This window comes from Triticum aestivum, chromosome 3D, assembly GCF_018294505.1.
Source record: "Triticum aestivum cultivar Chinese Spring chromosome 3D, IWGSC CS RefSeq v2.1, whole genome shotgun sequence".
Taxonomy (NCBI): Eukaryota; Viridiplantae; Streptophyta; class Magnoliopsida; order Poales; family Poaceae; genus Triticum; species Triticum aestivum.
Window position 1 is genome coordinate 456,691,939 of NC_057802.1, and position 71,031 is coordinate 456,762,969.

At 47.1% G+C, this 71,031-nt stretch overlaps 5 protein-coding genes across 5 annotated transcripts; 2 read left to right on the forward strand and 3 right to left on the reverse strand.

Annotated features, from left to right (window-relative positions):
• Nucleotides 1–5,432: 5,432 nt before the first annotated feature.
• LOC123079629 (probable metal-nicotianamine transporter YSL18) lies at nt 5,433–8,280 on the reverse strand. The gene is made up of 6 exons (XM_044502424.1): nt 7,846–8,280; nt 7,589–7,755; nt 7,369–7,466; nt 7,116–7,250; nt 6,826–7,015; nt 5,433–6,743 (listed from the first exon to the last, which is right to left on the reverse strand). The coding sequence occupies exons 1-6, from the start codon at nt 8,177–8,179 to the stop codon at nt 5,622–5,624; spliced, it is 2,046 nt and encodes a 681-aa protein (XP_044358359.1). The 5' UTR covers nt 8,180–8,280; the 3' UTR covers nt 5,433–5,621.
• A 2,796-nt stretch (nt 8,281–11,076) lies between these two features.
• Nucleotides 11,077–12,499, forward strand: LOC123079633 (acidic endochitinase-like). Its single transcript, XM_044502428.1, has one exon. The coding sequence runs from the start codon at nt 11,122–11,124 to the stop codon at nt 12,049–12,051; it is 930 nt and encodes a 309-aa protein (XP_044358363.1). The 5' UTR covers nt 11,077–11,121; the 3' UTR covers nt 12,052–12,499.
• A 38-nt stretch (nt 12,500–12,537) lies between these two features.
• On the reverse strand, nt 12,538–17,038 carry LOC123079630 (UPF0051 protein slr0074). The gene is made up of 2 exons (XM_044502425.1): nt 15,529–17,038; nt 12,538–13,103 (listed from the first exon to the last, which is right to left on the reverse strand). Exons 1-2 carry the CDS (start codon nt 16,942–16,944, stop codon nt 12,885–12,887), a joined length of 1,635 nt encoding a protein of 544 aa, XP_044358360.1. The 5' UTR covers nt 16,945–17,038; the 3' UTR covers nt 12,538–12,884.
• A 388-nt stretch (nt 17,039–17,426) lies between these two features.
• Nucleotides 17,427–21,236, forward strand: LOC123079632 (internal alternative NAD(P)H-ubiquinone oxidoreductase A1, mitochondrial). Its single transcript, XM_044502427.1, has 8 exons — nt 17,427–17,916; nt 18,712–18,928; nt 19,252–19,412; nt 19,495–19,560; nt 19,777–19,940; nt 20,069–20,183; nt 20,576–20,755; nt 20,847–21,236. Exons 1-8 carry the CDS (start codon nt 17,467–17,469, stop codon nt 20,997–20,999), a joined length of 1,506 nt encoding a protein of 501 aa, XP_044358362.1. The 5' UTR covers nt 17,427–17,466; the 3' UTR covers nt 21,000–21,236.
• A 575-nt stretch (nt 21,237–21,811) lies between these two features.
• LOC123079631 (uncharacterized) lies at nt 21,812–24,033 on the reverse strand. Its single transcript, XM_044502426.1, has one exon. The coding sequence runs from the start codon at nt 23,739–23,741 to the stop codon at nt 22,038–22,040; it is 1,704 nt and encodes a 567-aa protein (XP_044358361.1). The 5' UTR covers nt 23,742–24,033; the 3' UTR covers nt 21,812–22,037.
• Nucleotides 24,034–71,031: the final 46,998 nt, after the last annotated feature.

Sequence of the window (71,031 nt, forward strand, 5' to 3'; positions counted from 1 at the left end):
TCCTACATGGCCTCTCACCGCTACCTTTACCAAATCGTGTTCACACACTTAGCTCACACACAGTAGGACATGTTCATCACCATTCCAATTCATCCCCGACGAACCAGACCCGACTCAACTCTAAGCAGTAGCAGGCATGACAAACAAGCATGAATGGGTAGGCACATCAGGGCTCAAACAACTCCTACTCATGCTAGTGGGTTTCATCTATTTACTGTGGCAATGACAGGTCATGCAGAGGAAAAGGGGTTCAACTACCGCAACATGTAACAATTGAATCGATTGTCCTAATGCAGTAGAAGAGAGCAGGAGCGAGAGAATGGGATTGTATCGGATTGAACAAGGGGGTTTTGCTTGCCTGGCACTTCTGAAGATATTATAGTTCTTCATCGGTGTCATCGATCACGTCATCGGAGCATCGGCTACTGAGAGGGGACGGTTACCGGCAAACAGAGAAGGACACAATCAATGCAATGCGACAATATGATGCATGGTCATGACATGTCAAGAATGTTATGATTTACACTAATGCATCTAGCAACAGTTTAAATGAGGTCCATATGAACTAAGGGTTCATATGCAAACTCCATATTTAGCATTTATAATGTCATTATCATGTTTTCACCTATACAGCAAGTATAACTTAGTTTGACATGCATGAAAATGATACAGATGGATAGATTGCATTTTTCTGATCATTTTTCATATATAAATTATTTCATTCTGAGCTACGGTTGATTTTATATGATTTTTAGAAGTTTATACTATTTTCTGGAATTTTCTGAATAATAATAAATCCAGGAAATGAGTTATTGCGTCAGCACTGCGTCACTGTGACGTCAGCAGGTCAACAGGGGCTGGTCCGGGTCAAACCTGACCCGTGGGACCCGCACGTCAGTGTGACAGGGCAAGAACGAGGCTGACCAGTGGGGCCAGGTCAACGGCCACGTCAGCGTAGTCAAACTGACACGTGGGGCCACTGGACTTGGATTAATTCTAACTTATTTCGTTAGCTGGTTAATTAAACAGGTGGGGCCCGACTGTCAGTGGGTCAGGGGGTGGTTACCTAGATGGTTAGGCAGCTAATGACGGGTTAACCGGCGACTACTCGCCGGCGCTAAGCAGTGCACGGCGGCGATCGCCGGCCGGCCGTTTCCGGCAACGGCTGGTCGTGCGGGTGGGTTCGCTGGGACGCCCACAGTGTGGCGTGTCCAGTGGTGGTCGTTGCAGCCGCCGGCGTGGGGTCTAGCGACGGCAGCGACGAGCGGAGCGGCGGCCGTGTTGCGGTGGTGCTCGGCCATGGGGCTGCGAGTTGCTAGCGACCCAACGGAGCGGCGGGGCATCATCAGTGTTACACCCGAAGCACGATGGGCAGCGGTGCAAGGCGGAACGAGCTCGGCATCAAGCAGAGCATCGGCCATGGCGGACGGCGGCGCTCGGTCGAAGGGGGCCACGGCTAGAGGATGAAAACGAGAGGGAAAACAGCGGGAGATGATGCGGGGGCTCACGTTGATCTCGCAGAGACGCTCAGAGTGCTCGGGGAGGTCCTGTACGCGACGAAATCGACGGCGGCGATCCACGGCATCGAGGAAGAAGACGGCGTTGAAGGCCGCTCTACAGGGCGTCCGGGCTTGCGTGAGTCATCGAGGAGGAAGAGGCTGTCGTGGCGGTCTTTCAGAGCACGGAGAGAGATCGAGGGGGAGGCTGTGGCTACGGTGGTGCTCGTCGGCGGCGACGGCTGCGCTCGGCGCGGGTGAGAGGAAGGGGGGCAGAGGGGAGAGAGCCACGGGGAGGAGTGAGAGGGGTCCGAGGCGTCCAGGCATCGCGCTGGCGTCGTCTAGGCGCGTCGAGGGGGAGCCAGGCAGGCTGGGAGGGAGGAGGTGGCCGGGGCGCATGCGTTCGCGCGTCGGGCACGCGCCGTCCTCCTGGCAGGGGGAGGAAGACGACAGGGGAGGAGGAGGTGGGCTGGGCCGGCACAGGGCCAGGCCAGGTGGGCTGCACAGTAGGTAGGTCCAGGTAACTTTCTCTCCCTTCTCTTATTTGTTTTGGTTCAGTTTTTCTATTCTGCTTTTCTGTTTTTGATTTAGTAATAATACTAAACCATTTTTAAAACTCCTGAGAAAATTTGTGGGCACTTTTAAAATGTTTACTAACAGCCCTCAAATGTTTTCAGAATTATTGAAGCATTTAACATATTTGTAGCCATTAAATGCTCCAATTCAAATACTTATGATTTAATCCAAAAACCTGAAATGACCTTGGGAAAATATCCACCACATTTTGTCAGAGGTTTTCACCAATTTCAAAAATGATGGACTTTTCCTGAAGTCACTTGGGTTTATTGGAAGTGATTTTATTTGAGCCTATTTGAATTTATTTGGTGCTAGGGTTTGGTCAGTCCCCATTTCAAGTTTCTGAGAATTTAAACATGATGCAAGATGATGATGCAATGACAAGCAAGGCCAAGCTAGGGCTGTGACATCTGGTATCTACTCACGGTTGGATAAATCAGTGTTCAGTTCATCTTTTTGATCTATCATGGATAACTTATGTTGAGTAATGCATTAGAAACCAATGCATATATAGGTTACGAAAATTATGTATTAGAGTTTTAGGTACCTAAATTATTGCCATTTTTTCGTCATCAATACTTGTGTTTGGAGATATTTGGTCCGACTTTACGTGACCCAGTTCACATGGCAAGTTTTGTTTCGATTTGGGAAGATAATTAATTACTGTCCTTGTTAGGATATAGAAGAATTATTGCTCGTTTTTTGGTAGTGCTCACTATTTATTGATGAGTTCTGTTTACCATGCACAATGTGATTTGAGATTTTCTTGGTAGGAACTCCTTTTGTTCTTTTCACATGAGTGGTGAACATCCAAAACTTCCATCACTCTGTTCTGCTTACCATACGGATTGCTCACTTACCCTGTTGTCCATCAGATTATTTATTATAATAATTGGTGAGTATTGTCATGAAAGCTGTATATAGTAAAGAGCTACACCCAGGTGTAGCTTCTTCGATTCTTTATATCTCTGTTAAGAGTTCAGTCTTGGTGTCTCTGCTGTGGATGTTAGTACAGTTCATCAAAGAAGCACCAGTTTCACTATGACTGGCTCGCCGGAAAGAAGGCCAGGTGCTTGTATTCTCAAGGACTTGGACTGGAAAGGAGGAGAGTTAATAGGATTAGGAAAGAGTTCAGTTTAATAAGGAAAGATCTAATAAGTCTAATTGTATTGTCCTATTAGGACTTACGAGAGGTCAAGGGCCTGATCATCCACTATATAAAGGTGGCATGTATTTTATCTACGTTTGGGACAGGCAATAACAGACAATCTATTCACTCAAAGTTATTCTAGGTTCAAACTATGTCTACCCAGTCACCTGTAGCCATGCTGGCTATTATCTTCAGCATGGTAGTTATCCATTGCGAATCAAGGTCCACAACAGTCTTGGTCATTTCTCTCATTCTCTTTTGTTGGTTTTGGGTCGTGGCCCTTGGTTGGTGCGTCATAACTATCTTTCATCATGAAGGCGAATATCACCTTATTCGAAGTTCCAGAGAAAGTTGGCAACCTTATGGCCAACCTTAATCAAAGCCATATGAATTGTACGGTTGTGATAGGTGTGGAAGTAGTGGAACCAATCCTTGTAATGCAATGCTACAGCACATTTGAATATAGGTAGCAAAGAGCGCTTGCGCTCCAACTCAGACCAATCAACTTGACACCTGCATATCACTATGAGGGCCATGCCTGTTAGCACAATACCCTTGCCTCAAGGCTTTGTTATAGACAGTGTTTTCTAAATAGAATGAGGCAGAAGGAAGCATCCGAAAAGGATGGAAACCTAAAAGTTTGTAATTTTGTCAAATGAGTTTCCAGATAGAAGTATGCCTTGTGAATATTTTCTCACCAAACATCACTCTTTTCTTTGCTGCAGGAGTTTGATGGTCGCGGCGCTGTTCCACTCGGTTTTTGCAATGCTGCCCTTAATGTTGGCATATCAGCAGGGGTGATTCTACCTTTGAGCAGAGGATTTATGGAATTGTCTTCACCTGTCCCTGATAGATTTTACCTTGGAGGTCTTTCTTCCCCTGTATGCAGCCTTGGTGTGATATCATCTCTGTTGGGTTTCAAAACAAGAGGAGTTGGCCCATCCGAACCACGGAGATCTGTCCCAGGCGAGTCAGACGCTGCTGCCTCTACAGGGAGGGATTACTTGGGAGGCGATCTTGCTGTTTCTGCATTTGCTGATCTATCCTTTGATTTGCCCCTAAAGCTGTTCAGAGATAATGGAATTCATGGTCATGCATTTCTTTGTGCTGGAAATCTTGCCAAGTTATCTGAGGGTGAGTTTAAGAATTTCTCATTCCCTGAGTTTCGGCGCACATTCAGAAGCTCTGCTGGTGTTGGCATTGTCTTTCCAACCTCACTTTTCCGGATCGAGGTATATTTTGAGACCTCAATCTTTCATTATGTGATCCTTAGTGTTTGTTAGGTGACTAATCCATGCTATTGGGCTTCATTGTTCCAGTTAAATTACTGCCATATCTTGAAGAAACATGAACATGATCATGGAAAGAGTGGAATTCAGTTCAGCTTCTCCTTGGAGTAGATGTTAGATAGTGGAGCAACATTTTTGACCTGTTGAAGAATATTGCGTCCTATTGCACTGAACCATTTATCTTCGTTGCTGAGTCAGCTGTTTAACAAGTACTCCCTCCGTCTGAAAAAGCTTGTCCCTCAAATGGATGTATCACCAAGTTAGTGTTAGACTCATCCATTTGAAAGACAAGCTTGGGACAAGCTTTCTCGGACGGAGGGAGTAGGAGACTAGTCGATCCGTCATCCGATATATTTGACATCTCGTGGTATGATCGAGAACTGGAAGGGTGTTGGGTGCTGTATTAAATTTATTCGATTTCACGGTGTTGCCATGTTTTGAAGTTGTCTTATTGGCTCGGTAGAGATTACGCTGTTGCTTTAAATTGTGATGGTTGGTACTGGATAGAATATTACATGCTGTTATGTTGGCAGGAGTTTTACACAATGGAGTTGGGAGGCCCTGCTACTTGTATGCATGCTTTTTATTCTGACCATTTTGACTGATATGTGTGTGCTCTATAGAATAGTGCGTGTTGGCTAGTGTTGAGTGGTGCAAGTCTGAAGAAAAGCTCCAGTGTCAGGCTGCGCAAACAGCTGGTGAACTGAGCAGAAATCAGTTGCACATCTCATCAGGGTTCTTTGGTTTCTCAGGGTTTTTGTTTTGTTTTGAAAAAGCTATCTGTTTCTTGTTTCCCGCACCTCAAATGCACATGAAGCCTCGTTGATATGTTGATTCATCTGATCCACTATGGTCATGGTCACTCTGTTTGCTACTCCCTCTGTCCCATAATATAAGAGCGTTTTTTAACTAGTAGTTAGGTTTGTATTGTACATTTGCACTACATAGTTGATCATGTGGTAAACTGCTGACATGGTCGAAAAGTCTGTTCATTCTACATCAAACGACCAATAATTGCAGAAGTTCCAATTTACATGCTATCACTAGATCATGTCGTCGTATCATCATGGCAGGATCTACAGGTCAGGAAGGGTTGGGTGTCGACAGCCTTCATCGGGACTTCTCAAGTACAGTGGCCAGGTAGGCGTCCAGCTTGTCGTTCTGCTCCCTGGCGACGAACCTGATGCAGATGGGCGGCGTGACGCCGTACCTGGCGAGCAGCGCGTAGGGGATGGAGAAGAGCCCGTCGCCGCAGATGAGCCCGGACGCGAGCACCGGCCCGAACGCCTGCGCGCCGTCCCTGTCCGACCTGGTCCACAGGTAGAGCACCAGGCTGCCGACGCACATGTCGATGGCCACCGCCGGCACCAGCAGGAACGACATGGCCATGCCGGTGACGCTCGGGATGAAGTTCCTTGCGCGCCACTTGTAGTGCACCGCCGCTTCCCGCAGCGCGCACACCGCCAGCGCCAGCACGAAGAAGCCCACGCTCATGCTCAGGCAGTGCCGGGGCAGGTCCAGGTCGCCGACGCCGACCACGGCGATGGCCCGGTAGATCTTGGCCAGCGGCACCTGGTAGATCTTGTTCCCGGCCTCCTCGTAGAAGTGGTGGAACACGGTGAACACGGCCGGGTTGACGACGCAGCCGATGCCGGTCCCGATGACCTGGCTCACGAAGAGCGCGCGCGGCGAGGTGAGCGTCAGGTACCCGGTCTTGAAGTCCGACATGAAGTCGGAGGCGGTGGAGACGACGGACGAGACGACGCCGCAGATGACGAGGCTCCCCACCACCCCGCCGTTGCCGTACCCGATCCACGACGCGAACAGCAGGATCACCAGCTTGCTGTACTGCGCCGCGAAGTTGGTCTCGGCCACGCCCGTGCCGTAGGCGTTGCAGAAGGCCAGCAGCGGCGCGAACACGTACGCCGTCGCCACGTGGTAGTGCCGCACCTGGCCGTAGAGGTGCGGGATGGCGACGGTGGACAGCAGCGCCAGGGCCGCGTAGCCGCCCATGGCGAGGGTGCCCGGGACGTGCTCCCGGAGGAACACCTGCGTCCGGCGCCGGTCGTCGAAGCTGAGCACGTTGCGCGGCACCGCGTTGGCGTCGGAGAAGGACCGCAGCGCCTCCGCCGCCTCCAGCTGGTGGTGCCGCATCGTCTGCAGGGTCCTCACCATGATCACCACCAGCTGGAAGATGCCGTCGCCCAGGATCATGCCTATGGCGCCAAACACCTGAAATTACATCACCAGTCGAATAGAGCGTGCGTGCATGTGCTCCACGTCCAAATCTGTTGGTCGATCAGAAACTACGCACCTTGTAGCCGTTGATGCCACGCAAGCTGCCTTCCTGGAGATCGGCGGCGTACCAGCTCCCCTCTTTGGTTTCGATGTAGGGCCACATGAATCCCCAGGAGACGATGGCCCCGACCAGCATCGAGATGTTTATCAGGTAAGGGCTGATCATCCCGACGCCGACGTATGTTCCGTTCAAATTGAGGTAGAAGCTGAACGCATCACACAGCACAAGTAGCTTTCACTGATCATCTCTAACAAGTAGTTCTCGGTTGGATTGCGACATGTAGAATGGATGGATGGATAAGTTACCCGCGATTGAAGGCGGCAAGCCCAAATGAAGGGAAGAAGGTCATGCCACAATGCGGTCCGCCGGAGTAAAACCATTGGAAGATGGACACGAAAAAGCTTCCCAGGCACGACTGGATCATCAGAGACACTTGCTTCCTGTGTTATGAAACCAATGGATTACTCAACCCAGCATTATCTTATCTTGTTGCTTGCTACCGGAGTTGAGCAGTAGCTAGGTTGATGTGATTGATTTAGTAGCTCCGTGCGTGCTTACTTTGCTTGCATGGCTCCGTAAGGGGTGTGGAAGCTGTTGATGAGGTGAGCCGTAGCTGAGCCGCTCGGGAACGTCAGCCGGTGGCGGATGATCATCGTCTACACGTTAACCGGCCAGCACAGTAGGAATGCATCAGAAAGAACTTTGCCAGAGCTATAATTAGGTGCAGTGCGCGTACGGTTCAAGTTTTATCTCATTGGCGGCGCACGTAGGTTGGTACCTTCCTCATGGGGATAATGGCGAGAATTCCGACGAAGCTGATGAGAAAGTAGAAGGCCATAATCCGGGGTAGCGTCGGCTCGCTGACGTTTCTGCCGTGGACCTCGCCGGTGTTGATCTTCTCCGCCGTCCTATGGTCCATGGCGAGCAGGTACGACCCGAACCCTCCTAATCAGTTAACAACGCCGCAAACACACGCGAAATCAAGGGACCGGCCGACCGAGCAGAGGAGATTCATGGTCGACGATCGAGGCGTACCGCTGTAGGTCATGCTGGCGCAGGCGACGACGCAGGTCTGGACGACGACGTTCTCGTGGCGGGTGAAGGGCTCGTAGAACACGCCGAGCTTGTCGAGCAGGCGCGTCCACGCCTTGAGGAGGAAGAACCCCAGCAGGCCGGCGGTGATGTTCAGCGTGGGGACGATCCCCGACGTGAACACCAGGTTCATCATGACGCCGCTGAAGGCCGCGCCCAGGACCAGGCTCGCCACCACGGCGCGCGGCGTCACCTGCTCCGTCCATGGCGGGATGGTCTGCTCCTCGAACGCGCGCTCCGTCGACGGCCCCTCCCGCGGGTCGCCGATCGGCTCCATCGATTATCGCCCCACACGCCTGCGAGCCAGTGCCGGCCTCTATCGCCCAGGTTGTGCATGCATATGCATGCATGCACTTGACTATTTGGGAATGGAGGAGGGACGAACGAACACGAGGGATACATCGTTTGGGTTACTATTATTGACGTGATATAGAGAGTGGCCTGTCCAAGCAGGGACAGAACCTTCTTCATACTCCCGGAACAAAATTACAGAGGGGGAGCAATATAGAGAGTGGTTTCCATCGTTCGTGATTGCTCTGAGACCCGGGCTACTTTTTAGGTTGTCAAAATTTACCTGGTTTGAAAATGTTTCGTTCGGTTTTTGTCTTGTTTCAACGTGTATCATCATGTTTCGTTGTGCACCAATAAAAAGGAATGCACTTGTTCTAAATCGGGTTTGCTGATACACGGTTATACACAATGAAACATTAAGGTATACTTTGAAACTGGAAGAAAAACCCAATGTAACTATTTGAAACAAGACAAATTCTGAAAACAACAAAAAAGTAGCATGAATCTCAAAGCAATCACGGATGCTTGATCCATGCACAGAGTATCTCCTGCACAGTAGAATAGCTTTTCTCTATATATGTGAAAAATATTTATGCATTGTTGTTGTAATGAAAAACAATCATAACATGGCATTGTCCAAATCAACGAGACTGCGGAGTATCCTGCTCTTTGTTGAGCGTGTGCATTTTGTCAGACACTCAACAAAGGCCCTCCTAAAACTGAGTGCAGCGGAAAAGCACTTGGCACAAAGCCAACACTCACCAAAGCCTTGCCTTTGCGAAGTGCAGACTAGAAAACATTACAATGAGCCGGGCACTCGGCAAAATCGGGGGCACGTGTCCCTGACGGTCGACAGAGAGTTGCCAACGTTGTCGTGTCTCTCGGTACAAGCTGGTTTACATACGAAACTCAGATATATACAATAAATAAAAAACGGGGACGAACTTTTGATCCACATTTAAACCGCATGTGAGGACTGAGTGTTGGACTATAAATTTTCGGCAAAAAAGGACTATAAATACTAGTAGGAGGCACGTGCAGTGCACGTGGTGTCCTGATCAAACTGCATTTGTTCCTGTATAAAATAAATCTCTGTTTACACGATTGATACTACAAAAGCTAGCCACAGAAGATCTTGAATGAGAAATTTTCTAGTAGTCGCCATCACGTGAGGATGTGTAAGGTGTGCAAGTAGCCGTGCAATGTCTCGATAGTTCCAGAAAAATCACATCCACCTCGTTTTGGCGCGTGACTGGATGGAGCGAATCCAGGTAAGTACAGCCGTTGGATCACTCAAGTTTGCTATGATAAACGATAGGGATTCACTCTATGGAAGAAATCAACGGCTAGGAAATGCCTCTGCGTCAGGATTGTGGCTAATCCAAGTTTAATTTTTTTTTGTACTATAGGAATAGAGATGTTGTGCACTTTACTTTATCAGCGTCATCTTCTTTTAAAAGAAAGTAAAAGACTTGCCATTTTCCCAAAGAGTGTGGCGGGCAAAACCAGCGCCACACTTTCGGCGAAAAATTCTACTACAAAAGACTCTCTGCGTTGTGGCGAGACTAACCTTCGTCGGCAACCAAACAGCCGCACCTTCGGCGTGGCGAGGTAAGTCCGGCAACCAAACAACCCCTAACTTGTCCGATTAATTGGCAGAAAACCAGGCTAAAACCGATACAATCCAACCCATAGCATGGACACCATGGGCCAAGCTGGCCACCGACATGAAACACAAAGCTGGAAAAAAGAAAGACACCTGCCGAGGAGTCGAAAGCGTCATCATCATCACCGGTTGTCTCTGAACGGGCGACTCCGACTTTGCCATAGAGCTCCAACATCGAAGCCAGCCTTCAAACAATTGCATAGAAGCCACAACGACACATGCCAACAGAAGGCCACATGGGCGAGCAACCGACAACTCTGACTTTGACGACGAGCTTTGCGAGGGAAATATGCAGGACTTGTGACGACCGTGCCCTCCAGAAACGGCCACTGAGCGCCAGTCCTCATCGCTACCTGGGCATGCTTCACCACAGCTCCGAGTTCAAAGCAACCAAGTAACCCATAGAAGAGCATCTCGGACACACCAGGAAGAACCGACTACCGAAGTCCGCGCCATGATCCAAGCTCCTCTCGATGCCACCATCGTCGCCAAACAGAAAGCAACGCCCCGCCCCAGCAAACAACACGGCGAATATGTCGCCATCCACCCGTCTCCCAGTCATAGCCGGCTTCGAGTAGATGCCCCCAAGGAGGAGAAAGACGCGAAGACGCCTCCATCACCCGATCCAACGGATTTGAGATTTTCCTCCGGAGCCAAAGCCATGGGGAGATAGAGGAGCACACCTCCACGACAACGCTTTCTAGAAAGATCGTGGCACCTGTGGGCGCCGCCATTGCCTGCGCCGATGAAGACTGGAGCAAGGATTTCTCCTGGAGTTGCGCGGACCCCCTATCGCCACCGACCACCGACCACTGACCAGATCTTTTGAATGAAGTGGATTCAAAATTTAAACCTTTTTTATTAAAAGAGAAAAGTTCAACAAAAAAAAAATGAACGGATTGTGCCGCAAGCCCGTAACATAACAGATCGAGAGGACTGTGATATGAACAAGTCAGTACAGTGTTTGAACGAGTATCCCAAACATGCAGTTAAAATTAGCAACGTGCCGTAGCAGATGGAGATGCATGCAACTCCAAAAAAAACAAGATCGGGGCCGAACGACGTGTTGAGAATGTTCAGAATCTTAAACAAACAAAGATATATCTCCAGCGTTACCTCGAGGGCACGCCCAAATTCCTAACGAGACCCGATCACCGGAGTACAGTATAAATCAAGCAGGTAGCACAGCAGCGTCCCATATCTAAAGCAAGAAGCAAGCCCCACTCCCTTGTGAGCGAAAGAGCTAGCCGCAGCTACCAACAATGGCCATCCCGGCTAAAGCCAGCAGCTCCTTCTCCGTCGCCTGCCTCTTGGCCGCCATCTTCCTCCTCTCCTCAGCCCCACGGAGCCACGGCGGCAGCATCGCCATCTACTGGGGCCAGAACGGCAACGAGGGCACCCTGGCCGAGACCTGCAGCACGGGCAACTACGCCTTCGTCAACATCGCTTTCCTCTGCAGCTTCGGGTCGGCCCAGGAGACCCCGCAGCTCAACCTGGCGGGCCACTGCGACCCCTACTCCAACGCCTGCACCAACCTCACCGCCGACATCAACCTCTGCCAGTCCAAGGGCGTCAAGGTGATGCTCTCCATCGGCGGCGGCGCCGGCGGGTACACGCTCAACTCCGAGCAGGACGCCGCCGACCTCGCGAAGTACATCTGGGACAGCTTCCTCGGCGGGAGCTCGCCCAAGCGGCCGCTCGGCGCCGCCGTGCTCGACGGCGTCGACTTCGACATCGAGGGAGGGAACCCGGACTACTACGGCGCGCTGGCGGCGCACCTCAAGGCCTACGGCGGCAAGGGCAAGGGGGGCAGCAAGGAGGTGTACCTGTCGGCGGCGCCGCAGTGCCCGTTCCCGGACCAGTGGGTCGGCAAGGCGCTCCAGACCGGCCTCTTCGACTACGTGTGGGTGCAGTTCTACAACAACCCGCCGTGCCAGTACGTGCAGGGGGACACGGCCAACCTCATGGACTCGTGGAAGCAGTGGACGTCGGGGGTCCACGCCAAGTACATCTTCCTCGGGCTGCCGGCGGCGCCGGCGGCGGCCGGGAGCGGGTTCATACCGGCGGGGAGCCTGGAGTCGCAGGTGCTCCCGGCGCTCAAGGGCTCCAGCAAGTACGGAGGGGTGATGCTGTGGTCCAAGTTCTACGACGACCAGGACGGCTACAGCTCCGCCATCAAGAACGCCGTCTGATGATGATCGATCTCATTCCTGCACGGCCCGGGTTATGGGAGCCGACAGTGGTGTGTGTATAGTTGTGGCGCATATGGTCTGGCGACTGGCGTAGTTAATTTATCTGTGCGCACAGCGGGATTTATATCGAATAAAAGGATCTGTCACCTGTACAGTGTTCTGCTGCTGGACTTACAGTCAACATATATTAAATCATACTCCGTAATTCTGACGAACGCGCCAGTCATTTTCAAATGATACAAGACTAGATATGTGGCCGAGGCACTCTCAAATAACACATGGATCAACGACATCAGATGTACACTTCCTGTCCAGGCCATTGGAATTCATGGACCTGTGGCGTCTTTGTCTCGTACAGGATGCTGCCCTGCGGCAGTTTATTCAATTGGCCAAGCCAGTGCTATGAGCGGCCTCGTTTGCCTGGCGATGAACAAAATGAAGCTGGAATACATCATGTGTTCAGCACCCCAGAAGAGGTTGCTCCCATCAAAATATGGCAGAATCAAGTTTGCCCATACATACATTGATACAAGATCCACAGTGAAATACATGAAGACGACAGTTTCTATTTCTTGTATTGGCATCCGAACATGAGCTCGTTTACACAGCAGAGGAACCAGAAACAAAAATGGACAACAAAAGAGAAGCGCCGCGGTTCTCTTCGCTGTCGTGGACGATTATACAAGCCATGAAACGTCCTTTTATCATGTAACTTATTCTTCTCAGTCTCATACTGCTGCTGTACATGGTCACATGGACTTCCTTAGATAACCATCGTATGGTATTTCAGATAATTATCGGGTGATATTTCGCAGACTTGTTGAACCAATAACTTAGCCAACTGATCCCTCCAGCTTCAGGTTCATTAGTGCATCCACCTCCTGGGCAAACTCGTAAGGAAGGTGTTCAAAGACGGCTCTACAGAACCCACCTATCATGGCTGCAACGGCCTTTTCATGATCAATCCCTCTTTGCTGAAAGTAGAATAGCTGATCCTCGCCAATTTTGGATGTGCTTGCCTCATGCTCAACACGGCCACTAGTGCAACCCACCTGTTGCCACGAAAGTTGGGTCAAAATCATACTATAAATGAGGTTTTCTGAGGAACTATTATTGAAATGAAGGTAAGCAAACCCCTGGTATAACTACTTGTCAGAAAGAACCGTTGTTAACACATAGAGCTCATGCCAATACAGTACAGGACGCACACTTATGCAAGTGCAGTATGAGATACACATGCAGCTTAGGCATGCAGAACATAGGAGTTGTTGACCCCGATATTCATGCAGCTTATGCAAGTGGTTGCATAAGTTAGAATAAGAATAAGCATGACAATGCACACGTGTCCCTTGAGATTATAGGGACATCAGATGAAGTATCAAGATTAACCGCTAGACCTAATTGAGTAATTCAGCCAGCTATAGAAGTCTATTTAGCATGGATGTATATGTAAGATTCTCGAAGTGCACTAGTAAAAATAATAAAAGATACTCCCTCCGTTCACTTTATAAGTCGTTTCAGACAACTGAAATAGAACTGTTTTGCACTGTGTCTGAAATGCTACAACGCCTTATAAAAGTGAACGGAGGTAGTAATTCATATAGTATTTGCTTAGTAGTATATCTGTATATACCTAAAACAAAGTAAGGTGTGAAGGAGAACATTATGAAATGCAGCACTGCACTTCCCATAATGCCTATTAAACTTGTCTTGACTAATGATTATATGGCTCATATGCCTTATCAGTCTTAACCATAAAACTTGCATCAATGAGTTGCAAAGTTTCTCTCTCTCCAAGTCAATGCAAGAATTTCTACCTTATTATTTCTTCCATCATTATCATGACAACTTCTGAGTGTGCTTTTAGTATGCAAATGACAGGAGTGTTTATAAGGTTGCACAGATCAATGCTATATCAAGATACTGATACCTTCTGAGTTCCAGTACACATGGGAGTTTAATTCAGAATTAGGCAGAATACCATTAACATTTATCTTGCATGTCTAAAACTTAAATGGAGAGAAATTTAATTTTACGCTAGGAATTGTTATGGTTCAGCCTGGGAAGAGTTTGAAGACCAGCGGCAACACATGCCCTCAACTAGCCCCTGCAGGGCATGATCCCTCTCGTGGTAAGAGTAAAGGCCCTTTATATAGCAGATATTGAACTATTTTTTCGAGAAAACGCATGAGAGCGTGCGTTTCATTTCAAGAGAGAGTTGTAGTTACACTCCTCCTAGGAGGCGTGCGTTTCATAGCAGATATTGAACTATTGTATGAAGAATTTAATAAATTAAGAGTTCTACTTGAATGATCGATGATTCATTGCTTGACTAAAGAGTTGCACAACTGCCCTTTATATAGGAGACTGACTTATGCACAAGTCAGAGCACAACTCAAACTCTTCAGACCCATAACTCTATCAAAGTTTTGGACTCTTCCTAGTCTAAAGACCCATCTATATCCAACAAGAATACTTCTCTTACTGTCTATCCCTTAGCCTGCCCTATCCTGTGCCTTAACGGATATGCACACATGAGGCTGCTATCGCACACGCACACATAGGCTGAGTCCATGTTGCTGCTGCCGGCTTGTCACATGACCACTGCGGAAACCACCCCACATAACAAATGGTACCCTCAACAACCAGATTACCAAAGCTACTTAATTCCGATATCATGTCAGCACATAGTTTTGCCTCAAATCGTATATACCATATGTACCACAGAGATCCCAACTCTATATGTACTTCGACACTTGATAGTAACTAACCACAAATTAGTCACAGAGACAGAGCCTGCCCTATGACAGCAATCGAACTTTGCGTGCCAAACTAACCTAGGACAGAAAAAAGGCCCTTTATATATCAGATATTGAACTATATCTATATGAGCAATTCAATAAATTATGAGTTCTAACTAAATGTTCAATTATTTGTTGCTTGCTTAAAGAGTTACACAACTGCCTTTTATATAGGTGACTGACACAACCACAAGCTGGAGCACAACTCAAAACTCTTCACAGAACCATAACTCTATTTTCCTAATTTAATTGGGCTCTTCATAGTCTGAAGACCCATATGTATACAGCATGAATACTTCTCTCAAGACTATCTCTAAGCATGCCATATCCTATGCATTAAAGGATGTGCAAACATGAGGCTTCTATCGCACACATAGGCTGAGTCCATGTTCTTGCTGTTGCTGGTTGTCACATGGCCACTGTGCAAACAGCCCCATAACAAATGGTATCCTCGAAAAACCAAATTACCAAAGCTCCTTCATTGCAACATCATGTCAGCAAAATTTTGCCTCAAATCTTATCTACTACGCGTGCAACTGAGGTCCCAATTCTGTGCGTGTTTCACCACTTAACAGTAACTAACCGCAAATTAGGCACAGACACAGAGCATGGCAGCAACTGAACCTTGCATGCCAAACTAAGATAAACAAACATGTAATTAAGAAGCGGAAAGTACCTGAATGGTCGGATAGGTGTTGGCGGCAGCGTTGTCCCCAATCAGCAATGAATCACACTGCGAAGAATTATAAGCATTCTCTGCACCTGAATTCATCTGGACCAGCCCACGGTAGCAATTCCTTGACTTTCCTGCCGAGATACCTTTGGATATAATCCGGCTGCGTGAATTCTTCCCCTTATGGATCATCTTTGTCCCTGTATCGGCCTGCTGGTAATCCTTGGTCAGTGCTACGGAGTAGAACTCTCCAACAGTGTCGTCCCCAACAAGCTCCACACTTGGGTACTTCCAGGTGATTGCTGACCCTGTCTCAACCTGTGTCCATGAGATTTTCGAGCCACGCCCCTTGCACCGCCCCCTCTTGGTCACAAAATTGTAAATGCCCCCTTTGCCCTCCTCATCGCCAGCATACCAATTCTGCACGGTGGAGTACTTAATCTCGGCCCCTTCTTCGCACACAAGCTCCACCACCGCGGCGTGGAGCTGGTTGGAGTCATATGCTGGAGCTGTACAACCTTCTAAATAGCTAACCGTGCTCCTCTCATCAGCCACAATCAGAGTCCTCTCAAACTGCCCGGTCTCCTTGTCGTTGATTCTGAAGTAGGTTGATATCTCCATGGGGCAGACCGTATCCTTGGGCACGTAGCAGAAGGATCCGTCACTGAACACGGCTGAATTGAGCGCGGCATAGTAATTGTCACCGGGCGGCACGATGCTCCCGATGTAGCGCTTGATGAGGTCCGGGTACTCACGGATGGCCTCGGAGATGGAGCAAAATATGACGCCCTTGGCCATGAGCGCCTCCCGGTGGGTGGTGGCGATGGAGGTGGAGTCGATGACGGCGTCGACGGCGACGTTGGAGAGGCGCTTCTGCTCGCCGAGAGGGATCCCGAGGCGGTCGAAGGTCTTGAGCAGCTCGGGGTCGACCTCGTCGAGGCTGTTGAGCTTGGGCTTGGTCTTGGGCGCGGAGTAGAAGCAGAGGGACTGGAGGTCGACGGGCGAGTAGACGTTGTCGCTCCAGGTGGGCTCCGCCATGGTGAGGAAGCGGCGGTAGGCGGCGAGGCGGAAGTCGAGCATCCAGGCCGGCTCCGCCTTGAGCTCCGAGATGCGGCGGACGGTGGCCTCGGAGAGGCCCTTGGGGATGGAGAAGGACTCGAAGTCGGAGACGAAGCCGTACTTGTACTCCCGCTTGAGCAGGTTCTGCAGCGCCTCGGCCTCGTCCGCCGCCGGGGACGAGGGCGAGGGCGACGGCGACGGCTTCTGCGGGCCCGTCTGCACGGCCACCACCGAGAGGCGGCCGCGGCCGCGCGCGTCGACGCGCCGGCGTGGCCCCCCGGACGGCCGCCCCGCCCCGAGCCTGGCGGTGAGGGCGCAGGGCCCGAAGAGGGACGTGGAGGCGGAGGCGGAGGCCGCCATGGTCGGTCGCGGCCGGCGAGGCGGAGGCGGAGGCGAATTTGGGAGGGGTGGGATGAGCGGCGGGGAGAGGAGAGGAGGAGGAGACCGTGAGATGAGAGAGAAACGAGGGGGGAGCCCCCGTCCGTTGTTGACAGGGAGAGGCACGGGCGTATGGTCCGCGCGCGCCGCTGGGCCCGGTGGCTCGGGCGTGTGTCCACGGCGTTGGCGAACCAGGTCCAGGGAGAACCGCGCTGGAGGAAGAGGGGTCGTGTGGCGGCCGAGCGGCGGAGCACGGCACCGGATGGGGTTCGCGACACGTGGCTTTTCCTGGAGAAGCGCTGGAGAACACAGATTTTTCATCCGTTTTTTCCTGCCGCAGACGGGACGGACACACCGAGGATGGGCCCGGGCCGTCCAGATGCGATCCGACGTCGCAGAAGCCCGGCGGCTAGCCCGCGCGGGCGGGCCCAACGGCCCCCCGTTAACTCGCCTCACTCATCGCACTCGCTCCCGTGGCGTTCGCATCTCGTGAGTCGTCTCGCCATGGCCGCGTCCTCCCTGCTCCGCTCGCTCTCCCGCGTCTCGCGCCGCGCCTGCGCGCCCGCGTTCTACGGCCGCGGCCCGTTCTCGCCGCTCTCCACCGCCGCGGCGGCTGCGGCGGCGGACGCGGGGGATGCTGCTGTGCTGCGGAGGGGGCTGGCGGGGCTGGGGCCGACGGCCAAGGGGGAGAAGCCGCGGGTGGTGGTGCTCGGGACGGGGTGGGCGGGGTCGCGCCTCATGAAGGACCTCGACACCACCGGCTACGACGTCGTCTGCGTCTCCCCGCGCAACCACATGGTCTTCACGCCGCTGCTCGCCTCCACCTGCGTCGGCACGCTCGAGTTCCGCTCCGTCGCCGAGCCGCTCGCGCGCATCCAGCCCGCCGTCTCCCGCTCCCCCGGCTCCTACTTCCTCCTCGCCCGCTGCACCGCCGTCGACCCCGACGCGCACACGGTGAGCTTATTCCTGGGTTGGTTGGTGAGAGGCGCCGCGCGCGTTGATCCTGTCAAACGGGGGTCGCTTTTACAGATGTGGAATTTGTGTCCCCGAGATTCGTGGAAGGGGATGATACTGTGTGCGCAGTCGTGCTTGACCTTTTCTGATGTCCATAACCACGTCCGATCTTTTTGGGTTTTGGATGGAGAAAAGGAAGAGGAATCTGCGCTTTACTCCCATTCAGCAGCTGCTGCATGTCAAATAGCCTAGCTCTATGTAGTAGCGGGCTAGCTATATGTTAATGGAACGAGAGAGACGGAAAAGTTGTCACCAGCTCCCACTCATTTATGACTTTGTGGATATTTTCTAACTGTACTAGTACTAGCTTAGAATTCATCTCCCCTAGGCCAAAACTCTTTAACACGGGGAAGTCAGCTGCAGAGAAAAGGCAAACTTGTTTATATTCATTCATCACACGCCAGGTCTTCTGTTCCTTACATATTCACACAGTATGCACATGAGACTTCTATATCATTTTGGCTTGTTCATGCAGTAGCATCGAGTAACTTTGCTTGTTCAGGAGTCTGTCTAATAGAAGATTCACTCTGCAACTTATTGGACAGTTCCTGTTGGCTTTGTGCCTAACACTCCTGAGCATCTCTATCACTACAGGAGGGAATTGTTCTTCATAATTTTGAAGGCTAGACATTTACTTAAGAGGGATTTGGCATATTACATTATTTTTTGGGGGACAACATGAGCATTTCTCCCCACAGCTTTTACATCCATTTATTCGGACTCGTTTGATTTCAGATTGATTGTGAGACAGTTACTGAGGGTGAGAAAGATACCTTGAAGCCGTGGAAATTCAAGGTTTCGTATGACAAGTTGGTCTTTGGATGTGGAGCTGAGGCATCGACTTTCGGTATACGTGGTGTTACTGAACATGCAACCTTTCTTCGGGAAGTTCACGATGCTCAAGAGATCCGCAGGAAGCTCCTTCTGAATCTGATGCTGTCTGATGTACCCGGTATGGTAGCAGCTCAATATGTATCTAATTACCCTTCTGGCACAGTCATCAATTATTACTTTCGCACTTTGTTGTCTCCGTATAATGGTATTTTTTTTACTTAAGTCAAGTGGACACAGTTGCGTGTACTTTTTGTTCGATGAATTTTGGACAAATCTATGTCATCTCTCATATGCTTCATTACCGTACTTTTTGTTCAATGCATTTTGGGCAAATCATTTTCTATGTCTCATATGCTTCGTTCTCAGAATATACCTTGTGTGCACAAACATTTAATACCCATTTGGTTATCGCTTATGGGTCAATGCTATTTTGTTAAACAGGCATATCAGAGGGTGAGAAGCGCAGGCTATTGCACTGTGTTGTTGTTGGAGGTGGTCCAACAGGGGTTGAATTTAGCGGGGAACTTAGTGATTTCATCATCAGAGATGTGAAAGAACGTTACTCACATGTGAAAGATTATGTCCATGTGACCCTGATTGAGGTTTTTGTTGTCGATTTTCTGATTTGATCCCTACTCTTGTTGAATTTGGGGCTTAGCAACTGGTATTCTGCTTTCATTTCAGGCAAATGAGATATTGTCATCCTTTGATGTTCGCCTCAGGCAGTATGCTATAAACCAACTAGTTAAGGTCAGTAATCTTTGTTCGGTATCTTTAGCCATCATCAACCAATACTTGGGGACCAGTAGATTTTCAAATAAGGCATTCAGATCGCCCCATGATATACATAGTTTTTGTTTTCGGGAACATGATGTACATAGTTGGTAGTTGTAATAGCTGTGTATCATTCTCTCCCATGTCATTTGGAATATGAATATAACCTGCCCTTGCATGGTCATCGACCAGTCAGGTGTTAGACTTGTACGAGGAATCGTGAAGGATGTACAACCTGACAAACTAATCCTGGACAATGGAGAGGAGGTTCCTTATGGTTTGCTGGTATGGTCTACTGGAGTTGGTGCTTCATCATTCGTCAAGTCATTGCCATTTCCTAAGTCCCACGGAGGAAGGTATAATTGATTGGTAGGACCTTATAATTAATTTACATAGTTTATTTATTGGAGGGGGCGGGGGGTATGTCGCCTGTTGCCTCATGTGTAAATCCTAGGATTGTTAATAGGTTATGTGCTGTTTGCAGGATCGGTGTAGATGAGTGGTTACGTGTTCCTTCTGTCCCAGATGTATTCGCTGTTGGTGATTGCTGTGGATTCCTTGAAAGCACTGGCAAGGAAGTTCTCCCAGCCTTAGCTCAGGTAATTTCATGAACTATCTTGACGCAGTTCAAGAGTATGGAAGCATTTTGTCAAGTTACTATCTCAGAAAAAAATGGGGCTTATTAATTGTTTCCTCTTTCCTTAAGTGCAATAGAACTGGGTGGAATAGAAACATAGCATAAAATAAAATTGAACAGATGGTTATACATCCCATCAAATTACAGACACTTGGGTTGTTGGGCATGACATAAGATTTTGCCATGTGGGTAGATTCCTTCAAGCCTTTGCGATGCTGCATATCAGTCATGCATTCTACTCCCCCCCGTCCCATAATATAAGAGCGTTTTTAACACTACACTAGTACCAAAAGCGCTCTTATATTATGGGACGGAGGGAGTATGATTTTGTTCCCCACTTGTACTCCTGAACAGGTTGCCGAGCGGCAAGGCTTGTACCTCGCTCGCCTGCTCAACCGTGTGATGAAATCTGGAGGAGGGCACGCAAACTCCCAGGTCGAAGTCGATCTAGGTCCAAAGTTTGTGTATAAGCATCTAGGGAGTATGGCAACCGTTGGAAGGTACAAAGCTCTGGTAGACCTGAGGCAAAGCAAGGTTGGTTGCTCCTCCGTTCTTTGTGAATCTTTGCAGTTCACTAGACGCTCAGGAGTCGAACTGAGCGTGTGTTTTTTTTTCCTATTCGCAGGACTCGAAGGGCATATCCATCGCAGGATTTGCAAGCTGGTTCATCTGGCGCTCAGCGTACCTGACTCGTGTTGTCAGCTGGAGAAATAGGCTCTATGTGGCTATCAACTGGCTGACCACGATGATATTCGGCCGTGACATAAGCCGTATCTAGGGTATCTACCTGTAGATCTCTGGGCTCTGAACTGTATGAGTCCGATACAATATATAGGCCACGAACACTAAAAGAAATATAGGTCTTGATCACATTCCATCTTTTTTTCCCTCCTGCTCCTCTCTTTATCCCTTTCAGACTTGTCAGCCACGTGAGTTCCAAATGCACAATCTTTTTTTTTGTAAATTATGAATAAATGAGATGCAATTTGATGATCTTCAAGTTACTTGGTGTGTACACGATTGAATACTTATGTAACTGTAGTTTCTTTGCTCAGGAATGAGTGATTGGTCTCCAAGAACCTTACTATACACATTGTAAACGTCCGGCGAATAAATGCAAAACCAAGATAATGGAAGATAATATCAGAAAGACTACACGAACCATCAAATGAAACAATGCCATAGTCAGGTGTTTCTCTAGAGGTTACATTTCCAGTTTGTTGTTTTCTCCTTGCAATAGTATACCACGTTTTAACTTGCTCTCATGAGAAAAAGAACTTCTATTTCATCGTCTGCTAGCGAAAAACATTGCAAAAATGATGAGTTGGCTTGCCGCCAGAACTATCAGTGAATGAAATATATGCTTTTGAGAGTAACTTATGTTGGAGGATAAATGAGCATAAAAGATCAGGCCTGGCTTCTCAAGCAACAAAGGCAATATTTCCATCCATTTTCTGGGTATTTCATATACCATCATATATAACCTCTCAGTTTGATACTTTGATGACCAGAGTTTCTATGAATTATAAGCAGTCGACAGAAATCTCATTGCTCTGAATGCACATTTTGGCATCCAATCAACAGGGGAAATTTCATCCCACAACAACCCTCCACATTTGGCTTGACCAACAGTTTGACAGACTAAAGAGGTACAACAGGCCCCAGGAGGACTAAACAGAACCATTCTAGTAAACAAATGGAAAGAGAAAGAACATTGTTACACTACAACACAGCGGATACCATCCAAAGAAACGAAATGGAATAACTGGAATCAGCAACATTATCAAGTTCAAAGAAACTCCGCGACCGAGAAGGTCTACATCCTCCGCCTCTTGTTGCGCTGTGGGGGGGCACCATCCACATCTAAAGAAGCCAACGCACTGCTCCTCCCCCTCCTCCTCAGGGTTCTCGAAGAACCTGCGTTGCTAGGCTCTCCCACCGTCTCAGAAACACCTGCATCCCCCTGTATCACTGCAATGGTGCTCGAGTTTGATGCTTGGTCTGTAGAAGGCGCTGCACCAACATGGGTTCCGTCAACTGTTGCCTCGGGATTCAAAGGGTTCGACGATGAAGCAGATCCTCCGTATTGGCCAGGTGTAGCTAACCTTCTAAGGTATGAAGCAGATGCTCCGTGTTGGCCAGGTGTAGCTATCCTTCTAAGGTCACTCATGGCAGTTGCCAATCTTTCTGTATTTGCAATGCCAATAAGAGTAAGCCGTTGCAACAAATCAAATCCTTCTGGTAAAACCGGGCCTGAAGCATCTCTAGGTGCATCTGGCGCACTATTTCCAGGTAGACCACTATCAGGGGCAACAAAACCAGCATCAGGAGAGTTATCTACCTCGCTCAGCAACCGTCTTGCTCTCATCCTTGTGGTCAATCTACTTAGGCGGCCAGTGTGTGGAGCAATGTCACCTGTTTCATGCACAGCTGGTTCAGACGGGCCTTCGAATCTACTCACACTGCTCATGATCTGTTGATCAAGAAGGCGCCTCCACGATGACAGTATCCCATGTGCGTCGCCAAGCCTTCTTGACATTGGACGTAAGTGCTGGAACTGCTGCCGGAAACTTTCAAGACGATTCCCATGTGGCCTTGGTGGGATTGTAAGACCTGGCTGCTTGCCTTCATCCGCAGCCTTCTCTGCATCTGAACAAGAATTCCCTCTACCATAGATAGGAGTGATATTCGCCTCCGTCACCTCGCCCTTGCAGACTGGGCATTCCTTGTGGTTGGAGTAAACATTAAGCCATTGGTATAAGCAAGGCCAGCAGAAGAGATGGCCACAAGAAGTGACCACCGGCTCTCCGGCCATCTCAAAGCATATGTTGCACTCAAATGTGGCGACGCTCTTGCCCCGCTCCTCCGACTCCTCTGAGGCACCTACTTCCACTCCATTGCCGGTTACCTTATCATCTCCAACGACATCAATTGTCGTCTCATGATGTGGCACCGGCACTGCTGCATCATGATGCCCCAGGGGTTGAGCCTCGGAGCTGAGCGGTGGAAGGTCCGATCTAAACCGCCCGGTGGGCCTAGAGCGGAGCCACCGGCTTCCTGTCTGCTCAAGCAGCTGCCTGTACCTTGTTGCGGCGTCAGGGAGAAAGGAGGAGGAGGCCGTCGATGAAGACGGGCGGTCCTCCCAGAGAAACTCGCTGGCTCGCACCAGCGATGGCGGGGGGTGGAAGCCGAACCCGATGTCGTCGGGGAGCTCATGGATGACCGGCGGCAGAGGCGGCGCGTACGGTAGGTGCGCGTCCTCGGGATGGTACGAGGAGTACACCTCCGGCGGCGGGGGAGAAAGGCCGGCGCGAGACGGGGAGTAGGGGGCGTGCGGGGGCTCCGGAGGCGGAGGGGCGTCGACGGAGGCGGCGGAGGAGGAGGGCGAGGAGGGCATCGGGGTGCTGAGCGCGAGGTCGGAGCCGAGGTCGGAGCGGCGGGACCGCGGGGCGCGGGGGAGGCCGAGGTACAGGTTCAGATCCATCCTCCTGCTACTTCCCGCAGCCTCATCGGCGTCCATCCGCCGGCGAGGCCCCGCCCCAGCTTCCTCCGGGTAACACCAGGTCGCCTCCTCCCCACCTTAGCATGGCAGGGCGGCGCGAGAGGCAAACCCTATGTCGGGGAGGTGGCGCGGCGCGGTGGGGCGGCTCGTCATGGATGGGTTTGCCGTGGCGCCCCCACTCCGGTGCTGTTCCAGAGGATTGGAAGGCGGCAGCGGCCGCGGCGGCGGCGGTGGAAGGACGCGGCCTCGCCCGGGGTGGAGGGGCTGGGCGGAGGCGCGGGTGGGGGTGGGGGTGGGGATGGGGAGGCGCAGAGGAGGAGGAGAGGGAAAAGGTAGCAGCAAAGCGGTGCGGGGGAGAATTGCCTTTCTATTGCCGACTATTCTCTATTGCCTAACCGCGGAAGAACAGCATGCTGCGTCAGGTTAACAGCTGGTTGCAAACCGCTTAACCGTAGGCCTGTCATCGACAGCTGTTTCTTTACCAATTTACCTCGAGTGAAAAATATAGCCATCTAGCTAGGCTTGCAAACACACTCCATGGCGCGGGCACAAAGAGGAAGAAGAAGGGAAAAAATAATAAAAAAGAAAAGGGGAGTAGAAAAGGAAGGCCGCGACGGAGCATGTGGATGTCGGTGCAACAAACCTTCACGTGCGTTGCCCGGACCATACACAGGCACGGCAGCAAGGAAGCAAGCCAGATCAAGAAGACCAAGACAAGCCAAGACAACAAGATAACACTAAGAAGAAACCTCACTTGCCGGGCAGGTGAGCCTAGTAAGATGCAATCGAGCTAGTCACCAGATGCGAAGCCTACCAGTTCCACTCCAAGAACATCCATCAACCTGCTCAAGCTCTCTAGACAATTCCTTTGTCCTGGCCATTTTGGTCTGGGGGCTTGACATCTTGGGCCCCTCCCCCCATGCTACCGGGGGCTTTGAATTCTTGTATGTTGCAATCGATAAGTTTACAAAGTGGCCGGAAGTGGAGCCTGTGACCGCACAATCAGCTATCAAGTTCTTGAAGGGATTGGTATGCCGATTCGGAGTACCCGCCAGAGTCATCACTGATGACGGCACCCAATTCACAAGTCGCGCTTTCATGCAATAGTTCAAACCCTCGGAAGCAAGGTTTCATTTGCCTCTGTTGCCCATCCCAGGAGCAATGGACAAGCTGAGATGATGAACGCTGAAGTGCTGCGGGGCCTCAAACCAAGAACTTTCGACAAGCTGCGGAAGTGCGGCAGGCGCTGGATTGATGAGCTGCCGGTGGTTCTTTGGTCCCTCTGTACGACACCAAATCGAGTTACCGGTCAGACTCCCTTCTCCCTAGTCTATGGGGCAGAAGCAGTGATCCCCACGAAACTCATATACAGGTCACCTCGAGTATTTGCCTACGATGAAGTAGAGCAAGAGCAGCACCGGCATGACGATGACGTGCTCCTTGAGGAGAACCGTCTCCGGATTGCCACGCATGCTGCACACTACCAGCAAGCCCTGCGTCGCTATCACAGCCGCAGGGTTCATGCCCGGAGCCTTGAGGAAGACGACCTTTTCCTAGGCGTGTTCAGTCCGCCAAGGGTGCAAACAGACGCCGAAGTGGGAAGGCCCTTACAGGGTAGTACGAGTCACCAGACCTGGCGTAGTCCGTCTGGAGACCAAAGATGGCATTCAGTTGCAAAACTCATGGAACATTGAGCATCTTCGCAAGTTTTACCCGTAAGGCACGGCTGTCGGGCCCTGCCCGGCAGCCACCCTTTTGTACAAGCCTTGCTGATGCGCATGTAACCCTTTGTACAAAGCCAGACGCAGACCCTGAGCACAGACAATAAAACGAAGCGCTGCCCCCCCCCCCCCAAAAAAACTTGCATGCATGCATAGCATAACATGAACATGCCATGATCATGTAGATGAGGTCATATGTTGCTTTGTTTCCCCTATGCACTAACTGCAGGGCTCTTACCGTGAATTTGATCCCGAAAAGAAGGAACGGAAACGAGCTTACATATCAGTCCTCGGCAAGCCAAACAGATAAGTTCCCTCTCATCCATACATGTCTATGTAAGAAGGAAACTTGTGCATAGAGAAACGTCGTCACCTCCGAAACATTTGTGCTCACATTCTTCGACCTGAATGTTGCTTCGGTCGAGATGGTCGTAGTGGCTCTTGCCGGAGAAGGTTCGACAAGGGACCGGTCCCCTTTCGTAGTTTGAGCCCGGCGGGCCCAACCCCGCGTCAACAAGCGGAAGGTGCCCGGCGGGATAGCTTGCCGGAGGAAACTTGTTTACCTAAAAGTATAGAGGCGTTCCTCCTCTGCATGGATATGATACATGCACAAGTGCCCGGCAAGACCGTCTTTTTTCATTAATATGCGGATAAACGAGTACATAGCTTACAGAGTACAAACATGGATAGAAGAGGTTACATATTTGAAACTAAAATTTGGCAAATGCCTACATATTTTAGATTGAAAAAAAGATTAGTGCCCCGTAATCCCTTTCTTGTCCATCTCCTCTTAGGAACTAAAGTGGGAGGAGAAGAGGGCAAAAGGAGTGTCTGGGCAGAAGCCCAGCCTGACCCCGTCGGAGCCCATCGGAAGCAGCCTGACAAGATCAGGAGTGGCGAGGCTGCGAAGAAGGGAGACGGGGAGAGTAGCCGGGCAGTGTCCTGGCCACCGCCACTGATACGTCTCCAACGTGTCTATAATTTTTTATTGTTCCATGCTATTATATTGTCTGTTTTGGATATTTTATATGCATTATTATGCCATTTTATATTATTTTTGGGACTAACCTATTAACCGAGAGCCCAGTGCCAGTTTCTTTTTTTCCTTGTTTTTGAGTTTCGCAGAAAAGGAATACCAAATGGAGTCCAAACGGAATAAAACCTTCGCGATGATTTTTCTTGGACCAGGAGACTTGGAGTGCAAGTCAGAAGAGCCACGAGGCGGCCACAAGGGTGGAGGGCGTGCCCCCTACCTTGTGGGCCCCTCGGTGACCCCCTGTAACACCCCTAGTGTCATGCTACAGTAACCCTCTGTGATTAAGATAATCACTTTGCTAAGCAGTGCTTGATCACCTTTGACTCAAATATCATTTGAAATCCCACTTTGGAATCTAATTCAAATTGCAAGTGAAATTTGAAGTTGCACAAAAATTGCTGCAAAATAGTTCATCTTTTAGCCAAAATTCCATAACAAATGATTGTTAAGGAAAACAACATCACCTCCAAGCCAAGATGGACTATAGCAATTACGACAGTGCCATTCCAGCACTTTAAAATGCTATTCCAATTATGAAAATTCCAAATGGATTCAAATAATTCCCAAGCTTATGGTGGCAGTGCACCACTGACCCTAGTATTTGTTTTCACCAGTGGCACATTTTTGCAAAAGATAATTAGTGCAAAAGAAAATGCAAAGGGCTACTGTTAAATGGAAACAGAAAAGAATTAAAGGAAAAGTAAAGGGCCACTGTTAGCTGGGCCTTAGTGCACAGTGTGCACGCCCAGCCCAACAGAGCCGTCGACGCCTCCCTCCTCCCGGCGTCACCTCGCACGCCCGCGCCCGAAGCTGTTCACCGTCGCCACCGCACCCGCTAGCCGCCCCGCGTAGCTACAGGCCGTCGGGGTGGATAAGATCTCCACCGTGGCCTCCCCTCTCGTCATCCTCATCCATTCGCCCCCGCGCGCCTCTCCCTCTCTCGTTTCCCACCTCACCCGAAATGCTCGCCGCCGTCGCCGCTCGATTCCGTGGCCACCGTGCCTCCCGCGCCTCGATCTGGAGCTCACCGTCTTCCTCGTCATCGTCTATGTCGCCTACGCCATCGGGATCGAGCCGAGCAGCTCTACTCTGACCGGAACGAGCTCGTCTTCAACCTTCGGATCGCCGACGTTCGTCGCCGATTCCGGCTACCTCGCGCCCTCCCCGAGCTCACTGCCACTCCCTACGGCTCCGCTGTGAGCTCCCGCTTCTCCTCCCCCTCTCCGTTAGCTCGCCCATGTTTCGTAGCCGCCGATGCCATCGACGACCGAACACTCCGCCGCTCGCGCTTGTCGCCGGCGTAGCCACGGTGACCTTTGGGTTCCGTGCGTGCCACCTTCATACTCGTCGCGTCACGTAGAGGCCGCCTGGCCTTTTATTTGCTCGCTATCGCGCCCGCATCGCCAATGGTCATCGCTCCCGAGCGCCGCCGTCTGCCGATGAGCTCGCCGTCGTCGCTACAGTGCTCCTCCGGCCACACCTCCGCCGCAGATCGCCTATCCGTCGCACGCGCTTTCCAAAGTGCCCACGCGCGACCCTCCCCGTGCCCTGTAGCGCGATCCCGACGAGGTCCCAAACACCGCCGCCGCCTTCACTCGTCGCCGGTGCTGTTTCCGGCAGCTCCAGCTCCAGCCGGCCTCACCACGCGACATGGCGGGCTCTCCCCGTTCGAACGCTCCCGCCCGCGCCCATTTTGGCCGCCGGACGGCGAATCCCGACGCACGGCCGCGCCCTCCGCCGCGGATTTGGTCGCCGGAGCTAGCTCCGGCACCACCGTTGACCTGGCCGGCCGGGGCCACACCCTCGGTCGCTGAACCGTGGGCCCTTGGGGCCCGGCTGTCCTGTTGACTTCGGTCAACTGCTGACTGGGCAGGCCCCAGCCACTGACGTGCGGGCCCCACCACTTATTCCTCTAACTAAAATGTTTTAATACTTAAAACTGATTAGTTTAGCTAATTAGTCTATGACAGGTGGGGTCCAGTAGCTAATTAACCTAGATTAGTTAGTTTAATACACGGTTAGACTAACAGAGGCTGACATGTGGGTCCCACTGGACCCACAGGCCAGGTTTGACCTGGTCAGCCGCCCTGCTGACTACTGATGTCACTGTGACATCATGCTGACGCAATAAACCCTTCTGTTAATTTATTTAATTCAGAAAATGTTTAAAACTTAGAAAATTCATAGAAATTAAACCGTAGCTCCGATGAAAATGTTTTCTACATGAAAGTTGCTCAGAAAATCCAACGTTTCCGAATACGTGGTCTGTTTACCTGTCAGATGCCTCTAACTATCTGAACATGGAACATTCCCCCTCCGGTCATCTGTCTGACACAGGTCCGGAACCGGGAATACCTTCCCAGTTGAATTCCCCCTTCACATTTATCGTGTAGCCATACGTTAGGTCACACCCGGCACATCATATTGCCATGTTATGCTTTGTGATGCTATGCTTGCTTTATATTTATTGTTTCTTCCCCCTCTTCTCTCCGGTAGACCCCGAGACCGATGCCGCCCCTGTGATCGAATACGTCGACGACGACCCCCTCCTTGCCAGAGCAACCAGGCAAGCCCCCCCTTTGATCATCCCGATATCGCCCATTCCATTCTCTCATGCTTGCATTAGATTTTGCTACTGTTATTGTTTGCTCCTATTCTGATGCATAGCCTGCTTTTGTAACCTGCTCATTGTTACCTACCTGCTTATCCTAAACTGCTTAGTATAGGTTGGTTAGTGATCCATCAGTGACCCCCACCTTGTCCTTGTTGCCCCTGTTTCATCATTGAAGACCCGATCAACGGGATCGAAGACCAGGCCCCGGCACCGCACATCACTTTCCCCTTAGTTGCTCGACACTACTGGGTTACTATCGAGTGCAGAGGTGAGACCTCTACAGCACTTCTGATGTTAACCCTGTAGTGTAGCTATTCGGTCGTGGTCATCGGGGGTGATTCCGCCTTAACCACTTCCGATATGACTCTGTCGTGCAACCCCTCAAGTGTGAACCTCGGGGGTGGTTCCTCTTACATTCACCTTGATGATTACATCGAGTGGAATTCGCCGGGGGTGATTCCTCGGGTTTTCCCCTTGATGTTTGGACACACGGATACTTGGACTTTACAGTTGTTTCTTGGAAAGGCGGGTCAACCCTGAGGGGTACCCGCGAGTGATGTGGAGTCGGGTTGACCTGGAAGGTGCCCGCGAGATACTTACGAGGCGTGGCCGGGCATTCTTAGCCCTTGCCGCAAGTCCTCGAGATGGGGCAACGGGGTCACATCTTTCGTGAGTCTCTTCTTGTTACCGCGTGCTCCTAATCCACTACGATTTGGATATTTGATCCGAGGGGCCTCTGGCCTGATAGCACTAACCATCACGTGGGCATAGTATGGGCGTTCTGCGTCGTATACATCAGCCGAAGCTTTATAGACGTCAGCGACTGAGCGGCGCGCGCCGGGTTGGACTGGTAAGCTCCTGCCTTTTTTAAGGAGGTATCTAGGTCTGCTCACCGGCCGCCCATGCAATATGCAGGAGTTCCCGGGGCGATGGCCCATGACCCCTGGGGGCATAGGTTTAGTCCGGCGTGCTTGACCTCTCTATTAAGCCTAGGTCGGGTTGCGGCGTATAGATTGGCTGAGGCCGGGCATGACCCAGGAAAGTGTGTCCGGCCGGAGTTAATCGAGCGTGGTGGGTAAGTTGGTGCACCCCTGCAGGGAAGAAAACATCTACCGATAGCCTGTCCTACGGTAACGGACACTTGGAGTTCTATCCCGATCGATACAACTAGAACTGGATACTTGAGATGAGACATGGATATGAGAACTGGATAGTATGGCTCTGGGATTGCTTTCTCGTAGGGAGTCGAGAAAGGATCTCTGGTCGAGGTTGATAACACTACTACTACTTTACTTTATGCTACTCTACTCCCTCTTGTTGCTGCAAGATGGTGGTTTCCAGAAGATGCTAGTCTTCGATAGGCTAGGCTTTTCCCTTCTCTTCTGGCATTCTGCAGTTCAGTCCACATATACAGCCCATTTCATTGATACCGATGCATATGTAGTGTAGATCCTTGCTTGCGAGTACTTTGGATGAGTACTCACGGTTGCTTTGCTCCCCCTTTTCCCCCTTTCTTCTTCTTTCCGGTTGATGCAACCAGATGTCGGAGCCCCACTACAAGAAATATGTCAACTAGTGACCTTCTGTCAGTGACCCTGGAAGAATTGGTCATAGATCTATGACCATTTCAGACCAATTGGTCAAAAGCTGTTCGGGGGGCTCCAAACCCTAAACTATAACGACCATTTTGGTCAGAAAGGTCGTAATTTCCTTACATGAAATGGTCATAAAGCAAATAGCACTGGTCCGCTGCCTTATTTCTAGCTGATCACGACCAATATAGATGGTCATAACCTTGTAAATTGTGGTGGGTTGCTATGACTAGGCACCACCTCATCAGTTTTGCCTATGTGTCATGTCCATGTGGCAATTTTTGCCCCAGGTTGTGAAGCAACCTATATTTCTGTCATTCCCAAAATTCCAAAAAAATCTCATAAATTCTTTGGGTCATATGTTCATCAAATATGTAAAAAACCTTCCTTGCCTAGTTCAAAAATAATTCAACAATATTCATTTTCCTATTCTGTTCAGAACAACACTTTGTGAAGGAAGTACCACTTTGGCATGTCCAAATAGTATCCATTTTCTACGGTGCTTTCCTATGCCCAAATAACCATCCTCCACCAAATGCCAGCTCAATCCATTCATTATTTTGAGCCCAGCTTCAACATTCGTATTTATGTCCAGTGTGGTACTTTGCAAAGCAAGTACCACCTAGGCTCCTCCTTTTGAGCTGAAAATTTGTGAAGACGGTCTTCTTAGTAACTGATCATCCTCAGCCAAAACTCACGCCCATTAGCCATGTACATTTCCCGTACCGCTAATCAAACACTTGGCTGCTAATTCATGTTTGAGCATCGATCGGTCTCCTTGTGAGAATCTTATGTTCTAATTTTCTTCCTAGCACCTAACTGGGGAGTGCCCAACCCACTAGACATGCCTAGGCCGCCCAGAACACATGGCAACGCCACGGTCACGCGGTGACCACGCGGCGGGCATGCGAGTTTACGCGCTCTAGAGTTGGGGCCCTCGGCCACCGCCCAAACCTCGACGTATCGCCACCAAACCATGTATTTATGATTAAATAGGTACTTATGTAACTAGAAATGATTTTTGGAAAAAATAAATAGCAAACTATGAGGCAGCTGCAGTTCAAATTTGACCTGCTTCCAGCTGAATCGGCAGAAATTTGTCTTTTTCACGAGAGGTAGATCAAAACTTTTTACACCCAAATATTTTATCAATTGTGCATTAAATATGTCCTAGTATTTTAGAAAATTGATTTGGTCCAATTTTGCAACAATTATTTGGGAGGTCCTTCACAAAAAAACCTCCTTTTGGGCACTCGAAAAATGGAAAATGGTTTTCTCGTCCAAAGAAAATGAAAACTTCCTTAGGCAATATTGTTTGCCATTACAATATGCACCCTTGTGCACAATATGAGATCATTTGAACAAACTATGCCATGAATGTGGCCATAAGATTGATCATTTGGCTTGAAAGCCATTGATCTCCACACGTGATAGCTCGTTTCTGAGAACACTTTCTTAAAATAATTGCCGTATTACAAGTTTGTTATTTTTCCTGGGAACTTGGCCACATATAATGACACAATGCGAAGGTTTCCCAATTATTTGAATTTTTTTGAATTTTTTATGCCCGTTTCAAAATGCGGTCAAAACGGCGGGAATGACCGTTCCTAGCTAGTGGTTGAATCTTGGATTTTTTTGGTGTTTCTCTGATTAAATAGATACTTATGTACCTACAAATGATTTTTGGAAAAAATAAATAGCAAACTACAAGGCAGCTACAGTTCAAATTTGACCCGCTTCCAAGTGAATCGGCGGAAATTTGTCTTTTTCATGAGAGGTGGATCAAAACTTTTTACACCCAACCATTTGGTCAATTGTGCATTAAATATGGCCTAGTATTTTAGAAAAATGATTTGGTCCAATTTTGCAACAATTATTTGGGAGGTTCTTCACAAAAAAACCTCCTTTTGGGCACTCAAAAAATGGGAAATGGTTTTTTCGTCCAAAGAAAATGAAAACTTCCTTAGGCAATATTGTTTGCCATTCCAATATGCACCCTTGTGCACAATATGAGATCATTTGGACAAACTATGCCATGAATGTGGCCATAAGATTGATCATTTGGCTTGAAAGCCATTGATCTCCACACGTGATAACTCATTTCTGAGAACACTTTTTTAAAATAATTGTCGTATTACAAGTTTGTTATTTTTCCTGGGAACTTGGCCACATATAATGACACAATGCGAAGGTTTCCCAATTATTTGAATTTTTTTGAATTTTTTATGCCCGTTTCAAAATGCGGTCAACACAGCGGGAATGACCGTTCCTAGCTAGTCGTTGAATCTTGGATTTTTTTTGGTGTTTCTATGATTAAATAGATACTTTTGTACCTATAAATGATTTTTGTAAAAAATAAATAGCAAACTATGATGCAGCCGCAGTTCAAATTTGACCCGCTTCCAGCTGAAACGACGGAAATTTGTCTTTTTCACCAGAGGTGGATCAAAACTTTTGACACCCAACTATTTGGTCAATTATGCATTAAATATGGCCTAGTATTTTAGAAAAATGATTTGGTCCAATTTTGCAACAATTATTTGGTAGGTTCTTCACAAAAAAACATTTTTGCCACAAGAAAAATGATTAAAAATATATAGAAAGATAAAAAATGCATGGAAATTGGTGATCATCCATAAAATGGGGTCTAACTTGAGTGAAAAATTTGGTTGTGCCATTTTGCAAAATATTTTGATTGTTGCTTCACAAAATTCCCCTAGTTTTAGTACTTACAAACTATTTTAAATCAAAAAAATTCTGAACCAATCAGGGCTCTTCTCACGGATCACCCCACTATAGTCGATCTGAACCGTCCGCATCCGAAGGATCCAACGTCTATCATTCACCTCTCAGGTCATAGCGACCCAACCCAAACCCTAGCAGCAAGCCAATCCCCCTCTCCCCCTCTCCCGCTGCCGCCTGTCTCTCCCCCTCTCCCCGATCCAGATCTCTCCGTCGCCGCCCAAACCCAATCTCCTGAGTGCGGTGCCGCGCCCCTGCTTTGCCCCTCTGCATCACCCGCATCACCTGGCACCATGGCCTCCTGCGTCGCCGGATCAGGGTGCCACCACCGTGCGGGCCCCGACCCCGCACCCCACGGCGGCCGGAGACGATGGCGAGGAAGGGCTCGGTCCCCTGACGAATCCTTCTCCCTCCATGCCCGCAAGCCTCAATCCCATCGACCCAACGCCCAGGCCCAGCACGCGCTGCCGCCATGGACTCCACCGCGGGGACGGATCTGGGAAGATCGTGGGCGTGTTCTACCAGGGCGAGGATGGGGAGCACAGCCGCCGCCTCCTCGCGCTGCTCGCCACCTCCCTCACCGTGCTCGACGCCATGCAAGGTCCGCCTCTCTCTCCTCCTCCTGGTCTCTCTCTGTTGCTTGGTTTGATTTTGCTGATGCGGTTTCCTTCCTCCCCTCCCTAATGCATGCGCGCAGGTGCACAGCCTAGTAGGAGACCACGGCTCCATCTACTTCTTCCGTTGCTGTGTGGTCGACGACGACGACGACGCGGCCGTGCGGTCGGTGCCCTCTGAAGCCGCTCGCCCGGGCTGTGCCGTGCCGGAGGAGGGGTCCAGGTCCGGGCCTCACCAAGATCAATCGTCGCTGGAACTCGGGGGGACAAGATGGACGTGCCTCTGCTGGTCCCGGAGCTCCCTCCTTTCGATTCTTCCTTGTGCTACTCAGGGCCGCTCAGTCCGACTCTGCGGACGTAGGTGAGCCACTACCTTCCCCCTCCTTTGTTTTTTCCAGTGCTCTTTCTGTCCATGCCCGGCCATCGAGCCCTGCTCTTTGTTGTCTGTCAAGCTTCTGTTCGACAGAATGCCTGCAAGCTGCTGCTAATCACTTGCACTTGCTAGCTGCTGCTAGTGGTCTCATGTTCCTGAAAACTAACAAGAGTGGTCTTACTTAAAACTGACAATCTCAAGTCCAAATTTGATTGGGTGCCCTACCAGCCATTGTTCTCTTTCTGGTCTAGTACAGACACTGCAAACCTGCTATTTCTTCAGTACTACTGACGTAATAGCAGCTCTCCCTTGAAAAATGTTCAGAGCAGAAGCATTCCTGGAGAGAAAACTTGAATAGCTTGTCGTGTCTGGATCAGTAAGCATAATCATGGGCTTATATTCCTGTGTAGCTTGATTGGTCACTTTCTTGCTTCAGTCTTCTGTTCGACGGAACGCTTGCAAGCTCTGTTAATCCAGTAGTTAGAGAAGAGTTTCCAAGCTTTCATCTTTGAGTGTTACTGGAAACTCGATGGTTATTATAATCTAATTACAAAATGATAATCACCAATTTTCCTCTAGTGCACTGTAAACCTTATAGTTCGTCGGTGATAAGTAGCCTTCGTTTATACAATTATTTAGAAAGCATTCCTAGAGTGAACACTTGAACAACTTGTTGTCTCTTGTGTATGTATAACAGCAAGCAGTATGGGTTGAGGGGCAAATAGTAAGCCTAATCACCGAATGCTCTCTTGCAGGACGATGTACGATGCAAACGTATTTTTCTCTCTCACTATCAGCTTCCTTTCTCGCATGCATGCAACTTGTAATAAGGATTTTTCCATAAAAACTTTTGTAGAAACTTTGCGGACCGCAGCTCTTTCTCTCTATTTTTAAATTAAAATCTTGTATGCGGCAGATTACCTCTTTCTCTCTATTTTTAAACGTATTTCTTTCTGTCCAAGTGCTCTTCATCTTGTGTGTCATCTGCAAGGCAATCAAGTTAATTAGGTGTTGCTCTTTTCATGATCTGCTCCATACTTTTGATTCTTACAATGCTATGATAGGTTTGTTAGGACCACCACCTCTTTTGATCAATGGAACTGCTTTAACCTTGGAACATGTGATGCAAAGGCTTGATATTATTGAGAATAAAATTGCTACCATAGAGTTGATTGAAAATTTGGATAAAAAGATTCATAATCAGATTACTCAATATGGATCTAAGGTAGGAGTTACTTTAAAGAATCTTAGAGAAAAGGAACCCATAATTAATGAAAAGATAGATCAAGATTCTACTAGAATTGGAAAACTAGAAGACATTATTACCAACTTGGGTTCCTCTTTTTCCTCTGTTAAAACTACTCAAAATCTTCCTCCTACTAAGACTGCCAAGTTTATTTACGTTCCTAAGAACAAGGGTGAATCTTCTAGTAAAGAAAATGAAGATCTCAAAATAATAAGTGTTTACCCCAACTTTCTTGATATTATTAAGGAACCGATTGCCACGAATGAATTTCTTGATTTCTTGCCCAGGAGCTTGATCATTGATTAAACCAAAGAATCTCCTAAAGATTATAAGTGTGCAATTGAAGAATTGCATACCAAATATGACAATACCTAGATCTATTTGTGTTTTTATGCCTAGCTAAGGGCGTTAAACAATAGCGCTTGTTGGGAGGCAACCCAATTTTATTTTTGTTCTTTGTTTTTTGGTTCTGTTTTGCTTTAAATAATTCATCTAGCCTCAGATTAGATCTAGTTTTGTGTTTTAATTAGTGTTTGTGCCAAGTAAGACATTTGGGATGGCTTACGGTGATAGTTGTTTTGATCTTGCTGAAAAACAGAAATTTTTGCGCCCAGGAAAATAATTTTCATAATTCACAGAAGCTTGCTTTTGATCCGATTCTTTTTTAACAAGATTGGTACACAAATTTCCCAGGTTTTCCTAATTTTCAGAATTTTTGGAGTTACAGAAGTATTCGAGAGTTACAGATTACTACAGGCTGTTATGTTTTTGACAGATTCTGTTTTCTATGTGTTGTTTGCTTATTTTGATGAATCTATGGGTAGTATCTGAAGGAAATATGCCCTAGAGGCAATAATAAAATTGTTATTTGTATTTCCTTATATCATGATAATGTTGGGGATCGAAGCAGAAATTTAAAATTTTCTACGCATCACCAAGATCAATCTATGGAGTCATCTAGCAACGAGGGAGAGGAGTGCATCTACATACCCTTGTAGATCGCGAGCGGAAGCGTTCAAGTGAACGGGGTTGATGGAGTCGTACTCGTCGTGATCCAAATCACCGATGACCGAGCGCCGAACGGACGGCACCTCCGCGTTCAACACACGTACGGTTGGGGAAGACGTCTCCTCCTTCTTGATCCAGCAAGGGGGGAGGAGAGGTTGATGGAGATCCAGCAGCACGACGGCGTGGTGGTGGAAGTAGCGGGGATCTCGGCAGGGCTTCGCCAAGCTCAGCGAGAGGGAGAGGTGTTACGGGAGGAAGAGGGAGGCGCCAGGGGCTGTGGTGCGGCTGCCCTCCCTCCCCCCTTTATATAGGCCCCCTGGGGGGGCGCCGGCCCTGGGAGATCCCATCTCCAAGGGGGGCGGCGGCCAAGGGGGTGGCTTGCCCCCCAAGCCAAGTGGGGCACCCCCCCCCACCCCTAGGGTTTCCAACCCTAGGCGCAGGGGAGGCCCAAGGGGGGCGCTCCAGCCCACCAGGGGCTGGTTCCCTTCCCCACTTCAGCCCATGGGGCCCTCCAGGATAGGTGGCCCCACCCGGTGGACCCCCGGGACCCTTCCGGTGGTCCCGGTACAATACCGGTGACCCCCGAAACTTTCCGGTGGCCGAAACTGGACTTCCTATATATAATTATTCACCTCCGGACCATTCCGGAACTCCTCGTGACGTCCGGGATCTCATCCGGGACTCCGAACAACTTTCGGATTTCCGCATACTAATATCTCTACAACCCTAGCGTCACCGAACCTTAAGTGTGTAGACCCTACGGGTTCGGGAGACATGCAGACATGACCGAGACGACTCTCCGGTCAATAACCAACAGCGGGATCTGGATACCCATGTTGGCTCCCACATGTTCCACGATGATCTCATCGGATGAACCACGATGTCGAGGATTCAATCAATCCCGTATACAATTCCCTTTGTCAATCGGTACGTTACTTGCCCGAGATTCGATCGTCGGTATCCCAATACCTTGTTCAATCTCGTTACCGGCAAGTCACTTTACTCGTACCGTAATGCATGATCCCGTGACCAAACACTTGGTCACATTGAGCTCATTATGATGATGCATTACCGAGTGGGCCCAGAGATACCTCTCCGTCATACGGAGTGACAAATCCCAGTCTCGATTCGTGCCAACCCAACAGACACTTTCGGAGATACCCGTAGTGCACCTTTATAGTCACCCAGTTACGTTGTGACGTTTGGCACACCCAAAGCACTCCTACGGTATCCGGGAGTTGCACAATCTCATGGTCTAAGGAAATGATACTTGACATTTGGAAAAGCTCTAGCAAACGAACTACACGATCTTTTGTGCTATGCTTAGGATTGGGTCTTGTCCATCACATCATTCTCCTAATGATGTGATCCCGTTATCAATGACATCCAATGTCCATAGTCAGGAAACCATGACTATCTGTTGATCAACGAGCTAGTCAACTAGAGGCTCACTAGGGACATATTGTGGTCTATGTATTCACACATGTATTACGATTTCCGGATAACACAATTATAGCATGAACAATAGACAATTATCATGAACAAGGAAATATAATAATAACCATTTTATTATTGCCTCTAGGGCATATTTCCAACAGTCTCCCACTTGCACTAGAGTCAATAATCTAGTTACATTGTGATGAATCGAACACCCATAGAGTTCTGGTGTTGATCATGTTTTGCTCTAGGGAGAGGTTTAGTCAACGGATCTGCTACATTCAGGTCCGTATGTACTTTACAAATATCTATGTCTCCATTTTGAACACTTTCACGAATGGAGTTGAAGCGACGCTTGATATGCCTGGTCTTCCTGTGAAACCTGGGCTCCTTGGCAAGGGCAATAGCTCCAGTGTTGTCACAGAAGAGAGTCATCGGGCCCGACGCATTGGGAATAACTCCTAGGTCGGTAATGAACTCCTTCACCCAGATTGCTTCTTGTGCTGCCTCTGAGGCCGCCATGTATTCCGCTTCACATGTAGATCCCGCCACAACGCTTTGCTTGCAACTGCACCAGCTTACTGCCCCACCATTCAAAATATACACGTATCCGGTTTGTGACTTAGAGTCATCCAGATCTGTGTCGAAGCTAGCATCGACGTAACCCTTTACGACGAGCTCTTCGTCACCTCCATAAACGAGAAACATATCCTTAGTCCTCTTCAGGTACTTCAGGATATTCTTGACCGCTGTCCAGTGTTCCATGCCGGGATTACTTTGGTACCTTCCTACCAAACTTACGGCAAGGTTTACATCAGGTCTGGTACACAGCATGGCATACATAATAGACCCTATGGCCGAGGCATAGGGGATGACACTCATCTTTTCTCTATCTTCTGCCGTGGTCGGGCATTGAGCCGTGCTCAATTGCACACCTTGCAATACAGGCAAGAACCCCTTCTTGGACTGATCCATATTGAACTTCTTCAATATCTTGTCAAGGTACGTACTTTGTGAAAGACCAATGAGGCGTCTTGATCTATCTCTATAGATCTTGATGCCTAATATGTAAGCAGCTTCTCCAAGGTCCTTCATTGAAAAACACTTATTCAAGTAGGCCTTTATACTTTCCAAGAATTCTATATCATTTCCCATCAATAGTATGTCATCCACATATAATATGAGAAATGCTACAGAGCTCCCACTCACTTTCTTGTAAACACAGGCTTCTCCATAAGTCTGTGCAAACCCAAACGCTTTGATCATCTCATCAAATCGAATGTTCCAACTCCGAGATGCTTGCACCAGCCCATAGATGGAGCGCTGGAGCTTGCATACCTTGTTAGCATTCTTAGGATCGACAAAACCTTCCGGCTGCATCATATACAATTCTTCCTTAAGAAAGCCGTTAAGGAATGCCGTTTTGACGTCCATTTGCCATATCTCATAATCATAGAATGCGGCAATTGCTAACATGATTCGGACGGACTTCAGCTTCGCTACGGGTGAGAAAGTCTCATCGTAGTCAACCCCTTGAACTTGTCGATAACCCTTAGCGACAAGTCGAGCCTTATAGATGGTCACATTACCATCCGCGTCCGTCTTCTTCTTAAAGATCCATTTATTTTCTATGGCTCGCCGATCATCGGGCAAGTCAGTCAAAGTCCATACTTCGTTTTCATACATGGATCCTATCTCGGATTTCATGGCTTCTAGCCATTTGTCGGAATCTGGGCCCGCCATCGCTTCTTCATAGTTCGAAGGTTCACCGTTGTCTAACAACATGATTTCCAAGACAGGGTTGCCGTACCACTCTGGCGCGGAACGTGTCCTTGTGGACCTACGAAGTTCAGTAGTAACTTGATCCGAAGTACCTTGATCATCATCATCATTAGCTTCCTCTCTAGTCAGTGCAGGCACCACAGGAACATCTTCCTGAGCTGCGCTACTTTCCGGTTCAAGAGGTAGTACTTCATCAAGTTCCACTTTCCTCCCACTTACTTCTTTCGAGAGAAACTCTTTCTCCAGAAAGGACCCGTTCTTGGCAACAAAGATCTTGCCTTCGGATCTGAGGTAGAAGGTATACCCAATGGTTTCCTTAGGGTATCCTATGAAGACGCATTTTTCCGACTTGGGTTCGAGCTTTTCAGGTTGAAGTTTCTTGACATAAGCATCGCATCCCCAAACTTTTAGAAACGACAGCTTAGGTTTCTTCCCAAACCATAATTCATACGGTGTCGTCTCAACGGATTTCGACGGAGCCCTATTTAAAGTGAATGCGGCAGTCTCTAAAGCATAGCCCCAAAATGAGAGCGGTAGATCGGTAAGAGACATCATAGATCGCACCATATCCAATAGAGTGCGATTACGACGTTCGGACACACCATTTCGCTGAGGTGTTCCAGGCGGCGTGAGTTGTGAAACTATTCCACATTTCCTTAAGTGTGTGCCAAATTCGTGACTCAAATATTCCCCTCCACGATCTGATCGTAAGAATTTTATTTTCCTGTCACGTTGATTCTCAACCTCACTCTGAAATTCCTTGAACTTTTCAAAGGTCTCAGACTTGTGTTTCATTAGGTAGACATACCCATATCTACTCAAGTCATCAGTGAGAGTGAGAACATAACGATAGCCACCGCGAGCCTCAACACTCATTGGACCGCACACATCAGTATGTATGATTTCTAATAAGTTGGTTGCTCGCTCCATTGTTCCGGAGAACGGAGTCTTGGTCATCTTACCCATGAGGCATGGTTCGCACGTGTCAAATGATTCGTAATCAGAGACTCTAAAAGTCCATCAGCATGGAGCTTCTTCATGCGCTTGACACCAATGTGACCAAGGCGGCAGTGCCACAAGTATGTGGGACTATCGTTATCAACTTTACATCTTTTGGTATTCACACTATGAATATGTGTAACATCACGTTCGAGATTCATTAAGAATAAACCATTGACCAGCGGGGCATGACCATAAAACATATCTCTCATATAAATAGAACAACCATTATTCTCGGATTTAAATGAGTAGCCATCTCGCATTAAACGAGATCCAGATACAATGTTCATGCTCAAAGCTGGCACTAAATAACAATTATTGAGGTTTAAAACTAATCCCGTAGGTAAATGTAGAGGTAGCGTGCCGACGGCGATCACATCGACCTTGGAACCATTCCCGACGCGCATCGTCACCTCGTCCTTCGCCAGTCTCCGCTTATTCCGCAGCTCCTGTTTTGAGTTACAAATATGAGCAACCGCACCGGTATCAAATACCCAGGAGCTACTACGAGTACTGGTAAGGTACACATCAATTACATGTATATCACATATACCTTTGGTGTTGCCGGCCTTCTTGTCCGCTAAGTATTTGGGGCAGTTCCGCTTCCAGTGACCACTTCCCTTGCAATAAAAGCACTCAGTCTCAGGCTTGGGTCCATTCTTTGGCTTCTTCCCGGCAACTGACTTACCGGGCGCGGCAACTCCCTTGCCGTCCTTCTTGAAGTTCTTCTTACCCTTGCCTTTCTTGAACTTAGTGGTTTTATTCACCATCAACACTTGATGTTCCTTTTTGATCTCCACCTCCGCTGATTTCAGCATTGAATATACCTCAGGAATGGTCTTTTCCATCCCCTGCATATTGAAGTTCATCACAAAGCTCTTGAAGCTCGGTGGAAGCGACTGAAGGATTCTGTCAATGACCGCGTCATCCGGGAGATTAACTCCCAGCTGGACAAGCGGTTGTGTAACCCAGACATTTTGAGTATGTGCTCACTGACAGAACTATTTTCCTCCATCTTACAACTGAAGAACTTGTCGGAGACTTCATATCTCTCGACCCGGGCATGAGCTTGGAAAACCATTTTCAGCTCTTCAAACATCTCGTATGCTCCGTGTTGCTCAAAACGCTTTTGGAGCCCCGGTTCTAAGCTGTAAAGCATGCCGCACTGAACGAGGGAGTAATCATCAGCACGCTGCTGCCAAGCGTTCATAACGTCTTGGTTCTCTGGGATTGGTGCTTCACCTAGCGGTGCTTCTAGGACATAATCTTTCTTGGCAGCTATGAGGATGATCCTCAGGTTCCGGACCCAGTCCGTATAGTTGCTGCCATCATCTTTCAGCTTGGTTTTCTCTAGGAACGCGTTGAAGTTGAGGGCAACGTGGGACATTTGATCTACAAGACATATTGTAAAGATTTTAGACTAAGTTCATGATAATTAAGTTCATCTAATCAAATTATTCAATGAACTCCCACTCAGATAGACATCCCTCTAGTCATCTAAGTGAAACATGATCCGAGTCAACTAGGCCGTGTCCGATCATCACGTGAGACGGACTAGTCAACATCGGTGAACATCTTCATGTTGATCGTATCTTCTATACGACTCATGCTCGACCTTTCGGTCTTCCGTGTTCCGAGGCCATGTCTGTACATGCTAGGCTCGTCAAGTCAACCTAAGTGTATTGCGTGTGTAAATCTGGCTTACACCCGTTGTATTCGAATGTTAGAATCTATCACACCCGATCATCACGTGGTGCTTCGAAACAACGAACCTTCGCAACGGTGCACAGTTAGGGGGAACACTTTCTTGAAATTATTGCGAGGGATCATCTTATTTAAGCTACCGTCGTTCTAAGCAAATAAGATGTAAAACATGATAAACATCACATGCAATCAAATAGTGACATGATATGGCCAATATTATTTTGCTCCTTTGATCTTCATCTTCGGGGCTCCATGATCATCTTCGTCACCGGCATGACACCATGATCTCCATCATCATGATCTCCATCATCGTGTCTTCATGAAGTTGTCACGCCAACGATTACTTCTACTTCTATGGCTAACGTGTTTAGCAATAAAGTAAAGTAATTTACATGGCGTTATTCAATGACACGCAGGTCATACAAAAAATAAAGACAACTCCTATGGCTCCTGCCGGTTGTCATACTCATCGACATGCAAGTCGTGATTCCTATTACAAGAACATGATCAATCTCATACATCACATATATTTCATTCATCACATCCTTTTGGCCATATCACATCACAAGGCATATGCTGCAAAAACAAGTTAGACGTCCTCTAATTGTTGTTGCATGTTTTTACGTGGCTTCTATAGGTTTCTAGCAAGAACGTTTCTTACCTACGTAAAACCACAACGTGATATGCCAATTTCTATTTACCCTTCATAAGGACCCTTTTCATCGAATCCGTTCCGACTAAAGTGGGAGAGACAGACACCCGCTAGCCACCTTATGCAACTAGTGCATGTCAGTCGGTGGAACCTGTCTCACGTAAGCGTACGTGTAAGGTCGGTCCGGGCCGCTTCATCCCACGATGCCGCCGAAACAAGATAAGACTAGTAGTGGCAAGAAAATTGACAACATCTACGCCCACAACAAGTTTGTGTTCTACTCGTGCATAGAAACTACGCATAGACCTAGCTCATGATGCCACTATTGGGGATCGAAGCAGAAATTTAAAATTTTCTACGCATCACCAAGATCAATCTATGGAGTCATCTAGCAACGAGGGAGAGGAGTGCATCTACATACCCTTGTAGATCGCGAGCGAAAGCGTTCAAGTGAACGGGGTTGATGGAGTCGTACTCGTCGTGATCCAAATCACCGATGACCGAGCGCCGAACGGACGGCACCTCCGCGTTCAACACACGTACGGTTGGGGAAGATGTCTCCTCCTTCTTGATCCATCAAGGGGGAAGGAGAGGTTGATGGAGATACAGCAGCACGACGGCGTGGTGGTGGAAGTAGCGGGGATCTCGGCAGGGCTTCACCAAGCTCAGCGAGAGGGAGAGGTGTTACGGGAGGAAGAGGGAGGCGCCAGGGGCTGTGGTGCGGCTGCCCTCCCTCCCCCCTTTATATAGGCCCCCTGGGGGGCGCCGGCCCTGGGATATCCCATCTCCAAGGGGGGCGGCGGCCAAGGGGGTGGCTTGCCCCCCAAGCCAAGTGGGGCGCCCCCCCACCCCTAGGATTTCCAACCCTAGGCGCAGGGGAGGCCCAGGGGGGCGCACCAGCCCACCAGGGGCTGGTTCCCTTCCCCACTTCAGCCCATGGGGCCCTCCGGGATAGGTGGCCCCACCCGGTGGACCCCCGGGACCCTTCCGGTGGTCCCGGTACAATACCGGTGACCCCCGAAACTTTCCCGGTGGCCGAAACTGGACTTCCTATATATAATTATTCACCTCCGGACCATTCCGGAACTCCTCGTGACATCCGGGATCTCATCCGGGACTCCGAACAACTTTCGGATTTCCGCATACTAATATTTCTACAACCCTAGCGTCACCGAACCTTAAGTGTGTAGACCCTACGGGTTCGGGAGACATGCAGACATGACCGAGACGACTCTCCGGTCAATAACCAACAGCGGGATCTGGATACCCATGTTGGCTCCCACATGTTCCACGATGATCTCATCGGATGAACCACGATGTCGAGGATTCAATCAATCCCGTATACAATTCCCTTTGTCAATCGGTACGTTACTTGCCCGAGATTCGATCGTCGGTATCCCAATACCTTGTTCAATCTCGTTACCGGCAAGTCACTTTACTCGTACCGTAATGCATGATCCCGTGACCAAACACTTGGTCACATTGAGCTCATTATGATGATGCATTACCGAGTGGGCCCAGAGATACCTCTCCGTCATACGGAGTGACAAATCCCAGTCTCGATTCGTGCCAACCCAACAGACACTTTCGGAGATACCCGTAGTGCACCTTTATAGTCACCCAGTTACGTTGTGACGTTTGGCACACCCAAAGCACTCCTACGGTATCCGGGAGTTGCACAATCTCATGGTCTAAGGAAATGATACTTGACATTTGGAAAAGCTCTAGCAAACGAACTACACGATCTTTTGTGCTATGCTTAGGATTGGGTCTTGTCCATCACATCATTCTCCTAATGATGTGATCCCGTTATCAATGACATCCAATGTCCATAGTCAGGAAACCATGACTATCTGTTGATCAACGAGCTAGTCAACTAGAGGCTCACTAGGGACATATTGTGGTCTATGTATTCACACATGTATTACGATTTCCGGATAACACAATTATAGCATGAACAATAGACAATTATCATGAACAAGGAAATATAATAATAACCATTTTATTATTGCCTCTAGGGCATATTTCAACAGATAAATGTTTATTATTCATGCTACAATTATATTAACCGGAAACTTAGTACATGTGTGAATACATGACAAACAGAGTGTCCCTAGTATGCCTCTACTTGACTAGCTCGGTAATAAAAAATGGTTAAATTTCCTGACCATAGACATCTGTTGTGATTTGATGAACGAGATCACATCATTAGAGAATGATGTGATGGACAAGACCCATCCGTTAGCTTAGCATTATGATCGTTTAGTTTTATTGTTATTGCTTTCTTCATGACTTATACATGTTCCTCTGACTATGAGATTATGCAACTCCTGAATACCGGAGGAACACCTTGTGTGCTATCAAACGTCACAACGTACCTGGGTGATTATAAAGATGCTCTACAGGTGTCTCCGAAGGTGTTTGTTGAGTTGGCATAGATCAAGATTAGGATTTGTCACTCTGTATATCGGAGAGGTATCTCTGGGCCCTCTCGGTAATGCACATCACTATAAGCCTTGCAAGCAATATGACTAATGGGTTAGTTGCGGGATGATACATTACAGAACGAGTAAAGAGACTTGCCGGTAACGAGATTGAACTAGGTATGATGATACCGACGATCGAATCTTGGGTAAGTAACATACCGATGACAAAGGGAACAAACGTATGTTGTTATGCGGTTTGACCGATAAAGATCTTCGTATAATATGTGAAAGTGCGTTATATCGACTAGAGGGGGGTGAATAGGCGCTTTTTATGAATTTCTTCATTGAGGAATTTGCAGGTGAGGAAATTCCTTAGCGAAGAACTACTAGCAGCGGAATAAGTACTCAAAAGTAAACATAACAGAACACAAGCATGGTCATCATGATGAAATGAAGACAAGCACAGAGTACATAAAGCGTAATCACATGATAACATAGGATGAAGACAAACAGACTGAAGAAATTGAACTAAGGAAATTGAGAAAGTCTTCAGTCAAAGTCTTCAAACAGATATGAACAAGCACGCAACAACTATAATGAGGAAATGAAAGAGTTGAGGAAATAGAACTAGTAAGCTTGGTGAAGACAATGATTTGGTAGACCAGTTCCAACTGCTGTCTCAGTTGTACATCTGGTTGGAGCGGCTAGGTATTTAAACCTGAGGACACACAGTCCTCACTGTATTTTCATTGAGCTAAGGTCACACAAACCTCGCCCAATCACTCGTGCTAAGTCTTCAGGTGACTTCCGAACCTTCACAAACTCGGTCACTCGGCGATCCACAATTCCTCTTGGATGCTCTAGACCATGATGCCTAACCGTCTGGAAGAAGCACAGTCTTCAAAGGTAACAAGCGTCGGATCCCCGCAGGATCAATCTCTTCAGTGATGCTCAATCACTTTGGGTTTGTAGGTGTTTGGGTTTGGGTTTTCCTCACTCGATGATTTTCTCTCAAAGTCTTCGGAGGATGGGATGCTCTCAAATGACAAGTGTCAGTTTCTCTCGAAGCAGCCGTCTCGGAGCATCCAACCAGCTAGTGGTTGTAGGGGGCGGCTATTTATAGCCTAGGGAGCAGCCCGACATGATAAGACATAAATACCCTTCAATAATATGACCGTTAGGTGGGAAGATATTTTGGGACAGCTGGCACAAGGCACACCAACGGTCGGAAATTTGAGGCTCAAATTCCTCAGGGCTATCATGTTCCTCACTGTGTAGGCAATCTGCACTGGCGAATTCCTAACTCCTCAGTCAGAACAAATTCCTCAGAGACCAGAAGAACTTTGTCTCTGTCACTGAAGAATATGACTGAACTGTATGAGATTTCCAATGGCTTCACTCGAAGGGGTTGGTAGGTGTAGGATTTTGAGTTGAGCATCACATGGAAAATTTTCCTTGGTATTTCCTCAACCCCCTTTAACAGTACGGTGTTTCCTATGACTCAAGAAAGAAAAAATGAAACTACGAAAACAAAAGTCTTCACGCTTCATGTTCCTCAAATGAATACCAAGTCTTCAAGGTCACACCAATTTCTTCACTTTCAAAGTCTTCAGAAAGTCTTCAGAAATCCAAAGTCTTCAGTCGAAGAACTTCATTTTTAGGGGTCGACTTTCTCTGTAAATATCAAACTCCTCATAGACTTTAACAGTCCTTTGCACACTCATAAACACATTAGTCCCTTAACCTATAAGTCTTCAATACACCAAAATCACTAAGGGGCGCTAGATGCACTTACAATGTCCCCCTTTTTGGTGATAGATGGCAATATAGGTTAAGTTTTCAATGGGGATAAACATATGAAGTGTAAATACTGATATTGAGGAATTTGATTGCAAGATGTAGAAGAACTCCCCCTGAAGATGTGCATAGTGAGGAATTTGCTTTTGAAGCAATGCACACTTGGAGAGTAAAATCATGGAGATCTCCCCCTATATCTTGTAATTCATACACGCATTTGACATATAATATGAATAATTTGAAATGCATGATGAAATATGGTGACTGATGTAATTCAGCATGCGTGCATAAACATTAATGAGGAATAAGTATTCAGAAAAACTACAGCAAAAGTATCAGGCCACCATAGAGTTTAAGTTTACAACTCGATCCAGCAAAGTCATCAGAAGAACGAGAGTTGTAACTTAGTAAAAACGCCCATATAAGTAGACCCGCTTGAAGACTAACTCAAATTTCTCCCCTTTGTCATCGAATGACCAAAAGGATCGAAACTGAGGACTAACGCCCCTGAAGAAAATCAAGTTGATGAAGGAGCGCCAGCGTTGTTGGGGTCGATTATTGATGTAGGGCCTGCCGCAGTGTCGTCCAAGTTTTCATGCTCGTCGGTGTCGCGTGATGTAGAATAGGAGCTGGCCACCAAGGAAGTAACCTTGACCTTCTTGTATTTCTTCGGTGGAGGAGTAGACTAGTCAAAATCTTCCTTGAGACCCATTTCCTTCAGATCTTCTGCGCTATAAATGTGAGACAGAACAGCCCAGGTACGGTTGAAGGTTTCATGGAGGTAGTAATGGTTTTTCTTCACTGCATTGTGGGTAGGAGTCATGTTGTGAAGAATTGAACCAAACTGACGCTTAACCCATTTGTGATTACGATCAACCTTCTGGTGAAGACTGAGGAGAAGCTCACGATCAGTCATCACCCTGGGAGCTGTGCCTTGAGGATTTTGCTTGGGTGCGTTGGCGGCAGAGTCATGGGTGGCAGAGTCGTCATTGGTGGAGTAGGATGCAACTTTGCGAAATTGACCATCCAATGGACGAATGCCTTCATCAATAACAACAGAAGCCTTGCCCTTGTCATCAGCTGAGGAAAATGTCTGTTTGAGGACTTCAATCGGGGGCAAGTAGCTGCAATGGTTCAGTGTATCAACTTTGTAGTTGAGTGAAGACCTTGTTCTGATTAATCTCATAATCCACGGAGCATAAGGCTTCAACTCAAATGGTGACGTTGCGACATTGGCCAGAGTCCTCATGAAGAAATCATGGAAGTTGACGGGAACACCATGCATGATATTGAAAAGCAGATTCTTCATGATGCCAACGACTTCTTCTTCATTCAAGTCGTGGCCCTTGATAGGACTCAATGTCTTCGTCAGAATGCGATAGACAGTCCGAGGCACATATAGCAATTCCTTCACTAGGAATTTTGTTCTTGGGGCCTGACCTGGCTTTAATGGCTTCATCAGCACTTGCATATAGTGATCTGTAAGCTCAGGCTCTTGGTACATGCAACGAGTAGCTTCAAGGGGAGGACTGAGAGGCAAAGCACGAAGCAATTCAGTAGCTGGTGCCTTGTAGTGAGTATTTTCAGTCATCCAGTCCAGCACCCATGAATTCACATCTTCAGAGTCTCAGGTGATGTGCAGAGTTGCATATAATTGAAGAATGAGTTCTTCATTCCAATCATAGATGTCAGTGCAGAAATTTAACAATCCAGCGTCGTGAAGAACACTGAGGACTGGCACGAAGCACGGTAGAGATTCCATATCCACGTGAGGAATGTGCTCATGATCGAAGACTTTGTCTTTGTTGAACAGCACTGAGGAATAAAAATTTGCCTGGCTGGCAGTCCAGAAACGCCTCTTCCTAATGCGAGCAGAGTCATAGGGGTTGTAATCAGTGAAGAATACGTGCTCGCCGAAGAAATCATCAGTTTTGAATTTTTGCTTCCTTGAGAATGGATCCTTTGGCTTGGGTTGAGGAGTGTCAGTCAGTTGCATCACAACCTCAGGAATCGCAATCTCAGGTTCTTCAGGCTGAGGAATTTCTGGTTCCTCTTCAGTGGCAGTTTGTGTCTTTAATGATTCAACAGCAGCAGTTTCTTCAGCACCAGTGGCTGGAATTTCTTCATGAACAGATGCAGTGGGTTGATTTTCTTCAGAGCCCATTAGAACAGTTTGTGCTGGGGACTGAGGGATTTGTTGCAATGGCGTGAACAGAGGGGAGTTGGGATGCTGACTATCCCAAAAGTCATCATTCATCAATGGAGTAGTACTCCCAATGTCCATGTCAGAATTTGGTTCATCCAATTCCTCAACGCCGGCCTCTTCAGCAGTGAACTGAGGCATGGGCGAGGAGACAATTGGGGTTGAAGGGATTGCGTCCGCTTCAATTTCTTCATCCATCTGCTCTGAGGAAGCAGCAGAGGGAATGTCTTCATCAGATCCGCTGGGGATCACATAATCTTCATCGAAAGGGACGATTTCCTTTGATGGCATGCTGGAAACAGTAACAACATCAATTGGATTTGCAAATGAGCTTGTCAATTTCTTCATCTTCTTTGGAGCTGAAGAATCTGATGAAGCTAATGCTTTCCTTTTCGTCACAGCTGCACGCTCTGCAGCCTTGGTCTTCTTCACATCTGATGCAGATGGAAGGATCGGAGTTGGAGTAGGCGCAGGAGGAGAAGAGGAATTTGGTTGAGATTCTTCAGGCACAACTGATGCAGTTGCCCTGACTTCTTCATTTTCTTCAGGCGCACCACTAGTGGATGCCCTGGCAATTTCTTCAGCGGCTGGAATGCAGTCATCAGCCCTGGAACTCACATTTTCTTCAGCAGCCTGATTTTCATCAGCGGTGCTGGCGTGCTCTTCTGTTGGTTGAGCAGATGCTTCAGCTTGAGGAATTTCTGGTTGCGATGGAGATGCAACCTTTGAAGTGAATTTCTCAGTCAGTTTTACAAACCTGACCTTGGCTCCTTGCCAATCAGCATAGTAAGCATTGAAGTCATCACTGAGGCCTTTGATTTCAGCCTGAATCTTCACTAGTTCTTTAGTTGTCATAGAGACAACGTTTTTCTTCAGAAAACGCTCCTTCCTGTACTGAGCTTTCTTCAGCTGCCTGTCCTTCTCAAATTTCCATTTCTCTTCTTCAATGAAGGCAGTCAAAACATGACTTTGACCAGGTGTGAGGTTCATCTCAGGCAAAGGTGTGTTGGGATCCTTGTGCCAGAGATCGATGAAGTCTAGGATCAGCTTCAGATCCAAAAGTAGTGGCACATTGCTTCCTTTGGCTCTAGCGGCCTTGACTTGTCTGTCTCTAATGATTTCGGTTAGTTCTTCATCATTAGCCTCATCATCATCAGAGGGCACTTGGAAGACGACCTGCTTCTTGTGAGGACTTGGTCGAGGACCTCGTCTAGCAGTGATCTTCTTCTTCAGCAGAGAGGGGCCAACTGAGGAACTTGGAGCAGCTGAGGAACTTGTAGAGGCTCCTGAGGCAATAGATATGCCAGTAGTCCTTTGACACATGGCGAGATGCACTGTTGCAGAGGATTTGGTCGGAGCAGCCGAAGACTTTGGCGGAGGAGCTGAGGACTTTGGAGGAGCAGGAGCAGTTTGAGGAGTTGGCCGTGAGGGCTTTGAGGAATCTGGCCGTGAGGGCATTGAAGGTGAAGCACTTGGCTTATGCGCAGGCTTCTTTGGCATGGCCTTCTTCGGCTTGCTAGCAGAGGCCTCAGCAGTGGCAGCAGCAGCAGCAGAGTCTTCGTTGAATTTCCTCACTGCTATCTGGCTTGTCTAGCCAACTTGGCCTGGCGCTTGGCCCATTCATCAGGATAATCCTCACCGCGCTTGAGGCTAGTGGGATCTGCTTCTTGGCCAGGTGCCAATGGAGGTCTTGGGCATGGAGGATTGAGTGCGAATTTCTTCATGTACTTGGGAGTTACATACCTCTACTCCTTCCACTCCCTTGTCCATCTCCTTTCTATCCTCTGTATGCGCACCTTCTGCTGATTTTTGTCCTCTTTTCCAAACTTGGCCTCATCAGGAGTGCAGTAATCCGCATATATGTCATCAGGAATTTTGAAAGCAGTGTTAATCTCAGGCCTCTTTCCTCCCTTTTGTGGCTTCTTTCCATCAACCATTTTCTTCAGATGAGGAATTTGAACAATGGAATTCTCTAAAGAAGTATGCAACTTTTCTTCGAGGAACGCTGCAAATGAGTTAAGTTGATGAGAACCTAGTGATTCAGCAGCGGACATGAGTACCTATGAACAGAGTATAGTTGTGAGGAATTTGGAGAGGTCATATGCGTTCTCAGAAGGTTTTGTAAAAATAACAAGTTTGAGGAATTTGATCAGATGAGTCTTGAAGAATTTCACTAAGCGTTCTTTGTCTTAGGTTCCAGAGTTGTACAGATCAGAAATCCACACAATTAAGGAATCTTGAAGAAAAATATAACTTAGAGAAATGAATCAAGAACAGATGACATGTGAGGTGTTTAGTGTGTGAAGATTTGAAGAAAAACACCTTTGAGGATTTTGTAGAAATCATTTGAATCAAAGAGGGCAGTAAAAGTAACTTTTAATTACCCTGGACGAAGAACACGACGAACTGGGAAGTGGAGATGTGAAGTTCGTCAGTGCAGATCTTCCACGCCCTAACTCGGCTGAGGAAGACAGCTACGGCGGCGGCAGAGTGAAGAAATCTGCGGCCGGCGCGAGTACGACGGCGACGAGGTCGAGGCAGTGAAGCTCTTCCTCACTGGCGACGATGAAGTAGCGGCGGCGCTAGGGTTTGAGAAGCTCGAGCTGGAGTGAGGTCGAGCGGAGTAAAAGAGAAGTGAGGAAGGGGAGGGGTATTTATAGCCACGGTGAAAAACTGTTCGCCAGAAGAAATTGGACGAACGTGCCCCTGACCCTTCTTATTCGCTTGACATGTGTCACCCACGTACTGAGAAGTGGAGATCGTGGGTGAATAGATAAGTATTTCATGGGATGCGGAACGGTTTGAGCGGCAAAGCCGAAAATTTGGATAAGATAAGTTAAAAGTTCCGTTCGCAAATTCTTCAGCTGACAAGGACACAGTGAAGATTTTGAACGAGTTTCAAATAGAACGCACATAAAGAATTTGTGAATAGAATGGGTTGAGTTTAGCATAGAGGGGGAAGGGTCCGATCACATTCACTTAGCAGAGAAAACAACTTGAAGAAATAACAATAAGTGAATGCTGTAGAGGACATAAACTCTCTCTCTCTCACACACACACACACACACACACACACATATATATATATATAGCCAATGAATAAAAACGACGGAAAAGGGGAAGACAATGCAAAGTTGAAGAAAATGAACAACTGAGGAATTTCAAAACTGAGGAAAAGCTCAAATGTGAAGATTTTCAACTTTTGGTGGTGGCGTGACCCACCGTATAAAAATGATGATTTCAGACACCGCGTACAATTGTCGTAGGGTTCTGAGAATCAAATTCTTCGTTAATTTCTTCACACTTAGAGTGTTATTCTTCATTGATTGAAGAAAAACGTTTCTTCATGTGTTGCATATCTAAGTCATCAATTTATGCATAAGTGTTAGGATGAGTGTCCTATTCAAAGAACATTCGAAGATTCTAAGATATTTAGCTCACACCGCAACTTGCTAAATCTCTTCTCATCCAAGGGCTTTGTGAAGATATCGGCTAGCTGTTCTTCAGTCTTCACATGCTCAATAGAAATGTCGCCCTTCAACACATGATCACGAAGAAAATGATGACGAATCTGAATGTGCTTTGTCTTCGAGTGCTGAACTGGGTTGTGAGCAATCTTGATGGCACTCATTGTCACAGAAGAGAGGCACATTCTTCACGTTGACGCCGTAGTCCTTGAGAGTTTGCTTCATCCACAACAATTGAGCACAGCAAGAACCAGCATCAATGTACTCAGCTTCAGCAGTAGACAGTGATACGCAGTTATGTTTCTTCGATGACCAATAGTCCAAAGATCGTCCGAGGAAATGACATGTACCAGATGTTGACTTGCGGTCCACCAGCATAGTCAGAGTCAGAATATCCAATGAGATCAAAAGCCGAGCCCTTGGGGTACCATAATCCAAGTGTTGGTGTGTGAGCCAGATATCGAAGAATATGTTTCACAACCTTATGGTGTGATTCCTTCGGTGTAGCTTGAAATCGGGCACACATGCAAACACTAAGCATTATATCTGGCCTAGATGCACATAAGTACAATAAAGAACCAATCATGGAGCGGTATACCTTATGATCGAAGTCAATACCATTTTCATCAGTGCACAGATGGCCATTTGTGGGCATAGGAATTTTGACGCCTTTGCAATCTTGCATGCCGAATTTCCTCAGTACATCCTTGAGGTATTTCTCCTGAGATATGAATATGCCATTGCGTTGTTGACGAATTTTAAGACCTAAGAAGAATTTCAATTCTCCCATCATAGACATTTGATATTCTTCACTCATCATATAGGCAAATTCATCACTATAACGTTGGTCAGTACAGTCAAAGATAATATCATCAACATATATTTGGCACACAAATAGTTCACTATCATAAGATTTAGTGAAAAGAGTAGGGTCGAGTGAACCGGGTTCGAAGCCTTTCTTCATGAGGAATTCCTTCAAAGTATCATACCATGCCCGAGGGGCCTGCTTGAGGCCATAGAGGGCCTTATTGAGTCTGGAGACTTTGTCAGGATTCTTTGGATCTTCAAAACCTGGGGGTTGAGCAACATATACTTCTTCCTCAAGCTTACCATTGAGGAATGCACTTTTCACATCCATTTGATATAGAGTGATATCATGATGGTTAGCATAAGCAAGTAATATGCGAATAGCCTCAAGTCTAGCAACAGGTGCAAAAGTTTCATCGAAATCAATTCCTTCAACCTGTGTGTAGCCTTGAGCTACAAGCCGTGCCTTATTCCTTACCACAAGGCCATTTTCATCTTGCTTGTTGCGGTAGATCCACTTTGTGCCAATGATATTGTGCTTGCGAGGATCTGGACGTTTGACCAGTTCCCAGACGTTGTTGAGCTCGAATTGATATAATTCTTCTTGCATAGCTTGAATCCACTCGGGCTCCATAAATGCTTCATATACCTTAGTGGGCTCTATGATAGAGACAAAAGCAAAGTTCCCACAAAAGTTAGACAAATGTGAAGCTCTTGAGCGTGTGAGAGGACCTGGAATGTTGATGTCGCTGATGATTTTCTCAATCTGCACTTCGTTGGCAACGCGAGGATGAGCTGGTTGTCGTCTAGGAATTTGATCAGCATTTTCTTTAGCATTTTCTTCAGGTGCATTAGCTCGACGTTCTTCACGTTCTGGAATGAATTCTTCAGCAGATTCCTCGGTCGGAATGACATCCTCAGTAGCCTTGAACTTGATAGATTCCTCAGGTGCTGGTTCATCTATCATAGAAGGTAGGTGCTCTCTTTACGAGCCATTAGTTTCATCGAACCGCACATCTACAGTTTCAACAACCTTGTGAAGAACGTTGTTGAAGACTCTGTAGGTGTGCGAGTCCTTTCCGTAACCAAGCATAAAACCTTCACGTGCTTTCGGTGCAACTTTTGAGTTGTGATGAAGATCTCTAATCCAACATTTAGCACCGAAGACTTTGAAATAACTCACATTGGGTTTCTTGTCAGTGAGGAGTTCGTATGCTGTCTTCTTGAAGAATTTGTGAAGATATACCCTGTTGATGATGTGGCACGCAGTATCAATTGCATCAATCCAGAAATGACGAGGCGTCTTGTACTCATCAAGCATAGTGCGAGCCATCTCAGCAAGAGTCCTGTTCTTGCGCTCCATGACGCCATTCTGTGGAGGAGTATAAGGAGCAGATAGCTCATGAGTAATACCAAGTTCATCAAGATAGTCATCAAGACCAGAATTCTTGAACTCAGTTCCATTGTCACTTCTGATGTGCTTGATCTTCACACCAAAGTTGGTTGAAGCCCTCGAGGAAAATCGTTTGAAGACTTCCTGCACTTCATGTTTGTAAGTAACAATGTGTACCCATGTGTATCGAGAGTAATCATCAACAATAACAAAGCCATATTGAGATGCATCATTTGAAACTGCAGAATAATGGTTAGGACCGAAGAGATCCATATGAAGCAATTCAAATGGTCGAGTAGTGGTCATGATAGTCTTTGCTGGATGTTTAGCCTTTGTCATCTTTCCAGCTTCACAGGTTCCGCATAAGTGATCCTTGAGGAATTTGACATTCTCAATGCCAATGACATGCTTCTTCTTCGCAAGTGTGTGCAAATTCCTCATGCCTGCATGACCAAGTCATCGATGCCATAGCCAGCCTTCTGAAGCTTTTGCAAGTAGGCACACAGCTGGTTGTGGTCCTGTAGAGAAATCAACAATATACAAGTCTCCTCTCCTAAAGCCTTCGAAGACTTTGGAATTGTCAGCTTCCATGACCACAACACAATGGTACTTGCCAAAGACAACAACCATATCAAGATCACAAAGCATTGAGACAGACATGAGGTTGTATCCTAAGGAATCGACAAGCATGACTTTGTCCATGTGTCGATCCTTTGTGATCGCAACCTTACCTAGACCCAATACCTGACTTTTGCCTTTGTCAGCAAAGATGATATGCTTCAGATGCGTTGGAGATAAGGGAGCATCCATCAATAGATTCTTGTCACCAGTCATGTGATTTGTACATCCACTATCGAGGACCCACTCAGTGGCTTTGGGTTGATCATCCTGCAGATGAATTAATGCATCTTACGAACTCATATACTTCATCAGTGAAGAATATGACATCAATTCATCAGATCAATTTCATCAAGTAATAGAACAGATAAAGTAGTATGAGGACGTGATAAATGAGAGTTCATGTCTTCAAGATTAGCCTGCGTCCTATCAGGCACTTTTCAGGTCTCCAGCAAATTCTTCAGATGTTTGAGCACGTTTGGAGACCTGACCCTGCAGAAGAGATTAGTTCTTTTTCTTCACCACCCACATCTGAAGGGGTGGCAAAGAGTTCATCACTCCGCGAGCTCCATATGAGAAAGGTGGCATAGAAGCCAGTCCATTTCGTTTCACATAAGAGGAGCTAGGATAAGCATATGAATAAGCAGAGAAATTCTTCGAGGGCTTATGAACATAATAGTTAGAAGAATAATGCTCATATTCATATCTCTTAGCTCTTCCCTGCGAAACAGAGTTGTTAGCACGATGATATTCATATGAGGACTTTGATCCTTTTGAGGAATTTGATCCATGTGAGAAATTTGGTCCGTATGAGCACTTGGATCCATATGAAGAATTTGGTCCATATGAAGAATTTGATCTGGGGTTCCTATTCTTCACAGGTGGTGTCATGAGGACATTCACCTGAAGACTTTCAAGGCACCTCTTGGGAACCCAGATTTTCTTCATAGGGGAAACATTCCTGCAATTAGTGCCAACATATCTAGCAAATACTTCACCATTCTGATTTTTGAACAGTTTATAGTTGGAGTCAAATGACTCATCAGAAGAATGAGGAGATTCACATGTAAAGCCAGATAAATTAGATGGATCAACTGGAGATCCCTTTGCAGCAACCCATGAGGTTTTGGGGTACTGCTCAGGCTTCCAATATGTACCATCAGCATTGAGTTTCCTCTCAAAGGCAATACCCTCTTTCCTAGGGTTCCTGTTGAGGATCTGCTTTTTAAGCACGTCACAAAGAGTCTGATGCCCTTTGAGGCTTTTGTACATGCCTGTCATGTACAATTCCTTCAGCCCTGCATCATCAGTGATACTAGCAATGTCCTCAGATGAGGAATTAGTGATAGCAGAGACAGTTGAAGAATTTGTAGAATTAGATGCACTTGAACATTCAGGTGAAGAATTAGCAGATTCACGTTCAATGCATTTCAAGCATGGAGGAACAAATTCTTCCTGAGAAGTGCTGATTTGTTGAGCAAGTAATGAATCGCGCTCCTTCTGAAGATCTTCATAACTCACTCTTAGCTTTTCAAGATCTTGCTTTCTCTGAATAAATTCATAAGAAAGATTCTCATGATCAGATAAGAGAGTGTTATGATGACCTTGAAGGTTTTCAAACCTAGACTGAAGTCTTTGAAGACTTTTAGCCAAAGCTTTCGACTGATCCATTTCTTCACCCAACATATCATCGCTCTTATTTAGCATGTATTGAACTTTTTCTAAAGCTCTTTGTTGTTTAGTGGCAAGGGAAGCAAGTTTGACATAGCTGGGTCCAAATTCATCACCAGATTCATCATCACTGGATTCAGATAGATAGCATTGAGTTACCTTAGCACCTTTTGCCATAAGGCATGGTGTAGAAGATGATGATTCTGGTTCAAATGTCATCGCTTTGAGAGATTCCTTGAAATCCTCAAACCAAGGATCATGACGGGTTCGATGATCTTCATAGACCTCAGAGAGACGGTCCCAGATAAGCTTTGCATGATCGAGATGCATGATGTTCCTGAACTGATTTTGAGACAGACAGGAGCAGATGACGTCCGTCGCCGTGAGGTTGAGAAGAGTGTACTTGCGAATGTCATCAGCTCCCGCCATCTTGCACAGATCGGTAAGACCAATCTTAGTGACGATCCACAGCTTGCTGTTCATCGCCATGAGGCGCTTCTTCATCATGGCCTTCCACTTGGATACTCGTGACCATCAAAGATGGGGCATGACACAGTCTTCATTCCTATGGTCGACATAACTAAAACTCCCGGCGATTAAACCAAAATCACATAGAACAAGGGAGTACCTTGCTCTGATACCAATTGAAAGTGCGTTATATCGACTAGAGGGGGGTGAATAGGCAATTTTTATGAATTTCTTCACTGAGGAATTTGCAAGTGAGGAAATTCCTTAGCGAAGAACTACTAGCAGCGGAATAAGTACTCAAAAGTAAACATAACAGAACACAAGCATGGTCATCATGATGAAATGAAGACAAGCACAGAGTACAGAAAGCGTAATCACAGGATAACATAGGATGAAGACAAACAGACTGAAGAAATTGAACTGAGCAAATTGAGAAAGTCTTCAGTCAAAGTCTTCAAACAGATATGAACAAGCATGCAACAACTGTAATGAGGAAATGAAAGAGTTAAGGAAATAGAACCAGTAAGCTTGGTGAAGACAATGATTTGGTAGACCAGTTCCAACTGCTGTCTCAGTTGTACATCTGGTTGGAGCGGCTAGGTATTTAAACCTGAGGACACACAGTCCTCACTGTATTCTCATTGAGCTAAGGTCACACAAACCTCGCCCAATCACTCGCGGTAAGTCTTCAGGTGACTTCCGAACCTTCACAAACTCGGTCACTCGGCGATCCACAATTCCTCTTGGATGCTCTAGACCATGACGCCTAACCGTCTGGAAGAAGCACAGTCTTCAAAGGTAACAAGCGTCGGATCCACGCAGGATCAATCTCTTCAGTGATGCTCAATCACTTTGGGTTTGTAGGTGTTTGGGTTTGGGTTTTCCTCACTCGATGATTTTCTCTCAAAGTCTTCGGAGGATGGGATGCTCTCAAATGACAAGTGTCAGTTTCTCTCGGAGCAGCCAACCAGCTAGTGGTTGTAGGGGGCGGCTATTTATAGCCTAGGGAGCAGCCCGACATGATAAGACATAAATGCCCTTCAATAATATGACCGTTAGGTGGGAAGATATTTTGGGACAGCTGGCACAAGGCACAGCAACGGTCGGAAATTTGAGGCTCAAATTCCTCAGGGCTATCATGTTCCTCACTGTGTAGGCAATCCGCACTGGCGAATTCCTAACTCCTCAGTCAGGACAAATTCCTCAGAGACCAGAAGAACTTCGTCTCTGTCACTGAAGAATATGACTGAACTGTATGAGATTTCCAATGGCTTCACTCAAAGGGATTGGTAGGTGTAGGATTTTGAGTTGAGCATCACATGGAAATTTTTCCTTGGTATTTCCTCGACCCCCTTTAACAGTATGGTGTTTCCTATGACTCAAGAAAGAGAAAATGAAACTACGAAAACAAAAGTCTTCACGCTTCATGTTCCTCAAATGAATACCAAGTCTTCAAGGTCACACCAATTTCTTCACTTTCAAAGTCTTCAGAAATCCAAAGTCTTCAGTCGAAGAACTTCATTTTTAGGGGTCGACTTTCTCTGTAAATATCAAACTCCTCATAGACTTTAACAGTCCTGTGTACACTCATAAACACATTAGTCCCTTAACCTATAAGTCTTCAATACACCAAAATCACTAAGGGGCACTAGATGCACTTACAATATGTAGGAGCCAATATGACCAGGTTCCGCTATTGGTTATTCACCGGAGATGTGTATCGGTCATGTCTACATAGTTCTCGAACCCATAGGGTCCGCACGCTTAACGTTCGATAACGATTTGTATTAGGAGTTATGTGATTTGATGACCGAAGTTTGTTCGGATTCCCGGATGAGATCACGGACATGACGAGGAGTCTCAAAATGGCCGAGAGGTAAAGATTGATCTATTGGAAGGTTATATACGAACATCGGAATGGTTCCGATAAGGTTCGGGGATTTTTTTGGAGTACCCGGAGGCTACCGGAACCCCCTGGGAAAGTTAGTGGGCCTAATGGGCCATAGTAGAGGAGAGGAGGCAGGCCACAGGAGGTGGGGCGCGCCCCCCTTGCCCCAATACGAATTGGACAAGGGAAGGGGGCGCGCCCCCCTCTTTCCTTCTCCCTCTCCCTCCTTTCCCCTTTCCCCCTCTCCGTTGGAAGGAAAAGGGGGGGTCGAATCCTACAAGGTTTGGAGTCCTAGTAGGACTCCCCCCTCACGGCGCGCCTCCCCCTTGGCCGGCCTCCTCCTCCCCCTCCTTTATATACGTGGCCAGGGGGCACCCCAAAGCACAACAGACCATCTCTTAGCCGTGTGCGGTGCCCCCCTCCACAGTTTAACACCTCGGTCATATCATCGTAGTGCTTAGGCAAAGCCGTGCGCCGGTAACTTCATCATCACTGTCGCCACGCCGTCGTGCTAACGAAACTCTCCCTCATCCTCAACTGGATCTAGAGCTTGAGGGACGTCATCGTGCTGAACGTGTGCTGAACACGGAGGCGCCGTACGTTCGGTACTTGGATCGGTTGGATCGTGAAGACGTTTGACTACATCAACCGCGTTACTAAACACTTCCGCTTTCGGTCTACGAGGGTACGTGGACACACTCTCCCCGCTCGTTGCTATGCTTCTCCTAGATAGATCTTGCATGATCGTAGGAATTTTTTTGAATTACTACGTTCCCCAATAGTATCGGGGGGTATGAACCATGGAAAGGTTGGAATACAGTAGATATTACACCAATATAAATAAAGAATGAGTTCACAACAGTACCAAAAGTGGTGATTTATTTTCTTATACTGTCGTGGAATTGTCACGACAGATGTCCTAACGAAAGGACTTAGTCGTGAGGCCAACGCATCTATATGGTAGCTTGAGAGGGGTTGATCGGGATGAGAGACGCGAGGCGGATCAACACACAAGACAAGGATTTAGACAGCTTCGGGCCCCGGGAAACATCATCCGGTAATAGCCCTACATGCTGTTTGTGGCTAGGTCTCATTATGCTCATGAGGGGGTCGCCGCATAAACCGGCTCTCCTAATTGTGTCTAGCCTTAAAGATTGCTCCCCCCTTGGGGTGCCCTGCCCTTCCTTATATAAGTTGAAGGGGCGGGTTACATGTAGAGTCCTAGTCGGATTAAGACTTAAATTATTCTGACTTCTCCTCACAGGCTTCTCTCCATGGGCTTCTTAACGTCTCGGGCTTATTAACCCCAGGCGACTCTGTCTGCCGGGTTATAACTGTCTGTCGGGTCATAACTGTCTGCCGGGTCATAACCATCTGCCAGCTTACGACTATCCGTCGGGTTAAAGACTATCTGCCGGCTTACAACTATCTGCCGGGTCAGAGACTATCTTCCGGCTTACAACTGTCTGCCGGGTCGCACCAGCCGGGTTAGCATCTGAAATGACTTAAGCCTTAGGGCGGCTTATCCTTATGAGCGGTATATCCCCAACATTAGCCCCCAATTTAGCTTTGAATTTATTCATGCTAAACTCTTAAAATAAGAATATGTAAAGGGACCAGCTCACCCAATAAATACCGGTTAACCAGCTCCTGGAAATTCTGAATCTCTGTCATATCAATAAAATGACATTGGCTCCTTGGAGAAAAAATAACCCTTCTTATCTTCAACTGCCTTGACTTGATAAAATTTGTCTGACGTTGTGCCAATTTTCAATACTTCTGACGTTGATGAAAAAATCCATATGATGTTAAGTTGTCTGAATAACCCAGAGGAGATAACCTTTGCAAACTTCTTCATAAAAAATATGAGACCTAGTTCACTCATAACTGAAAATTTGAAGGCATACTTTCCTCATATCCATATTACCTGTAGCCCCCAAGTCTTAAGAGGGGAACGTAGTGATAGCTATAAGACTTGCTTCAATATAAATATTGCAACTCTAGAGAAGTTGTTCATCTGAGTCACCAGTCATAAACTGAATGTTCCACATATGTAGCCCCCAAGTGCCGGGTTGTCATGCATGCAGCAACCTGGGACTTGTAATTGCCTTATGCTCATAAAAACTTCAACCAGTGTAGCCCCCAAGGGCCGGGTCATTATGCAATAATGAGCAGGGACTTTGTAAATATTATCATGTAGACTTGAGCAGCGACGTGTAGCCTCCAAGGACCGGATCAGTAAGATAATACCAAACTGGGACTTTATATATACTTCATTGAAAATAACATCATATGGTGTAACCCCCACCATGGGGCTCGAACCCACGTCCATAAAGTTTAAGAGCTTTATACTCTACCAACTGAGCAGTGGACCCTTCAATATAATGGATTAAGGCTTCTGTACCTTAAATTTTCAGAAAAACTAACGCCCACACATGTGGGCGTTTGCACATCGCCCCCACGCCTCCATCACCACTCATTTTGCCACGTATGAACATATGACATCAGCAGAAATCTTTTTGGTTTTCGGCTTAAAAATGTTTTATCTCCTAATTAAAAAAGTGAATTAAAAATCCGTTTCACCATTAAATCCGTCTCGACGAGATCTTCAAAACTAGACCCCATGTTGATATGTTTTGACGAATTTTTTTGTCCAAAAGTTGCCATAATGTTTACACTGTAGTTGCCATAGTGCTTAAACTAAAGTTGCCATGTGGCAATTTTAGATTGTAGATCATGGCAATTTTAGTTTTTTGATGATGGCAATTCCAGTACTTTGGCCACGAAAATATTTTTTTGTATGAACCATGGTAATTTTAAGTGCATGTATCATGGCTATTTTAGTTTAGGGATATTTAAATTAGTGCCCCTGGTTCCTTAGTTGTGCTCACTTTCCCCACGCTCCAAACGTTTGCTCACTTTCCCCTCTTCCTTAGCTGAAACTCTCACAAATGCTCATAGCGGGCGTTTGTCGTCTTGACCGTCCATTGACCGTTAATTGCTGACGAGTGGGGCCGAGTCTTCGTCTGACTGTTGCTTGCTGACGGGTGGGACTGCAAGGAGACACGTATTGGGCAGCTTGTTTGAATCTGAAACAGATCTAGACAGGCCGCACTGCACCGCGCCGCCCCGCCCCCTCCGCCGGCATCGTGCCGCATCCACCGCAGTTGTTTCCTCCACCCTATGCCCCTATTCTGTTCGTCGGCGATGCCGCGTCTCCGCCAGATATAGCCCACCTCCCCATCTGGGATTACATAGCGATGTTGAGTGAGGACGCCCGGAAGGCAGTCGACCGTGGAGAGGATTGGGTCGAATCCGTGGCAGATAATTCATGGATTAAACTTGGGTAAGCATTGTTTCCTCTCGAATTGACGTTCTAAGTCGTATTGTAGGCCGTATTTGACTTCTGTTAGCTTGAATCGTTCGAATTTGTGCTCAATTTTACCTGGCTAACTGAAGCCTTTGTTTCCTTCAACAAAATAGGATTGATCCCGCGCTGGCTTTCCGGCTGGCGATTAGAATGGAAACTAGTGTGCTGCGTGGTACTAAACCGCATTTGATTTCATCATTTTTCTATCCCAAAGTGGTAGAAACCAGCATATCTTTCAAAGATTTGCGAGCTGAGCTCCGAAACAACTATCCCTAGAGTGATGCCGATGCTGTTGAACTGAATTACTTCAGCAGTGACGAGCAAAGATTTCTCCCACTAACTTGCGATGATCATATGCCGTTGCTTTTAGCTGGGATTGCTGGCTGCCGATTCGGTAAACTCCAAATCGATGTGCTTCAGCCACGCGCAGAACGGGCAAAGGGGAAGGGAGTTCAGACATCATCTGTCTGTGCTAATAGCCAGCACCCCGGCACTCCTTGTAGGTCGACACCAAGTAAAGCAAGTGGTTCATGGAGCCACAACATGCCTGCTGCCAATTCTGGTTCCGATTCAGCTGCCGCTTCTCGTGTACCTTCTGCAGTTGGTGTAGAAGAAGATGCAGAACCTGACGAGGCAGTGCCTACAAATGATGATGAAGACGAGATGATGTTTCCTGAACTGGCCGATGTAGCCAGTCAGCAAGCAGTGGATGACGAATATATGGAGGAGCCCATCAGCCAAGCTAGGTTTGATGACACTGACGATGAAGAGAAGGTGGAGAACATGGACAGCTTAATCAAGGATGAATACGATGGTGATGACATGCCAACAATTGAGTGGAACAGGGAAAAACCTGAGCTTAGTGTAGGTACCATTTTCCAATCAATGGTGGACTGTCGGAATGCAGTGACAAGATGGTGCATTATATCTGAAAACACCTATAAGATTAAAAGGAGTGAGCCAGCAAGGTTCACAGTTTTTTGTCCATATCCTAGGTGTAGGTGGAAGTTGCATGCATCTCGTATGAGAAAGAGCAAATATATTCAGGTAATCCAAGTTCAGTTAGTAATTTAGTTTCAGATCGTTGAGTAAGGTTTCTTAACTGTTTTTTACCCTTTTATTTTGTTTCAGATAAAGAAAAACCCACACAAGCACACCTGTCCACCTGGAGGGGGAGGAGGGAAGGACAAAACCAAGCTAGCAAAAACTAGGTGGGTGGCAGATGCTATATTGGATTGGCTGAGAGAAGAACCTGGACTTGGTCCAACTGCACTCCATGGGAAGCTTTTTGAGAAGTACAAGATAGAAATTCCTTACATGAGAATTTTCAATGCTAGGGAAAACGCTCTTGACAGAATTAATGGTCAATGGAATGACAGTTTTCAGCTGCTTTACACTTTCAAAGCTGAAGTGGAGAGGGCAAGTCCAGGGAGTGTTGTAGAGATTGACAAGCATACAGTTCCATTCAAAATAAAAGGGAAGTCATTTCAGAAGGAGTGCTTCAGAAGGGCTTTTGTTTGTTTCAAGGCTTGCTGGCAGGGGTTTCTAGATGGTTGCATGCCCTATTTGGCTGTAGATGCTACACATTTGACTGGAAGATGGAGAGGACAGCTAGTAGCAGCTTCTGCAGTTGATGGACACAACTGGCTATTCCCAGTTGCATTTGGTGTGGTGGAGGCAGAGTCTGAGGAAAGTTGGGTCTGGTTTCTGCAGCAGTTGCGCAACATTATAGGCACACCCCTAGGTTTAGCTATACACACAGATGCTTGCAAGGGTTTAGAGAGTGCAGTGGAAATTGTATTCCCTGGAGTGGAGCATAGGGAATGTATGCGACACCTACCGCATAATTTCAAAAAGAAGTTCAAAGGTAAAGTTTATGATGAGAACTTATGGCCAGCACCATACACATGCAGCAAAAGGAAGCATGAACACCATTTGAGAGTGTTGTATGCTCAAAATCCTCTTGTGAAGGAGTAAGTGGATGCACATCATGGCAAGGTGTGGTCAAGAAGCAAATTCAACGAAATCTGCAAAGTAGATTATGTGACCAGTAACCTTGCAGAATGCTTCAATTCAAAGTTCAAGTCAGTGAAAGGGCTCTTGTTGTGGCAAGCATTTGACAAGATGAGGCAAATGATCATGATAAAGATGGCTCTTCGCAAAAGAATTGCAGAAACACAATATGTTGGTCATCAAATGCTCCCATCACTGATTAAGGCATTGCACTTGAAGGCAAGAGGACTGAAGATGAAATGTATTCGATCTGTACATATGAGGGAGAGGTTACCTATACTGACACTAAAAATAGGGTATGGAGGTATCCTGTGAACCTAAGTACTAGAGAATGTACTTGTAGGCAATGGCAGATCTGTGGGAAGCCATGCATACATGCCCTACATCTGATGACTGTTATCGGGGGTGCAGATGGTGAAGTTGATCAATATTGCTCTGAGTATTTCTCTGTTGCCAAATTTATGGCTGGTTATGCTGACAATGTGCCTGCACTATTGGGGAAAGATCAATGGAACATAGTAGATCCAGGGTTCAAACTCCACGCTCCTGTCATTACTAGACCACCAGGAAGACCAAGGAACCAGAGGATTAGAGCAGGTGAGGAGGGTCGTCTACCAAAGAAGCGTGCTTGCAAAAAATGTGGAGTTCTGGGGCATATTGCTAGGCTTTGTACCAATGCAGTGGATGCATCATCTGGAGAGGAGGAAAGATGGACAGCAGCCAATGCTGAGGAGAATGCAGCAGCAATGGAGACTGAAGATGCAGTGGAGAATGCAGCAGCAAATGAAGCAGTGGAGAATGTAGCAGCAAATGAAGCATCTTGGTATGTATTTGCATTTGTAGAATGCAGCTACCCTTTTGTTTGTATTTGTTCTCTTTTTTGCCTATTGCTTATAATTTTATTTACTAGCTCTAGGGAGAAAAGGCCAAGAGATAAAGAAGCAGAAGGTTTTGAAACCATGGTCTTTGATGGTTTTGAAGCTATAAGAGAGGAAGAGGAGGGGGTAATTTTTCCAATTGTGCCTTTAAAGATTGCTGAACCCATAGATGACCGTCAAATGGTCGTCAAGTGCTCGGCGAGTGGAACTACTCCATCAGCACCTCCACGGGGAAAACCCCAAGTAAAGCCCAAGATCAAAAGGAACAAGAGTCTGAAAGAAAAGAGCATCTCAACTAGGGAAACCAGGAGCAAGACGGTGAAGCCAGCTGCAAACACAAGGAGCAAGTCGAAAATTTGAATTAAGTTGTTGGGAAATGTTTGTGTTGTCAATTTGAGGGCGAGTCGATCGCTTAAAACTTGGTAGATTTGTATTAAGATGTTGGCATCTTAAAACTTGGTAGATTTGAGCTACTGTGAAAACTTATCAGTTGTAATAATGTTGCTTCTACTTTGGTTTCTTATTTGAGTCAGAATTCAAATTTCCATCAAAATTTGAATTTAAATCAATATTTGAATTTGGGCCAAAATTTGGATTCGAGCCAAAGTTGAAGTTGAACATTGGAGGTTCATTGCTCTGTGCGGTGTATTTGATCAAGCAAAACCGCCAAAGTCTCACTATTTATTGATTAATATTCATATTACTACATTTTTTTTGAAAAATATGCTTTTAATTCAAAACCGTCAAATAACACGTTTTAGATATGAAAATGAAAAAGTAAGTTCAGATCCTTCTTATTCACTCCAAAATGAAGCTATGGAGATTTTTCTGATTTTTTTTGAATTATTTTGATTTTTTTCAAACCCTAAACCCTCTCTCCCTATTCTACGAACTCTGAACATGTTCATAGGTGATAGATCATTTGTGTGAAGCCTTTTTTCATGAAAATAACCTACACCAAGTTTATATTTTTTTCTCATAACCTTGTCACATATGACGGCTATGTGCGCAAGAATTACAACATTTTGATTTTTTTTGAATTTTTTAAAAACATTTGAACTTGATTTCGACAGATCACTTCAAAAAATGAATTTTCAAAAAAACGCCCCTATACCGAGTTTATATTTTTATGGTAACTAGGTCTCATAAACGGACGAACTACGTTTGTTTATATTTTTGCAATTTTTTTTCTAATTTAGTTATGGCCATTTGAAATCTGGTCAAATCCTAATAACCCCGTTGACTGGCTCATAACCCCGCAGAAATGCTCCAAACCCTAGCGTCGAACGTCCCCCATCAGATCCTACCAAGCGCCAAACACCACCCGTCAGATGTGGGGCAGGCATGCACGATCCGCGTGATGCATCCTGATTGGCTACTGCACTGTCCTTCTCGGGTTTTTATGATCTGCCCCACTTTACATATGAAATTGTATTTTTCGCACATGACCACCACATGTCAGTGTTAAGAGTTGGTTCAAATATTCAAACTGCAAAATACAATGTGGCAAATCATCAATATAGCTTCCCCTTCTCCTCTTCTCCATCTGACAGACAAAGGCATCGAGCTGATCGAGCAGTTCCTCTGTTTCTTTCCCCATCTTCTCGTTCTTCTTCCTCTCGAGCAATTCCTCTGTTTCTTCCTCTCCAGCGATATGTTGACCTCCTCGTCAGCCCCCCGTTCCACGTGGCCGGTGTATGGTCCAGTGCCGATGACTCGATGCACTGACTACCCACGGACTGCGCCACTGAAGCGGTTGACTTCAAAGGAGGAGAAGAATGGGAACTTTGGGCGCGAGTTCGTCAAATGCGAGAGCAAGCTGGAGGGGCAGGTTAGATCTGAGTTTTCCTTGCATCCTTTATCTCTAATTTCTCAAAAAATCTGTCAGATTTGGATTTAGGTTACATGATTTCGTTTTCAGATCGTGAAGAAATGCCACCATTTCGAGTGGATGGATGATTACATCCAGAGGCTTCAAGGGTTGGGCTTGCTGGGTTCGAGGGGGAATGCAATCCGCGAGTTCAATCTGCCCCATGACAGTGCCGCTCCGGCAGCAGCAGCGCGTCCGGAATACCCGACGGTGGTAGATGTCGAACTGAAGACGGAATTGAAGAAGATGAACAAGAACTTCAAGCAGCTGATTGAGTTGAAGAAGCAATCCAATCTGATAGCTTTAGAAATACTTGCTCTAGGAATTTTTTACTTGATGGCCATCTCTCGTTAGAGATGTTTGTCTACTGTTGTTGCCACTGTTTAGCAATCCAAGTCTGTTTATCTCAAATGCAACTCTGTTTAGTGCAACTGTCGATCTCTGAATGTATGCAGTTTACTGTTATGTTTCGACACTTTCAGTTTCGGCAGAAGACAACTACCAGTTCAGTGATAGGATTATTTTGTTAGCTAATAACCTCGAGTGTTGGATCATACCCTAGCTCGTCAGATGACAGTAAGCAGTACTTGAGCAGCACAAGGGATATACATCAAGTTCATCTCTTCTCTCTCGCACTTGCCAAACTTTTGTCCTCGAGTTCGTCAGTTCAGCTAGAAAAAAACCTAGTTCACGGGCCCAAAGAGAATCAAGCTGCAATATGCCCACAAAGGATAAATGAGGCCCAGAAACAAGCGATGTTTCTTTTTTTGTTTAAGAACGATTGCTTTGTTCTTTTTTGTTTCTGATTGCTTTTTTCATTAATTTGATTGCCCAATCTCTTCTATCTCATTGAGGAATTTTTTGGCTTTCCTTTATGGGTCCCTTCATTTTTTAGAATCAAAGTATTTGCAAACCACAGTATTATTATGCCTAGCGAACCAATACTTCATGATTGGAAAAAGAGGCCCAACCCTCTTTTTTATATACTTCAAACATTGTGTAGTTTTCTACATATTAAAGTATATAAAACTACACTTTTGACTAAAGCCAAACATCTCAAAGTATTTGATACTTCAATATTTCTGAAAACCAAAGTATTCTTGGAATACCTAAAAAATACAGAGCTCTCAAACCAAAGCCGTGTACAAATGTACAATATGTTCTTATTTTTAGAAGGCGTCTATAAACACATCATTTTTAGTTAGTTTGGTTAATTTTTCCCACGCCAATTAGCCGTGTCTAAACTTGGGACAAACAAAATACAAACATAACAAAGCATTAATATAACACACATAACTTAACTTAGATAGGGTTGCTAGGGCAACACAAGTTCTTACATATAACACGACACTGATAGATAATAATTAACCTTACATAGATAGGGTAGCTAGCTCGGGCAACACACACACCAAACTCACACTACATAGTAGATAGGGTAGCTAGGGCAACACCGCCATGTCTTCACCGTCGTCTTCACCTTAACCGCCGGCTTCAGTACTACTCCTCCTCAAGGCCGTTGTCGCCGAGGTAGTACGGGAGGTTGTGCATGTGGTTGCGAGCGGGGAAGACGCTCTCGAAGTCGGTGAAGATGTTATAGGTGGTGAATGCGATGAACTCGCACCCACACCAATACACCTTGCCGAGCAGGTAGTAGGCATCGAACCTGTTGGTGAAGTGGACGACGAGCCCTACCACTAGTGCGTTGGCGTGGGGACGCTGCTCTACGAGGTTGAACATGGGCGGCGAGCCCGCCGGGAGGTGGTGGAAGCCCGCACGGAGGAACCCCCGTGCACGCTCAGTGCTACCCCTCCAGCGTGAGAACACCCACACGCGGAGCGATGCCTCGACGATGATGTTGGTGGGGTACCGCCGTTCTGGCACGGTGGGCGGCTCTTGGAACGTCGGCCCGTTGTACTGCATCTTGCTCGCTTCGCTGAGTGGAACGGGTTTGGCTTTTGGGGGAAGAAGAGAAGTGGGAGGCGCAGATGGATCTGTAGAAGAAGAGGCAATGAAGGGCGGTTTAAATAGCCGGGGGAGACGAAGTGGGTACACGCGGAAACGGCGTAGATCGTGACTCGGTGCATGCGTGAACCGATGCGATCATCAATGTGTGAACGTGAATCGATGCGAGCGTGCTTTGCGTGCTCTGCGTTGGCGGCTGCCTGCCTCCCCCTTCTGCGTGCTCTGCGTTGGCGGCTGCCTGCCTCCCACAACTGAATTGAGCGGCAGCCGTGCGGCGTGAACCGATGCCTCGACATATGGACGCGAGCGTGCATGCAGCCTGCCCCTTCTGCCACCGGCACGTATGCCTGCGACGCGTGAAACGATGTTGCGGAGCGACTGAATCCACCGGCAACCGTGTGGTACGGATCGATGCGTGCGTGTCGGCGTGCATGCATGCGATTAGGTCTAGGTCACTAGATGCGTGCGTGGCGATGTTCGCATGCATAGCAGGCTACATCGATGCCAAAGCTGGGCATGCATAGCAAGCTGCATCCATCGATAGCAGGCTTTTTTAATTTATTACCAACAAACTAACGGGCCCGTCCTATGAACACAAACACGGCCCAACCAGCGAAGCCACAGCCACAGTCAAGAGAGTCCAACGTGGCCCCACAAGTCAGTTAATGGCCAAGACGGCAAACGTTTGTTATGAACATTTGTGAGAGTTTCAGCTAAGGGAGTGGGGAAAAGTGAGCAAAAGTTTGAAGCGTGGGGAAAACTGAGCACAACTAAGGAATTGGGGGCACAGATGGAATAAGCCCTTGATAATTTGATATGTGGGTGGACCGGTGCTTGGGTACTGCCCTTCCTTGGACAAGCATCCCGCTTATGATTAACTCCTATTGCAAGCATCCACAACTACAAAAGAAGTATTAAGGTAAACCTAACCATAGCATGAAACATATGGATCCAAAT

Excerpts from the sequence above, each read along its gene's own strand:
- LOC123079630 (XM_044502425.1), bottom strand. The coding sequence starts at position 16,944 with ATGGCGGCCTCCGCCTCCGCCTCCACGTCCCTCTTCGGGCCCTGCGCC. Across the intron at positions 13,104-15,528 it reads ACACCTATCCGACCATTCAG|GTGGGTTGCACTAGTGGCCG; the intron begins GTACTTTCCGCT and ends TCGTGGCAACAG.
- LOC123079631 (XM_044502426.1), bottom strand. The coding sequence starts at position 23,741 with ATGGACGCCGATGAGGCTGCGGGAAGTAGCAGGAGGATGGATCTGAAC.
- LOC123079633 (XM_044502428.1), top strand. The coding sequence starts at position 11,122 with ATGGCCATCCCGGCTAAAGCCAGCAGCTCCTTCTCCGTCGCCTGCCTC.
- LOC123079629 (XM_044502424.1), bottom strand. The coding sequence starts at position 8,179 with ATGGAGCCGATCGGCGACCCGCGGGAGGGGCCGTCGACGGAGCGCGCG. Across the intron at positions 7,016-7,115 it reads CTTGCCGCCTTCAATCGCGG|CTTCTACCTCAATTTGAACG; the intron begins GTAACTTATCCA and ends TGATGCGTTCAG. Across the intron at positions 6,744-6,825 it reads GTGGCATCAACGGCTACAAG|GTGTTTGGCGCCATAGGCAT; the intron begins GTGCGTAGTTTC and ends ATGTAATTTCAG.
- LOC123079632 (XM_044502427.1), top strand. The coding sequence starts at position 17,467 with ATGGCCGCGTCCTCCCTGCTCCGCTCGCTCTCCCGCGTCTCGCGCCGC. Across the intron at positions 19,413-19,494 it reads TCCATGTGACCCTGATTGAG|GCAAATGAGATATTGTCATC; the intron begins GTTTTTGTTGTC and ends CTTTCATTTCAG. Across the intron at positions 20,184-20,575 it reads TTCTCCCAGCCTTAGCTCAG|GTTGCCGAGCGGCAAGGCTT; the intron begins GTAATTTCATGA and ends ACTCCTGAACAG.